At 35.6% G+C, this 72,089-nt stretch overlaps 1 protein-coding gene and 9 pseudogenes across 1 annotated transcript; all 10 read right to left on the reverse strand.

Moving 5' to 3' along the window:
• Positions 1-1,355: 1,355 nt before the first annotated feature.
• LOC149771731 (MAP kinase-interacting serine/threonine-protein kinase 1-like) lies at positions 1,356-2,093 on the reverse strand. Its single transcript, XM_089948172.1, has one exon. It carries the CDS (start codon positions 2,091-2,093, stop codon positions 1,356-1,358), a length of 738 nt encoding a protein of 245 aa, XP_089804298.1.
• A 6,763-nt stretch (positions 2,094-8,856) lies between these two features.
• Positions 8,857-10,203, reverse strand: LOC149771732 (MAP kinase-interacting serine/threonine-protein kinase 1 pseudogene; annotated as a pseudogene).
• Positions 10,204-16,585: 6,382 nt separating this feature from the next.
• Positions 16,586-17,554, reverse strand: LOC149771733 (MAP kinase-interacting serine/threonine-protein kinase 1 pseudogene; annotated as a pseudogene).
• A 6,768-nt stretch (positions 17,555-24,322) lies between these two features.
• LOC149771734 (MAP kinase-interacting serine/threonine-protein kinase 1 pseudogene) lies at positions 24,323-25,669 on the reverse strand (annotated as a pseudogene).
• A 6,380-nt stretch (positions 25,670-32,049) lies between these two features.
• Positions 32,050-33,396, reverse strand: LOC149771735 (MAP kinase-interacting serine/threonine-protein kinase 1 pseudogene; annotated as a pseudogene).
• Positions 33,397-39,776: 6,380 nt separating this feature from the next.
• Positions 39,777-41,123, reverse strand: LOC149771736 (MAP kinase-interacting serine/threonine-protein kinase 1 pseudogene; annotated as a pseudogene).
• A 6,384-nt stretch (positions 41,124-47,507) lies between these two features.
• On the reverse strand, positions 47,508-48,476 carry LOC149771737 (MAP kinase-interacting serine/threonine-protein kinase 1 pseudogene; annotated as a pseudogene).
• Positions 48,477-55,184: 6,708 nt separating this feature from the next.
• Positions 55,185-56,153, reverse strand: LOC149771738 (MAP kinase-interacting serine/threonine-protein kinase 1 pseudogene; annotated as a pseudogene).
• A 6,708-nt stretch (positions 56,154-62,861) lies between these two features.
• On the reverse strand, positions 62,862-63,830 carry LOC149771739 (MAP kinase-interacting serine/threonine-protein kinase 1 pseudogene; annotated as a pseudogene).
• A 6,711-nt stretch (positions 63,831-70,541) lies between these two features.
• On the reverse strand, positions 70,542-71,510 carry LOC149771740 (MAP kinase-interacting serine/threonine-protein kinase 1 pseudogene; annotated as a pseudogene).
• Positions 71,511-72,089: the final 579 nt, after the last annotated feature.

Consider the following 72,089-nt stretch of genomic DNA (forward strand, 5'->3'; position numbering starts at 1 on the left):
GCCGCTTGTGTCAAGTGTTGTTTTAAGCACGTATGCCTTGGGGACATTTTCCGAATCCTTATTTCACAGCTCAAACCACAACACTACCAATTAAACGGAACAAATCTGTTTAAGCGTGAGTCAGAAATTTAGTAGCTACATATATTTCCCAAGTATCAAATGAGTTTCGATTTATTGGGTATGTTAAAACTAAAAATTGAAATTTGGGGTAGAAATTTGTACATGTGTACATAGCTGAGTTGTTTCGTTTCTTCTAATATAATTTTTCTGATAGATAGATAGACAGTGAGAGAGATTATTGAAAATTACAAATCACATCTAATACAAAATTTAATTTCACAAAGGAAAACAATATTTCATAGAAATGCGACTTTTTATTAAAAAAAATTGCAATTCTCCAATATATCTATTTGTTATAACTTACAAGTGTCCGATAAATGAGAATGAAATATAATTGCGAAATACACTGAAGAAAAAATCAAGATGCTAGTATGAATTTAGTTAATGAAGAAATATTAGAAATCAAACTGAGTAAGATTTACATATTAACACCTGGTGATATACTGGCACTTTAGATATAAAATATCACTATTTTGACACGTCATTTTAAGCATCAGAGAACATTTTACATTCCACCAACCTCATTCATGAATAACAGCACAATTATAAAATCAAAGCACTCGTTGATTATTAACACAAATACTGAATAATCTCTCCTTTCAAAGACATTCAGAACCATGAATTGGTATTAACGATCATATAAAATTCAGTCGTATTTTATTACAACAATCAGCATTTTACAGAATAAAAGTCAATTACATTTTAGCAACAATTCAACGAAAGTGATATATGCACATATATACTCCGGACAATTTGTTTCATCTACATTATAAGAGATGAAAACTCTTTAGGTTGTATAATCCCACCCACCCACTCTTAAAATGTACTCTTCGAAACAAGACAATCTGGATTGATGAAAATCAGAACAAATCCTAAACTTTTCATCAAAGGCAGCATATTTTGAACAAACAGTCCTTATCGTAAACTTGATGTAGCAAAGTTAGTCACGTGTTTGTAATTATTTTCAAAATAAAAGTTATTCAGATGAAAATATCACTAAATAACTATTTGTCCTGTGAATGACTGATGCCCGGCAGTGTACAGCCACTATCGAATTCTGTTGAACGAACATTGGTTCCGGGCACCAAACTTGACTGATGTTTTGTCAAGCTGGAAGCAGATGGGGACAATTTCAATGGTGGTACTACAATTTCTTCAAAATTGATTTCATCGTTTTCATTTCCCTCATTTTCGTCATTATAAGGATAACTTGGCGGCTTGTGAATAATTAGATGCTACTGCAGCATGCGGTTGATTGAAATAGCAGTCTCAGCAAATGGCTCCAAATCCTTGGTACTGCTATTCCTAGAAATCATTGTTGGTGTAGCAAGAGAAGTAGCAGCCGGTGGGCAAGATACCCAGGGGTGGTTCAAGACCTGCTCGGTAGAATAACGCTTGCGTGGATCTCGCACCAGCAAGTGACGAATGAGGTCTTTGGCACTGTCTGAGATTACACTCCAATCGTTTTCTGGAAACTCATAAACATCATTTTTGATGCTGCTGAAAAGCAAGTCCTGGCAGTCCCGACACATCACATCACTGTTCCACCCACAACCACCTCCACAGTCGCCATAAAATGGATGGTAACCGCACAGCATGATGTACATGATTATTCCCAGGCTCCAGAGATCACATTTCTTGTCATAGGATAAGGATTCACCAAGCCAAACTTCAACAACTTCAGGAGCCATATAATCTGCTGTGCCGACTGGCGTCAGGAGATCTGGCGTGGAACACATATCCTTCTGACTTTCAACAGGCACACCACTTGCCAAGTCAAAATCACATATTCGTATCGGGAATATTTCTTTCTTTTCACACAATATGTTTTCTAGCTTTAGATCCCTGTGGACTATTCCTTTATTGTGGAGGAAATCCAAGGCTCGTGTGATGCATTTCACTATTAAACTGGCTTCTGTCTCAGTCAGATGACCCCTTCTCTCAATATTGTCAAACAAGGTTCCTCCCAACATCTTGTCAAAGACCAAATAAAATCGACCTTCTTCTTCAAAGTATTCATAAAGCTGTAAGATGTTCTCCTGACCTTGACATAAGTTGTATATTTCTATTTCTTTGAAGACTTTGCTGCTGGATCTTTTTAATGATCTTTACAGCATATTCTTTTGCTGTTGGAAATATTTATAAATGTCCTGCACTGAATCAATAGTACCATTTCCTAAGATTTCTCCTGTTGGTCTGTACAAATCATGAAATTTTGTAACAGGAATATCAGCTGCCTTTTTGTCTTGCTGTTCGGAGTCTTGGTGTATTACAATTTAAACTTGCGTTTTTAGTGGAAACTGCATCCCGTAAATTATGGCTTTCCATGTCCCTAAAATCGTTATCCATCTCTATATTCAGTCCGTTTAAAGTACCGTAATGTCAGCACCTTTTATATATGTGATCGGTTGATGACAATTAGCTTCCTGATTGGCTCGTGTCATCCTGTCGATACGACTAAAATTCAACAGTATTCAAATAAATCCCCTACTGACACTGAGTAAGCACTTAATTAGGCACTCACGGAAGTTCCTCTGGCCTCGCTGTGATGATTGATTCACACCTTGGAATGGAAGAGTACAGTTATAAAGTGGAAACAATTACTAGAACAAACGAAAACAAGAAATTTGTTTAACAAGCTTTTAGTTGATATTTATTTCTTTACAGTGCTATCACGAATAGTCATTTGCCAAAAACATAATTGATCGATGTTTTCTTATTTTATGAGAAAATATTTTCATAAAGAAATTCTTTTAAATCTTATATTTCTGTTAGTAACATGTACCATCTATCATTGATTCAACATAGATGATCGCCTGGCTAGTCTATGCAATGAAATAATGTTTCTGTCTAATATTCAATTTTCAAAAATACTTCTAAAATCTCTTTCTTTCTCTCTCTTTGTCAAATTCAAAACAACTTTTAACAAGCTTTTTTGGTTGTACAAAATCCGAAAACATCGCAGTCTTTAAGTTATATATGAAGATGTTTATTTTCCTTCAATAAATATTATTGAAAGTAGACTATAGTTATTTTCAAATGGCATCGTTAATGGTAACCGATGTGGTATCTAAAATGCATTTCTGCAAACAACTTGAAAAATGGTTCAAGATAATTGATATGCACGGGCTTCCATATATTTATAACGTCCTTTTTTTCTTCCTTGCAACCATTGCAAATTCAAGGCTTTCATACTTAAGTATTGTCGGGACTCCAGCAGTGTCCAGGAGTTGTCTTTCACTGAATAATACTATGTATCTAGCTTATAGCCATACGATTTTTATTTTAATAATAAACAAAAACTTATTCAAGATAAATGAAAACTTTTTATACAAGTATATGAGAACAAACAATTTCACATGCGCTTGATATAATTTCGATGATCGTATGAATTAGAGGTCTTTCTTTTTTATTTAACGCTCCCATTAACCCTGTTTCGTCAGACAAAGCACGCGGTCCAAAGATGATCAATTTGTTTCATGGTATGATAAAAACTATATAAATGAAGTACTCTTGTGCACCTTAAAACATATCTAATCGTTTGGCTTTCATTATTGATGTTACATAATCAACTAAAACTTTATTTATATATATTGCTGTCATTAATCTCATTTGTAATTTAGAGGTTATTTTGCGTCGATGCCCAAAAATGTATCCCTTATTGCACCAGTAATTCTATAACGGTCAGTTGCTGTTTGCGGACAACGCAGTATTGTGTGGATTTAGAATCAGTGTATTGACCATACAAATGGCAAGGCGGAATCATACGTATACTATGTTTTTTAAAGGCCATCTCGCCAGTGATCCAAACGTCATGTAGGTGAATAAACATCACGCTTTGTTAAAAGCAGACGAGATAGCTTCCCATCTCTTCCGTATTCCATCCCAATATAGATTCCGATTACTAGTCTCCGATTGTGCTTACATAGGTATCGGTACAAATAAATGTATACGGCCTCCCAGGTATATTGGGTATTATCTGTAAAGTGCCTTATTCTAAAAGGGGTTCGTTACAGTGAAAATTAGGAGTATTCGTCCATGAATCAAAGGATGACGCTTCTAACCTGTAACAATATAACACAAGGGAAGACACGAGTCCCCACCGCTCGGTAGGTCCGACTCTGTTAGTTTATCCTAATAGCGTCTGCTAATCTCCAACGTAAGCCAGTCGTAATCAAGAAGAGTTCATTTTTCACGATTGACCGAAAGGTAAGATCCGAAAAACTGCGCACTCGATGTTGTTCGGATCTTACCTTTCGTTCACTGGTGAAATCCAAGACTATTCGAATGCAAACGGCACTGCCTGCCATTAGTTGTCCAAACGTCAAAATCGGCGAACAATTATTGAATTTTCTCCAAGATGTCTCATACTGAACGAAGTGTGCCGAGCAGTTTTGAAAATTGAACTATTCTTGATTACCACTGGCTGAAGGTGGAAATTAGCAGACGCAATTAGGATAAACTAGCATGGTTGGAACTACCGATAGGTGCGAACTCGTGTCTTTTACTTGTATTATATTGTTACAGGATTGAACATTCATACCCTGATTCAATGGCGGATACTCCTAAGTTTTCTTCGTAACGAACAACTGTGCCTTATTCTACTTAAAATATATATTGTGTGTTTGTGATGCAAATAGCATAGTCCCAGTCCCAATTCATTTTGCGGTTTATATAAGAAGATCCCGTTGGATATAACGTATTCTACGGATCCATATAAACAGAATAATTTATATTTCAATCTCAATTCATAAAATAATCCTGGTCTCAGTTTTGGTTAAGACCCTACAAAAATATTATATCAACGACAACTACAAAGTCACCTTCTTGAACCCAAAATAACCAAATTATATGACTTAAACTCCCCCAATATTTCAACAACAAAAAAACACCTGCAAAATAAATTCCTATACACCATCACTAGATATGTGTGTTTTAAAATCATACACGACATTTTACCTGTAAAACACATATTTTTTAAAAATATTCCCTAATTCAAGTTATGCACTTTTTTTTGCGGTGGGACTGAAATCACTGACCATTTAATTTTCGAATGCAATTTAATACTCGCTTTACAACAGCTCATAATTAAATGGCTGAAAAAAACTCTCGAAACTCCTTCGGTACTTTTTACATTCCTTAAATTTGGTCTTATCCTAAGTTTCTTCTATGGGGCCTTGTTTCCGGAACCTGAAATCGCGGACTTGTGGCTTTTATTATGCGCTGGATACAAATATGCTATATGGATTAAATGTATCCATGCATATTATCATAAAGAAGTGGTAACCAGTAACACCTTGCTATTCTTCTTTCTCTCTTGCCTAAAATGTAGAATCAGAGCTGACATTTCCAGACTTAACCTTCTTCACTTTATTGACAAATGGTGTCTAGCTGGGTTATTATGTTCTCTTTAAATTTGTTAAATAGTAAGTGGCATAAGTCTAGAATAATACTCACTACTTACCTTTTTCTTTAAATATATCCAATTATGTATCCTTTTCTAATCTCCTGATTCTTTAGTACACCGTCTTTTTGCCTGCATGTTTCAACCCACGTTTACCGGTCAACACGTTAATTCAAGAATACCCCAAGCCGCACGTGTTAACACTATCTCTTCTTTTCGCACGAGCTTTTTCTGTACTTTACCTTGTCTATCCTTTTAACATGACCTTTCACGCTTATACAATTTTGTATACACTTTGTATTTCAATCAATACTATATCTCTAAATTTAAAACTTGAATAGTAATTTCATTTGTTTTAAATTCTATGTAAAGTTATTATGTTAATTGATAAGTAGACGTAAAATAATTTATTATTATAAATTCCTCGCCTATACGTTAGCTAGAAACTTACGTATTATGTAAAATTAGTATAAGCGTTTTACAACGTATGTATGAGCAGTAAGTGTGTGTGTGTGTGTGTAAGTATGTGTGTGTATATGAGGGTACGGGTGAGCGGATATGTCTAATATGGGTGCATATAGGAGTATCTGTGTCACTTGCACATTTCAACATGTACATATTAAATAAGGATTTCATGAAAAGAAAAGAATGTTTATCATTGGTTCTATCAAATCTATTTTTGTGTTACATAATCAATTTGGCAATAAATGTAGGTCTTATAGGCTTGTAAGAATTCCATTAGGTTTAGAGAACCTATGACCAAATTTCTATCTGTTCCTCAACTTTCTTTAATATTTGGTTGTAATTAAGTTGGTCTAAATTCTTTCCATAAAATATTCCTAAAGCCTTCACTTGTTGTTTGATTCAATTTGGGGGAGCTCCTGGGTCATTTGCCCGCCAATTTCCAATTAATTGCTATTATTTTCAATATTCTTATATAATGTTTCAATTGCAATAACATATAGTAAAATTGACAGTGGAAAATTTGTGTGTTGAGGGCTCTCAACCTCCTCACTCTCGCTCACTATTATTTTAGACTCGATGAGCGGATTTGTTTTATGCTAGAAACTTGGTTCTTCCATAAATAAATATGGGGTGGTAGGTTTTTGTGTTTCGTTTGCTTTGTTGTTTTCCTTTTTTACCCTTTGCCCCCTTCTTCTCACGTGCACTCGTATTTGTATAACTAGTCCATTATGTGGACGTGGATTGAGAAGTTTTAGGACCGTTTGAGCTTCCAACCTCAATTTCGCACTGCATACCCAGTATGACCTGGTTCGATGTTGCGGCATTTCAGTGGGGTGGGTTTCCTGAGATCTGTTCCATCTCTCCCCCAGGATCTGGAACCCTCTGACGATCATAGGCCATTTCATCAATCATTACTGAGTTTTGAGGCATGTTTTCTTGTTGTTGTACCGGTTATGGACAATCCGTTGGTGGAAGGCCCGTGGTACCACACCTGCTACAGTTACGAAACTGATGGCATCATCTATACCATGATTTGATACCAAATCCCATAATGTATGTAAAAAGAGGCACCCTCCTGGCGTCCTCCGACATGTACAGCAGCCTAACTCATGTAAATACTGAAGGAAAGCCCCAGACGGTGGTCATCCTTTCCTTCAAAACTTTTGCTCCAAACTTTTGTTCTACTTTGATCCTTAACTCTCAGTTTGGGATCTCTAAGGGAAGACCAGAAAAGTGAATTTCAGTTAGTTTTCCCCAAGACCCCTTGATTAAAAGTATAATGTCCTTAAAGCAGCGGAGCTTGTGAGAATTACCAATTACAGGTGGTTTCTATATCTCACCCGTAGCACTGCATGCAAACATTGTTGTGTGGAAAGACAAACTATACTTAAATATATGTATGCAATGATAATTATCTGCCGAAAATCATTTGAGTGAATCTGAGTTTTAGAAAACTTCTTTGTCGGTCTGCATCCTCAAAGCATCAAAAGCGATATCATGTCTGTTTAATAAAGCTCTGATAGTTTAGTTTTTAAAAGAACAAGTAAACAATATTCTGTTCATCATGTCTACAAAAGAATAGCATCAATCACAAGTAGATAATCAACACATAAGCACGGTATTTAGTAAATGGCTCACCAATAAACATGTAATTATTTATTCAATGTAATTAGCCATAACAGTTAGTTCCTTTGAATCGTGCAAACATTTCAGATTATCCTATTGTCAGACTTAATCCATGTCGCCGCTTGTGTCAAGTGTTGTTTTAAGCACGTATGCCTTGGGGACATTTTCCGAATCCTTATTTCACAGCTCAAACCACAACACTACCAATTAAACGGAACAAATCTGTTTAAGCGTGAGTCAGAAATTTAGTAGCTACATATATTTCCCAAGTATCAAATGAGTTTCGATTTATTGGGTATGTTAAAACTAAAAATTGAAATTTGGGGTAGAAATTTGTACATGTGTACATAGCTGAGTTGTTTCGTTTCTTCTAATATAATTTTTCTGATAGATAGATAGACAGTGAGAGAGATTATTGAAAATTACAAATCACATCTAATACAAAATTTAATTTCACAAAGGAAAACAATATTTCATAGAAATGCGACTTTTTATTAAAAAAAATTGCAATTCTCCAATATATCTATTTGTTATAACTTACAAGTGTCCGATAAATGAGAATGAAATATAATTGCGAAATACACTGAAGAAAAAATCAAGATGCTAGTATGAATTTAGTTAATGAAGAAATATTAGAAATCAAACTGAGTAAGATTTACATATTAACACCTGGTGATATACTGGCACTTTAGATATAAAATATCACTATTTTGACACGTCATTTTAAGCATCAGAGAACATTTTACATTCCACCAACCTCATTCATGAATAACAGCACAATTATAAAATCAAAGCACTCGTTGATTATTAACACAAATACTGAATAATCTCTCCTTTCAAAGACATTCAGAACCATGAATTGGTATTAACGATCATATAAAATTCAGTCGTATTTTATTACAACAATCAGCATTTTACAGAATAAAAGTCAATTACATTTTAGCAACAATTCAACGAAAGTGATATATGCACATATATACTCCGGACAATTTGTTTCATCTACATTATAAGAGATGAAAACTCTTTAGGTTGTATAATCCCACCCACCCACTCTTAAAATGTACTCTTCGAAACAAGACAATCTGGATTGATGAAAATCAGAACAAATCCTAAACTTTTCATCAAAGGCAGCATATTTTGAACAAACAGTCCTTATCGTAAACTTGATGTAGCAAAGTTAGTCACGTGTTTGTAATTATTTTCAAAATAAAAGTTATTCAGATGAAAATATCACTAAATAACTATTTGTCCTGTGAATGACTGATGCCCGGCAGTGTACAGCCACTATCGAATTCTGTTGAACGAACATTGGTTCCGGGCACCAAACTTGACTGATGTTTTGTCAAGCTGGAAGCAGATGGGGACAATTTCAATGGTGGTACTACAATTTCTTCAAAATTGATTTCATCGTTTTCATTTCCCTCATTTTCGTCATTATAAGGATAACTTGGCGGCTTGTGAATAATTAGATGCTGCTGCAGCATGCGGTTGATTGAAATAGCAGTCTCAGCAAATGGCTCCAAATCCTTGGTACTGCTATTCCTAGAAAGCATTGTTGGTGTAGCAAGAGAAGTAGCAGCCGGTGGGCAAGATACCCAGGGGTGGTTCAAGACCTGCTCGGTAGAATAACGCTTGCGTGGATCTCGCACCAGCAAGTGACGAATGAGGTCTTTGGCACTGTCTGAGATTACACTCCAATCGTTTTCTGGAAACTCATAAACATCATTTTTGATGCTGCTGAAAAGCAAGTCCTGGCAGTCCCGACACATCACATCACTGTTCCACCCACAACCACCTCCACAGTCGCCATAAAATGGATGGTAACCGCACAGCATGATGTACATGATTATTCCCAGGCTCCAGAGATCACATTTCTTGTCATAGGATAAGGATTCACCAAGCCAAACTTCAACAACTTCAGGAGCCATATAATCTGCTGTGCCGACTGGCGTCAGGAGATCTGGCGTGGAACACATATCCTTCTGACTTTCAACAGGCACACCACTTGCCAAGTCAAAATCACATATTCGTATCGGGAATATTTCTTTCTTTTCACACAATATGTTTTCTAGCTTTAGATCCCTGTGGACTATTCCTTTATTGTGGAGGAAATCCAAGGCTCGTGTGATGCATTTCACTATTAAACTGGCTTCTGTCTCAGTCAGATGACCCCTTCTCTCAATATTGTCAAACAAGGTTCCTCCCAACATCTTGTCAAAGACCAAATAAAATCGACCTTCTTCTTCAAAGTATTCATAAAGCTGTAAGATGTTCTCCTGACCTTGACATAAGTTGTATATTTCTATTTCTTTGAAGACTTTGCTGCTGGATCGGATCGTGTTGTTTTTAATGATCTTTACAGCATATTCTTTGCTGTTGGAAATATTTATAAATGTCTGCACTGAATCAATAGTACCATTTCCTAAGATTTCTCCTGTTGGTCTGTACAAATCATGAAATTTTGTAACAGGAATATCAGCTGCCCTTTTTGTCTTCTTTCGGAGTCTTGGTGTATTACAATTTAAACTTGCGTTTTTCTCTGCATCCCGTAAATTATGGCTTTCCATGTCCCTAAAATCGTTATCCATCTCTATATTCAGTCCGTTTAAAGTACCGTAATGTCAGCACCTTTTATATATGTGATCGGTTGATGACAATTAGCTTCCTGATTGGCTCGTGTCATCCTGTCGATACGACTAAAATTCAACAGTATTCAAATAAATCCCCTACTGACACTGAGTAAGCACTTAATTAGGCACTCACGGAAGTTCCTCTGGCCTCGCTGTGATGATTGATTCACACCTTGGAATGGAAGAGTACAGTTATAAAGTGGAAACAATTACTAGAACAAACGAAAACAAGAAATTTGTTTAACAAGCTTTTAGTTGATATTTATTTCTTTACAGTGCTATCACGAATAGTCATTTGCCAAAAACATAATTGATCGATGTTTTCTTATTTTATGAGAAAATATTTTCATAAAGAAATTCTTTTAAATCTTATATTTCTGTTAGTAACATGTACCATCTATCATTGATTCAACATAGATGATCGCCTGGCTAGTCTATGCAATGAAATAATGTTTCTGTCTAATATTCAATTTCAAAAATACTTCTAAAATCTCTTTCTTTCTCTCTCTTTGTCAAATTCAAAACAACTTTTAACAAGCTTTTTGGTTGTACAAAATCCGAAAACATCGCAGTCTTTAAGTTATATATGAAGATGTTTATTTTCCTTCAATAAATATTATTGAAAGTAGACTATAGTTATTTTCAAATGGCATCGTTAATGGTAACCGATGTGGTATCTAAAATGCATTTCTGCAAACAACTTGAAAAATGGTTCAAGATAATTGATATGCACGGGCTTCCATATATTTATAACGTCCTTTTTTTCTTCCTTGCAACCATTGCAAATTCAAGGCTTTCATACTTAAGTATTGTCGGGACTCCAGCAGTGTCCAGGAGTTGTCTTTCACTGAATAATACTATGTATCTAGCTTATAGCCATACGATTTTTATTTTAATAATAAACAAAAACTTATTCAAGATAAATGAAAACTTTTTATACAAGTATATGAGAACAAACAATTTCACATGCGCTTGATATAATTTCGATGATCGTATGAATTAGAGGTCTTTCTTTTTTATTTAACGCTCCCATTAACCCTGTTTCGTCAGACAAAGCACGCGGTCCAAAGATGATCAATTTGTTTCATGGTATGATAAAAACTATATAAATGAAGTACTCTTGTGCACCTTAAAACATATCTAATCGTTTGGCTTTCATTATTGATGTTACATAATCAACTAAAACTTTATTTATATATATTGCTGTCATTAATCTCATTTGTAATTTAGAGGTTATTTTGCGTCGATGCCCAAAAATGTATCCCTTATTGCACCAGTAATTCTATAACGGTCAGTTGCTGTTTGCGGACAACGCAGTATTGTGTGGATTTAGAATCAGTGTATTGACCATACAAATGGCAAGGCGGAATCATACGTATACTATGTTTTTTAAAGGCCATCTCGCCAGTGATCCAAACGTCATGTAGGTGAATAAACATCACGCTTTGTTAAAAGCAGACGAGATAGCTTCCCATCTCTTCCGTATTCCATCCCAATATAGATTCCGATTACTAGTCTCCGATTGTGCTTACATAGGTATCGGTACAAATAAATGTATACGGCCTCCCAGGTATATTGGGTATTATCTGTAAAGTGCCTTATTCTAAAAGGGGTTCGTTACAGTGAAAATTAGGAGTATTCGTCCATGAATCAAAGGATGACGCTTCTAACCTGTAACAATATAACACAAGGGAAGACACGAGTCCCCACCGCTCGGTAGGTCCGACTCTGTTAGTTTATCCTAATAGCGTCTGCTAATCTCCAACGTAAGCCAGTCGTAATCAAGAAGAGTTCATTTTTCACGATTGACCGAAAGGTAAGATCCGAAAAACTGCGCACTCGATGTTGTTCGGATCTTACCTTTCGTTCACTGGTGAAATCCAAGACTATTCGAATGCAAACGGCACTGCCTGCCATTAGTTGTCCAAACGTCAAAATCGGCGAACAATTATTGAATTTTCTCCAAGATGTCTCATACTGAACGAAGTGTGCCGAGCAGTTTTGAAAATTGAACTATTCTTGATTACCACTGGCTGAAGGTGGAAATTAGCAGACGCAATTAGGATAAACTAGCATGGTTGGAACTACCGATAGGTGCGAACTCGTGTCTTTTACTTGTATTATATTGTTACAGGATTGAACATTCATACCCTGATTCAATGGCGGATACTCCTAAGTTTTCTTCGTAACGAACAACTGTGCCTTATTCTACTTAAAATATATATTGTGTGTTTGTGATGCAAATAGCATAGTCCCAGTCCCAATTCATTTTGCGGTTTATATAAGAAGATCCCGTTGGATATAACGTATTCTACGGATCCATATAAACAGAATAATTTATATTTCAATCTCAATTCATAAAATAATCCTGGTCTCAGTTTTGGTTAAGACCCTACAAAAATATTATATCAACGACAACTACAAAGTCACCTTCTTGAACCCAAAATAACCAAATTATATGACTTAAACTCCCCCAATATTTCAACAACAAAAAACACCTGCAAAATAAATTCCTATACACCATCACTAGATATGTGTGTTTTAAAATCATACACGACATTTTACCTGTAAAACACATATTTTTTAAAAATATTCCCTAATTCAAGTTATGCACTTTTTTTTGCGGTGGGACTGAAATCACTGACCATTTAATTTTCGAATGCAATTTAATACTCGCTTTACAACAGCTCATAATTAAATGGCTGAAAAAAACTCTCGAAACTCCTTCGGTACTTTTTACATTCCTTAAATTTGGTCTTATCCTAAGTTTCTTCTATGGGGCCTTGTTTCCGGAACCTGAAATCGCGGACTTGTGGCTTTTATTATGCGCTGGATACAAATATGCTATATGGATTAAATGTATCCATGCATATTATCATAAAGAAGTGGTAACCAGTAACACCTTGCTATTCTTCTTTCTCTCTTGCCTAAAATGTAGAATCAGAGCTGACATTTCCAGACTTAACCTTCTTCACTTTATTGACAAATGGTGTCTAGCTGGGTTATTATGTTCTCTTTAAATTTGTTAAATAGTAAGTGGCATAAGTCTAGAATAATACTCACTACTTACCTTTTTCTTTAAATATATCCAATTATGTATCCTTTTCTAATCTCCTGATTCTTTAGTACACCGTCTTTTTGCCTGCATGTTTCAACCCACGTTTACCGGTCAACACGTTAATTCAAGAATACCCCAAGCCGCACGTGTTAACACTATCTCTTCTTTTCGCACGAGCTTTTTCTGTACTTTACCTTGTCTATCCTTTTAACATGACCTTTCACGCTTATACAATTTTGTATACACTTTGTATTTCAATCAATACTATATCTCTAAATTTAAAACTTGAATAGTAATTTCATTTGTTTTAAATTCTATGTAAAGTTATTATGTTAATTGATAAGTAGACGTAAAATAATTTATTATTATAAATTCCTCGCCTATACGTTAGCTAGAAACTTACGTATTATGTAAAATTAGTATAAGCGTTTTACAACGTATGTATGAGCAGTAAGTGTGTGTGTGTGTGTGTAAGTATGTGTGTGTATATGAGGGTACGGGTGAGCGGATATGTCTAATATGGGTGCATATAGGAGTATCTGTGTCACTTGCACATTTCAACATGTACATATTAAATAAGGATTTCATGAAAAGAAAAGAATGTTTATCATTGGTTCTATCAAATCTATTTTTGTGTTACATAATCAATTTGGCAATAAATGTAGGTCTTATAGGCTTGTAAGAATTCCATTAGGTTTAGAGAACCTATGACCAAATTTCTATCTGTTCCTCAACTTTCTTTAATATTTGGTTGTAATTAAGTTGGTCTAAATTCTTTCCATAAAATATTCCTAAAGCCTTCACTTGTTGTTTGATTCAATTTGGGGGAGCTCCTGGGTCATTTGCCCGCCAATTTCCAATTAATTGCTATTATTTTCAATATTCTTATATAATGTTTCAATTGCAATAACATATAGTAAAATTGACAGTGGAAAATTTGTGTGTTGAGGGCTCTCAACCTCCTCACTCTCGTTCACTATTATTTTAGACTCGATGAGCGGATTTGTTTTATGCTAGAAACTTGGTTCTTCCATAAATAAATATGGGGTGGTAGGTTTTTGTGTTTCGTTTGCTTTGTTGTTTTCCTTTTTTACCCTTTGCCCCCTTCTTCTCACGTGCACTCGTATTTGTATAACTAGTCCATTATGTGGACGTGGATTGAGAAGTTTTAGGACCGTTTGAGCTTCCAACCTCAATTTCGCACTGCATACCCAGTATGACCTGGTTCGATGTTGCGGCATTTCAGTGGGGTGGGTTTCCTGAGATCTGTTCCATCTCTCCCCCAGGATCTGGAACCCTCTGACGATCATAGGCCATTTCATCAATCATTACTGAGTTTTGAGGCATGTTTTCTTGTTGTTGTACCGGTTATGGACAATCCGTTGGTGGGAGGCCCGTGGTACCACACCTGCTACAGTTACGAAACTGATGGCATCATCTATACCATGATTTGATACCAAATCCCATAATGTATGTAAAAAGAGGCACCCTCCTGGCGTCCTCCGACATGTACAGCAGCCTAACTCATGTAAATACTGAAGGAAAGCCCCAGACGGTGGTCATCCTTTCCTTCAAAACTTTTGCTCCAAACTTTTGTTCTACTTTGAGCCTTAACTCTCAGTTTGGGATCTCTAAGGGAAGACCAGAAAAGTGAATTTCAGTTAGTTTTCCCCAAGACCCCTTGATTAAAAGTATAATGTCCTTAAAGCAGCGGAGCTTGTGAGAATTACCAATTACAGGTGGTTTCTATATCTCACCCGTAGCACTGCATGCAAACATTGTTGTGTGGAAAGACAAACTATACTTAAATATATGTATGCAATGATAATTATCTGCCGAAAATCATTTGAGTGAATCTGAGTTTTAGAAAACTTCTTTGTCGGTCTGCATCCTCAAAGCATCAAAAGCGATATCATGTCTGTTTAATAAAGCTCTGATAGTTTAGTTTTTAAAAGAACAAGTAAACAATATTCTGTTCATCATGTCTACAAAAGAATAGCATCAATCACAAGTAGATAATCAACACATAAGCACGGTATTTAGTAAATGGCTCACCAATAAACATGTAATTATTTATTCAATGTAATTAGCCATAACAGTTAGTTCCTTTGAATCGTGCAAACATTTCAGATTATCCTATTGTCAGACTTAATCCATGTCGCCGCTTGTGTCAAGTGTTGTTTTAAGCACGTATGCCTTGGGGACATTTTCCGAATCCTTATTTCACAGCTCAAACCACAACACTACCAATTAAACGGAACAAATCTGTTTAAGCGTGAGTCAGAAATTTAGTAGCTACATATATTTCCCAAGTATCAAATGAGTTTCGATTTATTGGGTATGTTAAAACTAAAAATTGAAATTTGGGGTAGAAATTTGTACATGTGTACATAGCTGAGTTGTTTCGTTTCTTCTAATATAATTTTTCTGATAGATAGATAGACAGAGAGAGAGATTATTGAAAATTACAAATCACATCTAATACAAAATTTAATTTCACAAAGGAAAACAATATTTCATAGAAATGGGACTTTTTATTAAAAAATGCAATTCTCCAATATATCTATTTGTTATAACTTACAAGTGTCCGATAAATGAGAATGAAATATAATTGCGAAATACACTGAAGAAAAAAATCAAGATGCTAGTATGAATTTAGTTAATGAAGAAATATTAGAAATCAAACTGAGTAAGATTTACATATTAACACCTGGTGATATACTGGCACTTTAGATATAAAATATCACTATTTTGACACGTCATTTTAAGCATCAGAGAACATTTTACATTCCACCAACCTCATTCATGAATAACAGCACAATTATAAAATCAAAGCACTCGTTGATTATTAACACAAATACTGAATAATCTCTCCTTTCAAAGACATTCAGAACCATGAATTGGTATTAACGATCATATAAAATTCAGTCGTATTTTATTACAACAATCAGCATTTTACAGAATAAAAGTCAATTACAATTTAGCAACAATTCAACGAAAGTGATATATGCACATATATACTCCGGACAATTTGTTTCATCTACATTATAAGAGATGAAAACTCTTTAGGTTGTATAATCCCACCCACCCACTCTTAAAATGTACTCTTCGAAACAAGACAATCTGGATTGATGAAAATCAGAACAAATCCTAAACTTTTCATCAAAGGCAGCATATTTTGAATAATCAGTCCTTATCGTAAACTTGATGTAGCAAAGTTAGTCACGTGTTTGTAATTATTTTCAAAATAAAAGTTATTCAGATGAAAATATCACTAAATAACTATTCGTCCTGTGAATGACTGATGCCCGGCAGTGTACAGCCACTATCGAATTCTGTTGAACGAACATTGGTTCCGGGCACCAAACTTGACTGATGTTTTGTCAAGCTGGAAGCAGATGGGGACAATTTTAATGGTGGTACTACAATTTCTTCAAAATTGATTTCATCGTTTTCATTTCCCTCATTTTCGTCATTATAAGGATAACTTGGCGGCTTGTGAATAATTAGATGCTGCTGCAGCATGCGGTTGATTGAAATAGCAGTCTCAGCAAATGGCTCCAAATCCTTGGTACTGCTATTCCTAGAAAGCATTGTTGGTGTAGCAAGAGAAGTAGCAGCCGGTGGGCAAGATACCCAGGGGTGGTTCAAGACCTGCTCGGTAGAATAACGCTTGCGTGGATCTCGCACCAGCAAGTGACGAATGAGGTCTTTGGCACTGTCTGAGATTACACTCCAATCGTTTTCTGGAAACTCATAAACATCATTTTTGATGCTGCTGAAAAGCATGTCCTGGCAGTCCCGACACATCACATCACTGTTCCACCCACAACCACCTCCACAGTCGCCATAAAATGGATGGTAACCGCACAGCATGATGTACATGATTATTCCCAGGCTCCAGAGATCACATTTCTTGTCATAGGATAAGGATTCACCAAGCCAAACTTTAACAACTTCAGGAGCCATATAATCTGCTGTGCCGACTGGCGTCAGGAGATCTGGCGTGGAACACATATCCTTCTGACTTTCAACAGGCACACCACTTGCCAAGTCAAAATCACATATTCGTATCGGGAATATTTCTTTCTTTTCACACAATATGTCTTCTAGCTTTAGATCCCTGTGGACTATTCCTTTATTGTGGAGGAAATCCAAGGCTCGTGTGATGCATTTCACTATTAAACTGGCTTCTGTCTCAGTCAGATGACCCCTTCTCTCAATATTGTCAAACAAGGTTCCTCCCAACATCTTGTCAAAGACCAAATAAAATCGACCTTCTTCTTCAAAGTATTCATAAAGCTGTAAGATGTTCTCCTGACCTTGACATAAGTTGTATATTTCTATTTCTTTGAAGACTTTGCTGCTGGATCGGATCGTGTTGTTTTTAATGATCTTTACAGCATATTCTTTGCTGTTGGAAATATTTATAAATGTCTGCACTGAATCAATAGTACCATTTCCTAAGATTTCTCCTGTTGGTCTGTACAAATCATGAAATTTTGTAACAGGAATATCAGCTGCCCTTTTTGTCTTCTTTAGGAGTCTTGGTGTATTACGATTTAAACTTGCGTTTTTCTCTGCATCCCGTAAATTATGGCTTTCCATGTCCTTAAAATCGTTATCCATCTCTATATTCAGTCCGTTTAAAGTACCGTAATGTCAGCACCTTTTATATATGTGATCGGTTGATGACAATTAGCTTCCTGATTGGCTCGTGTCATCCTGTCGATACGACTAAAATTCAACAGTATTCAAATAAATCCCCTACTGACACTGAGTAAGCACTTAATTAGGCACTCACGGAAGTTCCTCTGGCCTCGCTGTGATGATTGATTCACACCTTGGAATGGAAGAGTACATATCACAGTTATAAAGTGGAAACAATTACTAGAACAAACGAAAACAAGAAATTTGTTTAACAAGCTTTTAGTTGATATTTATTTCTTTACAGTGCTATCACGAATAGTCATTTGCCAAAAACATAATTGATCGATGTTTTCTTATTTTATGAGAAAATATTTTCATAAAGAAATTCTTTTAAATCTTATATTTCTGTTAGTAACATGTACCATCTATCATTGATTCAACATAGATGATCGCCTGGCTAGTCTATGCAATGAAATAATGTTTCTGTCTAATATTCAATTTCAAAAATACTTCTAAAATCTCTTTCTTTCTCTCTCTTTGTCAAATTCAAAACAACTTTTAACAAGCTTTTTGGTTGTACAAAATCCGAAAACATCGCAGTCTTTAAGTTATATATGAAGATGTTTATTTTCCTTCAATAAATATTATTGAAAGTAGACTATAGTTATTTTCAAATGGCATCGTTAATGGTAACCGATGTGGTATCTAAAATGCATTTCTGCAAACAACTTGAAAAATGGTTCATGATAATTGATATGCACGGGCTTCCATAAATTTATAACGTCCTTTTTTTCTTCCTTGTAACCATTGCAAATTCAAGGCTTTCATACTTAAGTATTGTCGGGACTCCAGCAGTGTCCAGGAGTTGTCTTTCACTGAATAATCCTATGTATCTAGCTTATATCCATACGATTTTTATTTTAATAATAAACAAAAACTTATTCAAGATAAATTAAAACTTTTTATACAAGTATATGAGAACAAACAATTTCACATGCGCTTGATATAATTTCGATGATCGTATGAATTAGAGGTCTTTCTTTTTTATTTAACGCTCCCATTAACCCTGTTTCGTCAGACAAAGCACGCGGTCCAAAGATGATCAATTTGTTTCATGGTATGATAAAAACTATATAAATGAAGTACTCTTGTGCACCTTAAAACATATCTAATCGTTTGGCTTTCATTATTGATGTTACATAATCAACTAAAACTTTATTTATATATATTGCTGTCATTAATCTCATTTGTAATTTAGAGGTTATTTTGCGTCGATGCCCAAAAATGTATCCCTTATTGCACCAGTAATTCTATAACGGTCAGTTGCTGTTTGCGGACAACGCAGTATTGTGTGGATTTAGAATCAGTGTATTGACCATACAAATGGCAAGGCGGAATCATACGTATACTATGTTTTTTAAAGGCCATCTCGCCAGTGATCCAAACGTCATGTAGGTGAATAAACATCACGCTTTGTTAAAAGCAGACGAGATAGCTTCCCATCTCTTCCGTATTCCATCCCAATATAGATTCCGATTACTAGTCTCCGATTGTGCTTACATAGGTATCGGTACAAATAAATGTATACGGCCTCCCAGGTATACTGGGTATTATCTGTAAAGTGCCTTATTCTAAAGGGGTTCATTACAGTGAAAATTAGGAGTATTCGTCCATGAATCAAAGGATGACGCTTCTAACCTGTAACAATATAACACAAGGGAAGACACGAGTCCCCACCGCTCGGTAGGTCCGACTCTGTTAGTTTATCCTAATAGCGTCTGCTAATCTCCAACGTAAGCCAGTCGTAATCAAGAAGAGTTCATTTTTCACGATTGACCGAAAGGTAAGATCCGAAAAACTGCGCACTCGATGTTGTTCGGATCTTACCTTTCGTTCACTGGTGAAATCCAAGACTATTCGAATGCAAACGGCACTGCCTGCCATTAGTTGTCCAAACGTCAAAATCGGCGAACAATTATTGAATTTTCTCCAAGATGTCTCATACTGAACGAAGTGTGCCGAGCAGTTTTGAAAATTGAACTATTCTTGATTACCACTGGCTGAAGGTGGAAATTAGCAGACGCAATTAAGATAAACTAGCATGGTTGGAACTACCGATAGGTGCGAACTCGTGTCTTTTTCTTGTATTATATTGTTCCAGGATTGAACATTCATACCCTGATTCAATGACGGATACTCCTAAGTTTTCTTCGTAACGAACAACTGTGCCTTATTCTACTTAAAATATATATTGTGTGTTTGTGATGCAAATAGCATAGTCCCAGTCCCACTTCATTTTGCGGTTTATATAAGAAGATCCCGTTGGATATAACGTATTCTACGGATCCATATAAACAGAATAATTTATATTTCAATCTCAATTCATAAAATAATCCTGGTCTCAGTTTTGGTTAAGACCCTACAAAAATATTATATCAACGACAACTACAAAGTCACCTTCTTGAACCCAAAATAACCAAATTATATGACTTAAACTCCCCCAATATTTCAACAACAAAAAACACCTGCAAAATAAATTCCTATACACCATCACTAGATATGTGTGTTTTAAAATCATACACGACATTTTACCTGTAAAACACATATTTTTTAAAAATATTCCCTAATTCAAGTTATGCACTTTTTTTTGCGGTGGGACTGAAATCACTGACCATTTAATTTTCGAATGCAATTTAATACTCGCTTTACAACAGCTCATAATTAAATGGCTGAAAAAAACTCTCGAAACTCCTTCGGTACTTTTTACATTCCTTAAATTTGGTCTTATCCTAAGTTTCTTCTATGGGGCCTTGTTTCCGGAACCTGAAATCGCGGACTTGTGGCTTTTATTATGCGCTGGATACAAATATGCTATATGGATTAAATGTATCCATGCATATTATCATAAAGAAGTGGTAACCAGTAACACCTTGCTATTCTTCTTTCTCTCTTGCCTAAAATGTAGAATCAGAGCTGACATTTCCAGACTTAACCTTCTTCACTTTATTGACAAATGGTGTCTAGCTGGGTTATTATGTTCTCTTTAAATTTGTTAAATAGTAAGTGGCATAAGTCTAGAATAATACTCACTACTTACCTTTTCCTTTAAATATATCCAATTATGTATCCTTTTCTAATCTCCTGATTCTTTAGTACACCGTCTTTTTGCCTGCATGTTTCAACCCACGTTTACCGGTCAACACGTTAATTCAAGAATACCCCAAGCCGCACGTGTTAACACTATCTCTTCTTTTCGCACAAGCTTTTTCTGTACTTTACCTTGTCTATCCTTTTAACATGACCTTTCACGCTTATACAATTTTGTATACACTTTGTATTTCAATCAATACTATATCTCTAAATTTAAAACTTGAATAGTAATTTCATTTGTTTTAAATTCTATGTAAAGTTATTATGTTAATTGATAAGTAGACGTAAAATAATTTATTATTATAAATTCCTCGCCTATACGTTAGCTAGAAACTTACGTATTATGTAAAATTAGTATAAGCGTTTTACAACGTATGTATGAGCAGTAAGTGTGTGTGTGTGTGTGTAAGTATGTGTGTGTATATGAGGGTACGGGTGAGCGGATATGTCTAATATGGGTGCATATAGGAGTATCTGTGTCACTTGCACATTTCAACATGTACATATTAAATAAGGATTTCATGAAAAGAAAAGAATGTTTATCATTGGTTCTATCAAATCTATTTTTGTGTTACATAATCAATTTGGCAATAAATGTAGGTCTTATAGGCTTGTAAGAATTCCATTAGGTTTAGAGAACCTATGACCAAATTTCTATCTGTTCCTCAACTTTCTTTAATATTTGGTTGTAATTAAGTTCGTCTAAATTCTTTCCATAAAATATTCCTAAAGCCTTCACTTGTTGTTTGATTCAATTTGGGGGAGCTCCTGGGTCATTTGCCCGCCAATTTCCAATTAATTGCTATTATTTTCAATATTCTTATATAATGTTTCAATTGCAATAACATATAGTAAAATTGACAGTGGAAAATTTGTGTGTTGAGGGCTCTCAACCTCCTCACTCTCGCTCACTATTATTTTAGACTCGATGAGCGGATTTGTTTTATGCTAGAAACTTGGTTCTTCCATAAATAAATATGGGGTGGTAGGTTTTTGTGTTTCGTTTGCTTTGTTGTTTTCCTTTTTTACCCTTTGCCCCCTTCTTCTCACGTGCACTCGTATTTGTATAACTAGTCCATTATGTGGACGTGGATTGAGAAGTTTTAGGACCGTTTGAGCTTCCAACCTCAATTTCGCACTGCATACCCAGTATGACCTGGTTCGATGTTGCGGCATTTCAGTGGGGTGGGTTTCCTGAGATCTGTTCCATCTCTCCCCCAGGATCTGGAACCCTCTGACGATCATAGGCCATTTCATCAATCATTACTGAGTTTTGAGGCATGTTTTCTTGTTGTTGTACCGGTTATGGACAATCCGTTGGTGGAAGGCCCGTGGTACCACACCTGCTACAGTTACGAAACTGATGGCATCATCTATACCATGATTTGATACCAAATCCCATAATGTATGTAAAAAGAGGCACCCTCCTGGCGTCCTCCGACATGTACAGCAGCCTAACTCATGTAAATACTGAAGGAAAGCCCCAGACGGTGGTCATCCTTTCCTTCAAAACTTTTGCTCCAAACTTTTGTTCTACTTTGAGCCTTAACTCTCAGTTTGGGATCTCTAAGGGAAGACCAGAAAAGTGAATTTCAGTTAGTTTTCCCCAAGACCCCTTGATTAAAAGTATAATGTCCTTAAAGCAGCGGAGCTTGTGAGAATTACCAATTACAGGTGGTTTCTATATCTCACCCGTAGCACTGCATGCAAACATTGTTGTGTGGAAAGACAAACTATACTTAAATATATGTATGCAATGATAATTATCTGCCGAAAATCATTTGAGTGAATCTGAGTTTTAGAAAACTTCTTTGTCGGTCTGCATCCTCAAAGCATCAAAAGCGATATCATGTCTGTTTAATAAAGCTCTGATAGTTTAGTTTTTAAAAGAACAAGTAAACAATATTCTGTTCATCATGTCTACAAAAGAATAGCATCAATCACAAGTAGATAATCAACACATAAGCACGGTATTTAGTAAATGGCTCACCAATAAACATGTAATTATTTATTCAATGTAATTAGCCATAACAGTTAGTTCCTTTGAATCGTGCAAACATTTCAGATTATCCTATTGTCAGACTTAATCCATGTCGCCGCTTGTGTCAAGTGTTGTTTTAAGCACGTATGCCTTGGGGACATTTTCCGAATCCTTATTTCACAGCTCAAACCACGACACTACCAATTAAACGGAACAAATCTGTTTAAGCGTGAGTCAGAAATTTAGTAGCTACATATATTTCCCAAGTATCAAATGAGTTTCGATTTATTGGGTATGTTAAAACTAAAAATTGAAATTTGGGGTAGAAATTTGTACATGTGTACATAGCTGAGTTGTTTCGTTTCTTCTAATATAATTTTTCTGATAGATAGATAGACAGAGAGAGAGATTATTGAAAATTACAAATCACATCTAATACAAAATTTAATTTCACAAAGGAAAACAATATTTCATAGAAATGGGACTTTTTATTAAAAAAAATTGCAATTCTCCAATATATCTATTTGTTATAACTTACAAGTGTCCGATAAATGAGAATGAAATATAATTGCGAAATACACTGAAGAAAAAATCAAGATGCTAGTATGAATTTAGTTAATGAAGAAATATTAGAAATCAAACTGAGTAAGATTTACATATTAACACCTGGTGATATACTGGCACTTTAGATATAAAATATCACTATTTTGACACGTCATTTTAAGCATCAGAGAACATTTTACATTCCACCAACCTCATTCATGAATAACAGCACAATTATAAAATCAAAGCACTCGTTGATTATTAACACAAATACTGAATAATCTCTCCTTTCAAAGACATTCAGAACCATGAATTGGTATTAACGATCATATAAAATTCAGTCGTATTTTATTACAACAATCAGCATTTTACAGAATAAAAGTCAATTACATTTTAGCAACAATTCAACGAAAGTGATATATGCACATATATACTCCGGACAATTTGTTTCATCTACATTATAAGAGATGAAAACTCTTTAGGTTGTATAATCCCACCCACCCACTCTTAAAATGTACTCTTCGAAACAAGACAATCTGGATTGATGAAAATCAGAACAAATCCTAAACTTTTCATCAAAGGCAGCATATTTTGAACAAACAGTCCTTATCGTAAACTTGATGTAGCAAAGTTAGTCACGTGTTTGTAATTATTTTCAAAATAAAAGTTATTCAGATGAAAATATCACTAAATAACTATTTGTCCTGTGAATGACTGATGCCCGGCAGTGTACAGCCACTATCGAATTCTGTTGAACGAACATTGGTTCCGGGCACCAAACTTGACTGATGTTTTGTCAAGCTGGAAGCAGATGGGGACAATTTCAATGGTGGTACTACAATTTCTTCAAAATTGATTTCATCGTTTTCATTTCCCTCATTTTCGTCATTATAAGGATAACTTGGCGGCTTGTGAATAATTAGATGCTGCTGCAGCATGCGGTTGATTGAAATAGCAGTCTCAGCAAATGGCTCCAAATCCTTGGTACTGCTATTCCTAGAAAGCATTGTTGGTGTAGCAAGAGAAGTAGCAGCCGGTGGGCAAGATACCCAGGGGTGGTTCAAGACCTGCTCGGTAGAATAACGCTTGCGTGGATCTCGCACCAGCAAGTGACGAATGAGGTCTTTGGCACTGTCTGAGATTACACTCCAATCGTTTTCTGGAAACTCATAAACATCATTTTTGATGCTGCTGAAAAGCAAGTCCTGGCAGTCCCGACACATCACATCACTGTTCCACCCACAACCACCTCCACAGTCGCCATAAAATGGATGGTAACCGCACAGCATGATGTACATGATTATTCCCAGGCTCCAGAGATCACATTTCTTGTCATAGGATAAGGATTCACCAAGCCAAACTTCAACAACTTCAGGAGCCATATAATCTGCTGTGCCGACTGGCGTCAGGAGATCTGGCGTGGAACACATATCCTTCTGACTTTCAACAGGCACACCACTTGCCAAGTCAAAATCACATATTCGTATCGGGAATATTTCTTTCTTTTCACACAATATGTTTTCTAGCTTTAGATCCCTGTGGACTATTCCTTTATTGTGGAGGAAATCCAAGGCTCGTGTGATGCATTTCACTATTAAACTGGCTTCTGTCTCAGTCAGATGACCCCTTCTCTCAATATTGTCAAACAAGGTTCCTCCCAACATCTTGTCAAAGACCAAATAAAATCGACCTTCTTCTTCAAAGTATTCATAAAGCTGTAAGATGTTCTCCTGACCTTGACATAAGTTGTATATTTCTATTTCTTTGAAGACTTTGCTGCTGGATCGGATCGTGTTGTTTTTAATGATCTTTACAGCATATTCTTTGCTGTTGGAAATATTTATAAATGTCTGCACTGAATCAATAGTACCATTTCCTAAGATTTCTCCTGTTGGTCTGTACAAATCATGAAATTTTGTAACAGGAATATCAGCTGCCCTTTTTGTCTTCTTTAGGAGTCTTGGTGTATTACAATTTAAACTTGCGTTTTTCTCTGCATCCCGTAAATTATGGCTTTCCATGTCCCTAAAATCGTTATCCATCTCTATATTCAGTCCGTTTAAAGTACCGTAATGTCAGCACCTTTTATATATGTGATCGGTTGATGACAATTAGCTTCCTGATTGGCTCGTGTCATCCTGTCGATACGACTAAAATTCAACAGTATTCAAATAAATCCCCTACTGACACTGAGTAAGCACTTAATTAGGCACTCACGGAAGTTCCTCTGGCCTCGCTGTGATGATTTATTCACACCTTGGAATGGAAGAGTACAGTTATAAAGTGGAAACAATTACTAGAACAAACGAAAACAAGAAATTTGTTTAACAAGCTTTTAGTTGATATTTATTTCTTTACAGTGCTATCACGAATAGTCATTTGCCAAAAACATAATTGATCGATGTTTTCTTATTTTATGAGAAAATATTTTCATAAAGAAATTCTTTTAAATCTTATATTTCTGTTAGTAACATGTACCATCTATCATTGATTCAACATAGATGATCGCCTGGCTAGTCTATGCAATGAAATAATGTTTCTGTCTAATATTCAATTTCAAAAATACTTCTAAAATCTCTTTCTTTCTCTCTCTTTGTCAAATTCAAAACAACTTTTAACAAGCTTTTTGGTTGTACAAAATCCGAAAACATCGCAGTCTTTAAGTTATATATGAAGATGTTTATTTTCCTTCAATAAATATTATTGAAAGTAGACTATAGTTATTTTCAAATGGCATCGTTAATGGTAACCGATGTGGTATCTAAAATGCATTTCTGCAAACAACTTGAAAAATGGTTCAAGATAATTGATATGCACGGGCTTCCATAAATTTATAACGTCCTTTTTTTCTTCCTTGTAACCATTGCAAATTCAAGGCTTTCATACTTAAGTATTGTCGGGACTCCAGCAGTGTCCAGGAGTTGTCTTTCACTGAATAATCCTATGTATCTAGCTTATAGCCATACGATTTTTATTTTAATAATAAACAAAAACTTATTCAAGATAAATTAAAACTTTTTATACAAGTATATGAGAACAAACAATTTCACATGCGCTTGATATAATTTCGATGATCGTATGAATTAGAGGTCTTTCTTTTTTATTTAACGCTCCCATTAACCCTGTTTCGTCAGACAAAGCACGCGGTCCAAAGATGATCAATTTGTTTCATGGTATGATAAAAACTATATAAATGAAGTACTCTTGTGCACCTTAAAACATATCTAATCGTTTGGCTTTCATTATTGATGTTACATAATCAACTAAAACTTTATTTATATATATTGCTGTCATTAATCTCATTTGTAATTTAGAGGTTATTTTGCGTCAATGCCCAAAAATGTATCCCTTATTGCACCAGTAATTCTATAACGGTCAGTTGCTGTTTGCGGACAACGCAGTATTGTGTGGATTTAGAATCAGTGTATTGACCATACAAATGGCAAGGCGGAATCATACGTATACTGTTTTTTAAAGGCCATCTCGCCAGTGATCCAAACGTCATGTAGGTGAATAAACATCACGCTTTGTTAAAAGCAGACGAGATAGCTTCCCATCTCTTCCGTATTCCATCCCAATATAGATTCCGATTACTAGTCTCCGATTGTGCTTACATAGGTATCGGTACAAATAAATGTATACGGCCTCCCAGGTATACTGGGTATTATCTGTAAAGTGCCTTATTCTAAAGGGGTTCGTTACAGTGAAAATTAGGAGTATTCGTCCATGAATCAAAGGATGACGCTTCTAACCTGTAACAATATAACACAAGGGAAGACACGAGTCCCCACCGCTCGGTAGGTCCGACTCTGTTAGTTTATCCTAATAGCGTCTGCTAATCTCCAACGTAAGCCAGTCGTAATCAAGAAGAGTTCATTTTTCACGATTGACCGAAAGGTAAGATCCGAAAAACTGCGCACTCGATGTTGTTCGGATCTTACCTTTCGTTCACTGGTGAAATCCAAGACTATTCGAATGCAAACGGCACTGCCTGCCATTAGTTGTCCAAACGTCAAAATCGGCGAACAATTATTGAATTTTCTCCAAGATGTCTCATACTGAACGAAGTGTGCCGAGCAGTTTTGAAAATTGAACTATTCTTGATTACCACTGGCTGAAGGTGGAAATTAGCAGACGCAATTAAGATAAACTAGCATGGTTGGAACTACCGATAGGTGCGAACTCGTGTCTTTTTCTTGTATTATATTGTTCCAGGATTGAACATTCATACCCTGATTCAATGACGGATACTCCTAAGTTTTCTTCGTAACGAACAACTGTGCCTTATTCTACTTAAAATATATATTGTGTGTTTGTGATGCAAATAGCATAGTCCCAGTCCCACTTCATTTTGCGGTTTATATAAGAAGATCCCGTTGGATATAACGTATTCTACGGATCCATATAAACAGAATAATTTATATTTCAATCTCAATTCATAAAATAATCCTGGTCTCAGTTTTGGTTAAGACCCTACAAAAATATTATATCAACGACAACTACAAAGTCACCTTCTTGAACCCAAAATAACCAAATTATATGACTTAAACTCCCCCAATATTTCAACAACAAAAAACACCTGCAAAATAAATTCCTATACACCATCACTAGATATGTGTGTTTTAAAATCATACACGACATTTTACCTGTAAAACACATATTTTTTAAAAATATTCCCTAATTCAAGTTATGCACTTTTTTTGCGGTGGGACTGAAATCACTGACCATTTAATTTTCGAATGCAATTTAATACTCGCTTTACAACAGCTCATAATTAAATGGCTGAAAAAAACTCTCGAAACTCCTTCGGTACTTTTTACATTCCTTAAATTTGGTCTTATCCTAAGTTTCTTCTATGGGGCCTTGTTTCCGGAACCTGAAATCGCGGACTTGTGGCTTTTATTATGCGCTGGATACAAATATGCTATATGGATTAAATGTATCCATGCATATTATCATAAAGAAGTGGTAACCAGTAACACCTTGCTATTCTTCTTTCTCTCTTGCCTAAAATGTAGAATCAGAGCTGACATTTCCAGACTTAACCTTCTTCACTTTATTGACAAATGGTGTCTAGCTGGGTTATTATGTTCTCTTTAAATTTGTTAAATAGTAAGTGGCATAAGTCTAGAATAATACTCACTACTTACCTTTTTCTTTAAATATATCCAATTATGTATCCTTTTCTAATCTCCTGATTCTTTAGTACACCGTCTTTTTGCCTGCATGTTTCAACCCACGTTTACCGGTCAACACGTTAATTCAAGAATACCCCAAGCCGCACGTGTTAACACTATCTCTTCTTTTCGCACGAGCTTTTTCTGTACTTTACCTTGTCTATCCTTTTAACATGACCTTTCACGCTTATACAATTTTGTATACACTTTGTATTTCAATCAATACTATATCTCTAAATTTAAAACTTGAATAGTAATTTCATTTGTTTTAAATTCTATGTAAAGTTATTATGTTAATTGATAAGTAGACGTAAAATAATTTATTATTATAAATTCCTCGCCTATACGTTAGCTAGAAACTTACGTATTATGTAAAATTAGTATAAGCGTTTTACAACGTATGTATGAGCAGTAAGTGTGTGTGTGTGTGTGTAAGTATGTGTGTGTATATGAGGGTACGGGTGAGCGGATATGTCTAATATGGGTGCATATAGGAGTATCTGTGTCACTTGCACATTTCAACATGTACATATTAAATAAGGATTTCATGAAAAGAAAAGAATGTTTATCATTGGTTCTATCAAATCTATTTTTGTGTTACATAATCAATTTGGCAATAAATGTAGGTCTTATAGGCTTGTAAGAATTCCATTAGGTTTAGAGAACCTATGACCAAATTTCTATCTGTTCCTCAACTTTCTTTAATATTTGGTTGTAATTAAGTTCGTCTAAATTCTTTCCATAAAATATTCCTAAAGCCTTCACTTGTTGTTTGATTCAATTTGGGGGAGCTCCTGGGTCATTTGCCCGCCAATTTCCAATTAATTGCTATTATTTTCAATATTCTTATATAATGTTTCAATTGCAATAACATATAGTAAAATTGACAGTGGAAAATTTGTGTGTTGAGGGCTCTCAACCTCCTCACTCTCGTTCACTATTATTTTAGACTCGATGAGCGGATTTGTTTTATGCTAGAAACTTGGTTCTTCCATAAATAAATATGGGGTGGTAGGTTTTTGTGTTTCGTTTGCTTTGTTGTTTTCCTTTTTTACCCTTTGCCCCCTTCTTCTCACGTGCACTCGTATTTGTATAACTAGTCCATTATGTGGACGTGGATTGAGAAGTTTTAGGACCGTTTGAGCTTCCAACCTCAATTTCGCACTGCATACCCAGTATGACCTGGTTCGATGTTGCGGCATTTCAGTGGGGTGGGTTTCCTGAGATCTGTTCCATCTCTCCCCCAGGATCTGGAACCCTCTGACGATCATAGGCCATTTCATCAATCATTACTGAGTTTTGAGGCATGTTTTCTTGTTGTTGTACCGGTTATGGACAATCCGTTGGTGGAAGGCCCGTGGTACCACACCTGCTACAGTTACGAAACTGATGGCATCATCTATACCATGATTTGATACCAAATCCCATAATGTATGTAAAAAGAGGCACCCTCCTGGCGTCCTCCGACATGTACAGCAGCCTAACTCATGCAAATACTGAAGGAAAGCCCCAGACGGTGGTCATCCTTTCCTTCAAAACTTTTGCTCCAAACTTTTGTTCTACTTTGAGCCTTAACTCTCAGTTTGGGATCTCTAAGGGAAGACCAGAAAAGTGAATTTCAGTTAGTTTTCCCCAAGACCCCTTGATTAAAAGTATAATGTCCTTAAAGCAGCGGAGCTTGTGAGAATTACCAATTACAGGTGGTTTCTATATCTCACCCGTAGCACTGCATGCAAACATTGTTGTGTGGAAAGACAAACTATACTTAAATATATGTATGCAATGATAATTATCTGCCGAAAATCATTTGAGTGAATCTGAGTTTTAGAAAACTTCTTTGTCGGTCTGCATCCTCAAAGCATCAAAAGCGATATCATGTCTGTTTAATAAAGCTCTGATAGTTTAGTTTTTAAAAGAACAAGTAAACAATATTCTGTTCATCATGTCTACAAAAGAATAGCATCAATCACAAGTAGATAATCAGCACATAAGCACGGTATTTAGTAAATGGCTCACCAATAAACATGTAATTATTTATTCAATGTAATTAGCCATAACAGTTAGTTCCTTTGAATCGTGCAAACATTTCAGATTATCCTATTGTCAGACTTAATCCATGTCGCCGCTTGTGTCAAGTGTTGTTTTAAGCACGTATGCCTTGGGGACATTTTCCGAATCCTTATTTCACAGCTCAAACCACAACACTACCAATTAAACGGAACAAATCTGTTTAAGCGTGAGTCAGAAATTTAGTAGCTACATATATTTCCCAAGTATCAAATGAGTTTCGATTTATTGGGTATGTTAAAACTAAAAATTGAAATTTGGGGTAGAAATTTGTACATGTGTACATAGCTGAGTTGTTTCGTTTCTTCTAATATAATTTTTCTGATAGATAGATAGACAGTGAGAGAGATTATTGAAAATTACAAATCACATCTAATACAAAATTGAATTTCACAAAGGAAAACAATATTTCATAGAAATGGGACTTTTTATTAAAAAAAATTGCAATTCTCCAATATATCTATTTGTTATAACTTACAAGTGTCCGATAAATGAGAATGAAATATAATTGCGAAATACACTGAAGAAAAAATCAAGATGCTAGTATGAATTTAGTTAATGAAGAAATATTAGAAATCAAACTGAGTAAGATTTACATATTAACACCTGGTGATATACTGGCACTTTAGATATAAAATATCACTATTTTGACACGTCATTTTAAGCATCAGAGAACATTTTACATTCCACCAACCTCATTCATGAATAACAGCACAATTATAAAATCAAAGCACTCGTTGATTATTAACACAAATACTGAATAATCTCTCCTTTCAAAGACATTCAGAACCATGAATTGGTATTAACGATCATATAAAATTCAGTCGTATTTTATTACAACAATCAGCATTTTACAGAATAAAAGTCAATTACATTTTAGCAACAATTCAACGAAAGTGATATATGCACATATATACTCCGGACAATTTGTTTCATCTACATTATAAGAGATGAAAACTCTTTAGGTTGTATAATCCCACCCACCCACTCTTAAAATGTACTCTTCGAAACAAGACAATCTGGATTGATGAAAATCAGAACAAATCCTAAACTTTTCATCAAAGGCAGCATATTTTGAACAAACAGTCCTTATCGTAAACTTGATGTAGCAAAGTTAGTCACGTGTTTGTAATTATTTTCAAAATAAAAGTTATTCAGATGAAAATATCACTAAATAACTATTTGTCCTGTGAATGACTGATGCCCGGCAGTGTACAGCCACTATCGAATTCTGTTGAACGAACATTGGTTCCGGGCACCAAACTTGACTGATGTTTTGTCAAGCTGGAAGCAGATGGGGACAATTTCAATGGTGGTACTACAATTTCTTCAAAATTGATTTCATCGTTTTCATTTCCCTCATTTTCGTCATTATAAGGATAACTTGGCGGCTTGTGAATAATTAGATGCTGCTGCAGCATGCGGTTGATTGAAATAGCAGTCTCAGCAAATGGCTCCAAATCCTTGGTACTGCTATTCCTAGAAAGCATTGTTGGTGTAGCAAGAGAAGTAGCAGCCGGTGGGCAAGATACCCAGGGGTGGTTCAAGACCTGCTCGGTAGAATAACGCTTGCGTGGATCTCGCACCAGCAAGTGACGAATGAGGTCTTTGGCACTGTCTGAGATTACACTCCAATCGTTTTCTGGAAACTCATAAACATCATTTTTGATGCTGCTGAAAAGCAAGTCCTGGCAGTCCCGACACATCACATCACTGTTCCACCCACAACCACCTCCACAGTCGCCATAAAATGGATGGTAACCGCACAGCATGATGTACATGATTATTCCCAGGCTCCAGAGATCACATTTCTTGTCATAGGATAAGGATTCACCAAGCCAAACTTCAACAACTTCAGGAGCCATATAATCTGCTGTGCCGACTGGCGTCAGGAGATCTGGCGTGGAACACATATCCTTCTGACTTTCAACAGGCACACCACTTGCCAAGTCAAAATCACATATTCGTATCGGGAATATTTCTTTCTTTTCACACAATATGTTTTCTAGCTTTAGATCCCTGTGGACTATTCCTTTATTGTGGAGGAAATCCAAGGCTCGTGTGATGCATTTCACTATTAAACTGGCTTCTGTCTCAGTCAGATGACCCCTTCTCTCAATATTGTCAAACAAGGTTCCTCCCAACATCTTGTCAAAGACCAAATAAAATCGACCTTCTTCTTCAAAGTATTCATAAAGCTGTAAGATGTTCTCCTGACCTTGACATAAGTTGTATATTTCTATTTCTTTGAAGACTTTGCTGCTGGATCGGATCGTGTTGTTTTTAATGATCTTTACAGCATATTCTTTGCTGTTGGAAATATTTATAAATGTCTGCACTGAATCAATAGTACCATTTCCTAAGATTTCTCCTGTTGGTCTGTACAAATCATGAAATTTTGTAACAGGAATATCAGCTGCCCTTTTTGTCTTCTTTAGGAGTCTTGGTGTATTACAATTTAAACTTGCGTTTTTCTCTGCATCCCGTAAATTATGGCTTTCCATGTCCCTAAAATCGTTATCCATCTCTATATTCAGTCCGTTTAAAGTACCGTAATGTCAGCACCTTTTATATATGTGATCGGTTGATGACAATTAGCTTCCTGATTGGCTCGTGTCATCCTGTCGATACGACTAAAATTCAACAGTATTCAAATAAATCCCCTACTGACACTGAGTAAGCACTTAATTAGGCACTCACGGAAGTTCCTCTGGCCTCGCTGTGATGATTTATTCACACCTTGGAATGGAAGAGTACAGTTATAAAGTGGAAACAATTACTAGAACAAACGAAAACAAGAAATTTGTTTAACAAGCTTTTAGTTGATATTTATTTCTTTACAGTGCTATCACGAATAGTCATTTGCCAAAAACATAATTGATCGATGTTTTCTTATTTTATGAGAAAATATTTTCATAAAGAAATTCTTTTAAATCTTATATTTCTGTTAGTAACATGTACCATCTATCATTGATTCAACATAGATGATCGCCTGGCTAGTCTATGCAATGAAATAATGTTTCTGTCTAATATTCAATTTCAAAAATACTTCTAAAATCTCTTTCTTTCTCTCTCTTTGTCAAATTCAAAACAACTTTTAACAAGCTTTTTGGTTGTACAAAATCCGAAAACATCGCAGTCTTTAAGTTATATATGAAGATGTTTATTTTCCTTCAATAAATATTATTGAAAGTAGACTATAGTTATTTTCAAATGGCATCGTTAATGGTAACCGATGTGGTATCTAAAATGCATTTCTGCAAACAACTTGAAAAATGGTTCAAGATAATTGATATGCACGGGCTTCCATAAATTTATAACGTCCTTTTTTTCTTCCTTGTAACCATTGCAAATTCAAGGCTTTCATACTTAAGTATTGTCGGGACTCCAGCAGTGTCCAGGAGTTGTCTTTCACTGAATAATCCTATGTATCTAGCTTATAGCCATACGATTTTTATTTTAATAATAAACAAAAACTTATTCAAGATAAATTAAAACTTTTTATACAAGTATATGAGAACAAACAATTTCACATGCGCTTGATATAATTTCGATGATCGTATGAATTAGAGGTCTTTCTTTTTTATTTAACGCTCCCATTAACCCTGTTTCGTCAGACAAAGCACGCGGTCCAAAGATGATCAATTTGTTTCATGGTATGATAAAAACTATATAAATGAAGTACTCTTGTGCACCTTAAAACATATCTAATCGTTTGGCTTTCATTATTGATGTTACATAATCAACTAAAACTTTATTTATATATATTGCTGTCATTAATCTCATTTGTAATTTAGAGGTTATTTTGCGTCAATGCCCAAAAATGTATCCCTTATTGCACCAGTAATTCTATAACGGTCAGTTGCTGTTTGCGGACAACGCAGTATTGTGTGGATTTAGAATCAGTGTATTGACCATACAAATGGCAAGGCGGAATCATACGTATACTGTTTTTTAAAGGCCATCTCGCCAGTGATCCAAACGTCATGTAGGTGAATAAACATCACGCTTTGTTAAAAGCAGACGAGATAGCTTCCCATCTCTTCCGTATTCCATCCCAATATAGATTCCGATTACTAGTCTCCGATTGTGCTTACATAGGTATCGGTACAAATAAATGTATACGGCCTCCCAGGTATACTGGGTATTATCTGTAAAGTGCCTTATTCTAAAGGGGTTCGTTACAGTGAAAATTAGGAGTATTCGTCCATGAATCAAAGGATGACGCTTCTAACCTGTAACAATATAACACAAGGGAAGACACGAGTCCCCACCGCTCGGTAGGTCCGACTCTGTTAGTTTATCCTAATAGCGTCTGCTAATCTCCAACGTAAGCCAGTCGTAATCAAGAAGAGTTCATTTTTCACGATTGACCGAAAGGTAAGATCCGAAAAACTGCGCACTCGATGTTGTTCGGATCTTACCTTTCGTTCACTGGTGAAATCCAAGACTATTCGAATGCAAACGGCACTGCCTGCCATTAGTTGTCCAAACGTCAAAATCGGCGAACAATTATTGAATTTTCTCCAAGATGTCTCATACTGAACGAAGTGTGCCGAGCAGTTTTGAAAATTGAACTATTCTTGATTACCACTGGCTGAAGGTGGAAATTAGCAGACGCAATTAAGATAAACTAGCATGGTTGGAACTACCGATAGGTGCGAACTCGTGTCTTTTTCTTGTATTATATTGTTCCAGGATTGAACATTCATACCCTGATTCAATGACGGATACTCCTAAGTTTTCTTCGTAACGAACAACTGTGCCTTATTCTACTTAAAATATATATTGTGTGTTTGTGATGCAAATAGCATAGTCCCAGTCCCACTTCATTTTGCGGTTTATATAAGAAGATCCCGTTGGATATAACGTATTCTACGGATCCATATAAACAGAATAATTTATATTTCAATCTCAATTCATAAAATAATCCTGGTCTCAGTTTTGGTTAAGACCCTACAAAAATATTATATCAACGACAACTACAAAGTCACCTTCTTGAACCCAAAATAACCAAATTATATGACTTAAACTCCCCCAATATTTCAACAACAAAAAACACCTGCAAAATAAATTCCTATACACCATCACTAGATATGTGTGTTTTAAAATCATACACGACATTTTACCTGTAAAACACATATTTTTTAAAAATATTCCCTAATTCAAGTTATGCACTTTTTTTGCGGTGGGACTGAAATCACTGACCATTTAATTTTCGAATGCAATTTAATACTCGCTTTACAACAGCTCATAATTAAATGGCTGAAAAAAACTCTCGAAACTCCTTCGGTACTTTTTACATTCCTTAAATTTGGTCTTATCCTAAGTTTCTTCTATGGGGCCTTGTTTCCGGAACCTGAAATCGCGGACTTGTGGCTTTTATTATGCGCTGGATACAAATATGCTATATGGATTAAATGTATCCATGCATATTATCATAAAGAAGTGGTAACCAGTAACACCTTGCTATTCTTCTTTCTCTCTTGCCTAAAATGTAGAATCAGAGCTGACATTTCCAGACTTAACCTTCTTCACTTTATTGACAAATGGTGTCTAGCTGGGTTATTATGTTCTCTTTAAATTTGTTAAATAGTAAGTGGCATAAGTCTAGAATAATACTCACTACTTACCTTTTTCTTTAAATATATCCAATTATGTATCCTTTTCTAATCTCCTGATTCTTTAGTACACCGTCTTTTTGCCTGCATGTTTCAACCCACGTTTACCGGTCAACACGTTAATTCAAGAATACCCCAAGCCGCACGTGTTAACACTATCTCTTCTTTTCGCACGAGCTTTTTCTGTACTTTACCTTGTCTATCCTTTTAACATGACCTTTCACGCTTATACAATTTTGTATACACTTTGTATTTCAATCAATACTATATCTCTAAATTTAAAACTTGAATAGTAATTTCATTTGTTTTAAATTCTATGTAAAGTTATTATGTTAATTGATAAGTAGACGTAAAATAATTTATTATTATAAATTCCTCGCCTATACGTTAGCTAGAAACTTACGTATTATGTAAAATTAGTATAAGCGTTTTACAACGTATGTATGAGCAGTAAGTGTGTGTGTGTGTGTGTAAGTATGTGTGTGTATATGAGGGTACGGGTGAGCGGATATGTCTAATATGGGTGCATATAGGAGTATCTGTGTCACTTGCACATTTCAACATGTACATATTAAATAAGGATTTCATGAAAAGAAAAGAATGTTTATCATTGGTTCTATCAAATCTATTTTTGTGTTACATAATCAATTTGGCAATAAATGTAGGTCTTATAGGCTTGTAAGAATTCCATTAGGTTTAGAGAACCTATGACCAAATTTCTATCTGTTCCTCAACTTTCTTTAATATTTGGTTGTAATTAAGTTCGTCTAAATTCTTTCCATAAAATATTCCTAAAGCCTTCACTTGTTGTTTGATTCAATTTGGGGGAGCTCCTGGGTCATTTGCCCGCCAATTTCCAATTAATTGCTATTATTTTCAATATTCTTATATAATGTTTCAATTGCAATAACATATAGTAAAATTGACAGTGGAAAATTTGTGTGTTGAGGGCTCTCAACCTCCTCACTCTCGTTCACTATTATTTTAGACTCGATGAGCGGATTTGTTTTATGCTAGAAACTTGGTTCTTCCATAAATAAATATGGGGTGGTAGGTTTTTGTGTTTCGTTTGCTTTGTTGTTTTCCTTTTTTACCCTTTGCCCCCTTCTTCTCACGTGCACTCGTATTTGTATAACTAGTCCATTATGTGGACGTGGATTGAGAAGTTTTAGGACCGTTTGAGCTTCCAACCTCAATTTCGCACTGCATACCCAGTATGACCTGGTTCGATGTTGCGGCATTTCAGTGGGGTGGGTTTCCTGAGATCTGTTCCATCTCTCCCCCAGGATCTGGAACCCTCTGACGATCATAGGCCATTTCATCAATCATTACTGAGTTTTGAGGCATGTTTTCTTGTTGTTGTACCGGTTATGGACAATCCGTTGGTGGAAGGCCCGTGGTACCACACCTGCTACAGTTACGAAACTGATGGCATCATCTATACCATGATTTGATACCAAATCCCATAATGTATGTAAAAAGAGGCACCCTCCTGGCGTCCTCCGACATGTACAGCAGCCTAACTCATGCAAATACTGAAGGAAAGCCCCAGACGGTGGTCATCCTTTCCTTCAAAACTTTTGCTCCAAACTTTTGTTCTACTTTGAGCCTTAACTCTCAGTTTGGGATCTCTAAGGGAAGACCAGAAAAGTGAATTTCAGTTAGTTTTCCCCAAGACCCCTTGATTAAAAGTATAATGTCCTTAAAGCAGCGGAGCTTGTGAGAATTACCAATTACAGGTGGTTTCTATATCTCACCCGTAGCACTGCATGCAAACATTGTTGTGTGGAAAGACAAACTATACTTAAATATATGTATGCAATGATAATTATCTGCCGGAAATCATTTGAGTGAATCTGAGTTTTAGAAAACTTCTTTGTCGGTCTGCATCCTCAAAGCATCAAAAGCGATATCATGTCTGTTTAATAAAGCTCTGATAGTTTAGTTTTTAAAAGAACAAGTAAACAATATTCTGTTCATCATGTCTACAAAAGAATAGCATCAATCACAAGTAGATAATCAGCACATAAGCACGGTATTTAGTAAATGGCTCACCAATAAACATGTAATTATTTATTCAATGTAATTAGCCATAACAGTTAGTTCCTTTGAATCGTGCAAACATTTCAGATTATCCTATTGTCAGACTTAATCCATGTCGCCGCTTGTGTCAAGTGTTGTTTTAAGCACGTATGCCTTGGGGACATTTTCCGAATCCTTATTTCACAGCTCAAACCACAACACTACCAATTAAACGGAACAAATCTGTTTAAGCGTGAGTCAGAAATTTAGTAGCTACATATATTTCCCAAGTATCAAATGAGTTTCGATTTATTGGGTATGTTAAAACTAAAAATTGAAATTTGGGGTAGAAATTTGTACATGTGTACATAGCTGAGTTGTTTCGTTTCTTCTAATATAATTTTTCTGATAGATAGATAGACAGTGAGAGAGATTATTGAAAATTACAAATCACATCTAATACAAAATTGAATTTCACAAAGGAAAACAATATTTCATAGAAATGGGACTTTTTATTAAAAAAAATTGCAATTCTCCAATATATCTATTTGTTATAACTTACAAGTGTCCGATAAATGAGAATGAAATATAATTGCGAAATACACTGAAGAAAAAATCAAGATGCTAGTATGAATTTAGTTAATGAAGAAATATTAGAAATCAAACTGAGTAAGATTTACATATTAACACCTGGTGATATACTGGCACTTTAGATATAAAATATCACTATTTTGACACGTCATTTTAAGCATCAGAGAACATTTTACATTCCACCAACCTCATTCATGAATAACAGCACAATTATAAAATCAAAGCACTCGTTGATTATTAACACAAATACTGAATAATCTCTCCTTTCAAAGACATTCAGAACCATGAATTGGTATTAACGATCATATAAAATTCAGTCGTATTTTATTACAACAATCAGCATTTTACAGAATAAAAGTCAATTACATTTTAGCAACAATTCAACGAAAGTGATATATGCACATATATACTCCGGACAATTTGTTTCATCTACATTATAAGAGATGAAAACTCTTTAGGTTGTATAATCCCACCCACCCACTCTTAAAATGTACTCTTCGAAACAAGACAATCTGGATTGATGAAAATCAGAACAAATCCTAAACTTTTCATCAAAGGCAGCATATTTTGAACAAACAGTCCTTATCGTAAACTTGATGTAGCAAAGTTAGTCACGTGTTTGTAATTATTTTCAAAATAAAAGTTATTCAGATGAAAATATCACTAAATAACTATTTGTCCTGTGAATGACTGATGCCCGGCAGTGTACAGCCACTATCGAATTCTGTTGAACGAACATTGGTTCCGGGCACCAAACTTGACTGATGTTTTGTCAAGCTGGAAGCAGATGGGGACAATTTCAATGGTGGTACTACAATTTCTTCAAAATTGATTTCATCGTTTTCATTTCCCTCATTTTCGTCATTATAAGGATAACTTGGCGGCTTGTGAATAATTAGATGCTGCTGCAGCATGCGGTTGATTGAAATAGCAGTCTCAGCAAATGGCTCCAAATCCTTGGTACTGCTATTCCTAGAAAGCATTGTTGGTGTAGCAAGAGAAGTAGCAGCCGGTGGGCAAGATACCCAGGGGTGGTTCAAGACCTGCTCGGTAGAATAACGCTTGCGTGGATCTCGCACCAGCAAGTGACGAATGAGGTCTTTGGCACTGTCTGAGATTACACTCCAATCGTTTTCTGGAAACTCATAAACATCATTTTTGATGCTGCTGAAAAGCAAGTCCTGGCAGTCCCGACACATCACATCACTGTTCCACCCACAACCACCTCCACAGTCGCCATAAAATGGATGGTAACCGCACAGCATGATGTACATGATTATTCCCAGGCTCCAGAGATCACATTTCTTGTCATAGGATAAGGATTCACCAAGCCAAACTTCAACAACTTCAGGAGCCATATAATCTGCTGTGCCGACTGGCGTCAGGAGATCTGGCGTGGAACACATATCCTTCTGACTTTCAACAGGCACACCACTTGCCAAGTCAAAATCACATATTCGTATCGGGAATATTTCTTTCTTTTCACACAATATGTTTTCTAGCTTTAGATCCCTGTGGACTATTCCTTTATTGTGGAGGAAATCCAAGGCTCGTGTGATGCATTTCACTATTAAACTGGCTTCTGTCTCAGTCAGATGACCCCTTCTCTCAATATTGTCAAACAAGGTTCCTCCCAACATCTTGTCAAAGACCAAATAAAATCGACCTTCTTCTTCAAAGTATTCATAAAGCTGTAAGATGTTCTCCTGACCTTGACATAAGTTGTATATTTCTATTTCTTTGAAGACTTTGCTGCTGGATCGGATCGTGTTGTTTTTAATGATCTTTACAGCATATTCTTTGCTGTTGGAAATATTTATAAATGTCTGCACTGAATCAATAGTACCATTTCCTAAGATTTCTCCTGTTGGTCTGTACAAATCATGAAATTTTGTAACAGGAATATCAGCTGCCCTTTTTGTCTTCTTTAGGAGTCTTGGTGTATTACAATTTAAACTTGCGTTTTTCTCTGCATCCCGTAAATTATGGCTTTCCATGTCCCTAAAATCGTTATCCATCTCTATATTCAGTCCGTTTAAAGTACCGTAATGTCAGCACCTTTTATATATGTGATCGGTTGATGACAATTAGCTTCCTGATTGGCTCGTGTCATCCTGTCGATACGACTAAAATTCAACAGTATTCAAATAAATCCCCTACTGACACTGAGTAAGCACTTAATTAGGCACTCACGGAAGTTCCTCTGGCCTCGCTGTGATGATTTATTCACACCTTGGAATGGAAGAGTACAGTTATAAAGTGGAAACAATTACTAGAACAAACGAAAACAAGAAATTTGTTTAACAAGCTTTTAGTTGATATTTATTTCTTTACAGTGCTATCACGAATAGTCATTTGCCAAAAACATAATTGATCGATGTTTTCTTATTTTATGAGAAAATATTTTCATAAAGAAATTCTTTTAAATCTTATATTTCTGTTAGTAACATGTACCATCTATCATTGATTCAACATAGATGATCGCCTGGCTAGTCTATGCAATGAAATAATGTTTCTGTCTAATATTCAATTTCAAAAATACTTCTAAAATCTCTTTCTTTCTCTCTCTTTGTCAAATTCAAAACAACTTTTAACAAGCTTTTTGGTTGTACAAAATCCGAAAACATCGCAGTCTTTAAGTTATATATGAAGATGTTTATTTTCCTTCAATAAATATTATTGAAAGTAGACTATAGTTATTTTCAAATGGCATCGTTAATGGTAACCGATGTGGTATCTAAAATGCATTTCTGCAAACAACTTGAAAAATGGTTCAAGATAATTGATATGCACGGGCTTCCATAAATTTATAACGTCCTTTTTTTCTTCCTTGTAACCATTGCAAATTCAAGGCTTTCATACTTAAGTATTGTCGGGACTCCAGCAGTGTCCAGGAGTTGTCTTTCACTGAATAATCCTATGTATCTAGCTTATAGCCATACGATTTTTATTTTAATAATAAACAAAAACTTATTCAAGATAAATTAAAACTTTTTATACAAGTATATGAGAACAAACAATTTCACATGCGCTTGATATAATTTCAATGATCGTATGAATTAGAGGTCTTTCTTTTTTATTTAACGCTCCCATTAACCCTGTTTCGTCAGACAAAGCACGCGGTCCAAAGATGATCAATTTGTTTCATGGTATGATAAAAACTATATAAATGAAGTACTCTTGTGCACCTTAAAACATATCTAATCGTTTGGCTTTCATTATTGATGTTACATAATCAACTAAAACTTTATTTATATATATTGCTGTCATTAATCTCATTTGTAATTTAGAGGTTATTTTGCGTCAATGCCCAAAAATGTATCCCTTATTGCACCAGTAATTCTATAACGGTCAGTTGCTGTTTGCGGACAACGCAGTATTGTGTGGATTTAGAATCAGTGTATTGACCATACAAATGGCAAGGCGGAATCATACGTATACTATGTTTTTTAAAGGCCATCTCGCCAGTGATCCAAACGTCATGTAGGTGAATAAACATCACGCTTTGTTAAAAGCAGACGAGATAGCTTCCCATCTCTTCCGTATTCCATCCCAATATAGATTCCGATTACTAGTCTCCGATTGTGCTTACATAGGTATCGGTACAAATAAATGTATACGGCCTCCCAGGTATACTGGGTATTATCTGTAAAGTGCCTTATTCTAAAGGGGTTCGTTACAGTGAAAATTAGGAGTATTCGTCCATGAATCAAAGGATGACGCTTCTAACCTGTAACAATATAACACAAGGGAAGACACGAGTCCCCACCGCTCGGTAGGTCCGACTCTGTTAGTTTATCCTAATAGCGTCTGCTAATCTCCAACGTAAGCCAGTCGTAATCAAGAAGAGTTCATTTTTCACGATTGACCGAAAGGTAAAATCCGAAAAACTGCGCACTCGATGTTGTTCGGATCTTACCTTTCGTTCACTGGTGAAATCCAAGACTATTCGAATGCAAACGGCACTGCCTGCCATTAGTTGTCCAAACGTCAAAATCGGCGAACAATTATTGAATTTTCTCCAAGATGTCTCATACTGAACGAAGTGTGCCGAGCAGTTTTGAAAATTGAACTATTCTTGATTACCACTGGCTGAAGGTGGAAATTAGCAAACGCAATTAGGATAAACTAGCATGGTTGGAACTACCGATGGGTGCGAACTCGTGTCTTTTTCTTGTATTATATTGTTACAGGATTGAACATTCATACCCTGATTCAATGACGGATACTCCTAAGTTTTCTTCGTAACGAACAACTGTGCCTTATTCTACTTAAAATATATATTGTGTGTTTGTGATGCAAATAGCATAGTCCCAGTCCCACTTCATTTTGCGGTTTATATAAGAAGATCCCGTTGGATATAACGTATTCTACGGATCCATATAAACAGAATAATTTATATTTCAATCTCAATTCATAAAATAATCCTGGTCTCAGTTTTGGTTAAGACCCTACAAAAATATTATATCAACGACAACTACAAAGTCACCTTCTTGAACCCAAAATAACCAAATTATATGACTTAAAACTCCCCCAATATTTCAACAACAAAAAACACCTGCAAAATAAATTCCTATACACCATCACTAGATATGTGTGTTTTAAAATCATACACGACATTTTACCTGTAAAACACATATTTTTTAAAAATATTCCCTAATTCAAGTTATGCACTTTTTTTTGCGGTGGGACTGAAATCACTGACCATTTAATTTTCGAATGCAATTTAATACTCGCTTTACAACAGCTCATAATTAAATGGCTGAAAAAAACTCTCGAAACTCCTTCGGTACTTTTTACATTCCTTAAATTTGGTCTTATCCTAAGTTTCTTCTATGGGGCCTTGTTTCCGGAACCTGAAATCGCGGACTTGTGGCTTTTATTATGCGCTGGATACAAATATGCTATATGGATTAAATGTATCCATGCATATTATCATAAAGAAGTGGTAACCAGTAACACCTTGCTATTCTTCTTTCTCTCTTGCCTAAAATGTAGAATCAGAGCTGACATTTCCAGACTTAACCTTCTTCACTTTATTGACAAATGGTGTCTAGCTGGGTTATTATGTTCTCTTTAAATTTGTTAAATAGTAAGTGGCATAAGTCTAGAATAATACTCACTACTTACCTTTTTCTTTAAATATATCCAATTATGTATCCTTTTCTAATCTCCTGATTCTTTAGTACACCGTCTTTTTGCCTGCATGTTTCAACCCACGTTTACCGGTCAACACGTTAATTCAAGAATACCCCAAGCCGCACGTGTTAACACTATCTCTTCTTTTCGCACGAGCTTTTTCTGTACTTTACCTTGTCTATCCTTTTAACATGACCTTTCACGCTTATACAATTTTGTATACACTTTGTATTTCAATCAATACTATATCTCTAAATTTAAAACTTGAATAGTAATTTCATTTGTTTTAAATTCTATGTAAAGTTATTATGTTAATTGATAAGTAGACGTAAAATAATTTATTATTATAAATTCCTCGCCTATACGTTAGCTAGAAACTTACGTATTATGTAAAATTAGTATAAGCGTTTTACAACGTATGTATGAGCAGTAAGTGTGTGTGTGTGTGTGTAAGTATGTGTGTGTATATGAGGGTACGGGTGAGCGGATATGTCTAATATGGGTGCATATAGGAGTATCTGTGTCACTTGCACATTTCAACATGTACATATTAAATAAGGATTTCATGAAAAGAAAAGAATGTTTATCATTGGTTCTATCAAATCTATTTTTGTGTTACATAATCAATTTGGCAATAAATGTAGGTCTTATAGGCTTGTAAGAATTCCATTAGGTTTAGAGAACCTATGACCAAATTTCTATCTGTTCCTCAACTTTCTTTAATATTTGGTTGTAATTAAGTTCGTCTAAATTCTTTCCATAAAATATTCCTAAAGCCTTCACTTGTTGTTTGATTCAATTTGGGGGAGCTCCTGGGTCATTTGCCCGCCAATTTCCAATTAATTGCTATTATTTTCAATATTCTTATATAATGTTTCAATTGCAATAACATATAGTAAAATTGACAATGGAAAATTTGTGTGTTGAGGGCTCTCAACCTCCTCACTCTCGTTCACTATTATTTTAGACTCGATGAGCGGATTTGTTTTATGCTAGAAACTTGGTTCTTCCATAAATAAATATGGGGTGGTAGGTTTTTGTGTTTCGTTTGCTTTGTTGTTTTCCTTTTTTACCCTTTGCCCCCTTCTTCTCACGTGCACTCGTATTTGTATAACTAGTCCATTATGTGGACGTGGATTGAGAAGTTTTAGGACCCTTTGAGCTTCCAACCTCAATTTCGCACTGCATACCCAGTATGACCTGGTTCGATGTTGCGGCATTTCAGTGGGGTGGGTTTCCTGAGATCTGTTCCATCTCTCCCCCAGGATCTGGAACCCTCTGACGATCATAGGCCATTTCATCAATCATTACTGAGTTTTGAGGCATGTTTTCTTGTTGTTGTACCGGTTATGGACAATCCGTTGGTGGGAGGCCCGTGGTACCACACCTGCTACAGTTACGAAACTGATGGCATCATCTATACCATGATTTGATACCAAATCCCATAATGTATGTAAAAAGAGGCACCCTCCTGGCGTCCTCCGACATGTACAGCAGCCTAACTCATGTAAATACTGAAGGAAAGCCCCAGACGGTGGTCATCCTTTCCTTCAAAACTTTTACTCCAAACTTTTGTTCTACTTTGAGCCTTAACTCTCAGTTTGGGATCTCTAAGGGAAGACCAGAAAAGTGAATTTCAGTTAGTTTTCCCCAAGACCCCTTGATTAAAAGTATAATGTCCTTAAAGCAGCGGAGCTTGTGAGAATTACCAATTACAGGTGGTTTCTATATCTCACCCGTAGCACTGCATGCAAACATTGTTGTGTGGAAAGACAAACTATACTTAAATATATGTATGCAATGATAATTATCTGCCGAAAATCATTTGAGTGAATCTGAGTTTTAGAAAACTTCTTTGTCGGTCTGCATCCTCAAAGCATCAAAAGCGATATCATGTCTGTTTAATAAAGCTCTGATAGTTTAGTTTTTAAAAGAACAAGTAAACAATATTCTGTTCATCATGTCTACAAAAGAATAGCATCAATCACAAGTAGATAATCAACACATAAGCACGGTATTTAGTAAATGGCTCACCAATAAACATGTAATTATTTATTCAATGTAATTAGCCATAACAGTTAGTTCCTTTGAATCGTGCAAACATTTCAGATTATCCTATTGTCAGACTTAATCCATGTCGCCGCTTGTGTCAAGTGTTGTTTTAAGCACGTATGCCTTGGGGACATTTTCCGAATCCTTATTTCACAGCTCAAACCACAACACTACCAATTAAACGGAACAAATCTGTTTAAGCGTGAGTCAGAAATTTAGTAGCTACATATATTTCCCAAGTATCAAATGAGTTTCGATTTATTGGGTATGTTAAAACTAAAAATTGAAATTTGGGGTAGAAATTTGTACATGTGTACATAGCTGAGTTGTTTCGTTTCTTCTAATATAATTTTTCTGATAGATAGATAGACAGTGAGAGAGATTATTGAAAATTACAAATCACATCTAATACAAAATTGAATTTCACAAAGGAAAACAATATTTCATAGAAATGGGACTTTTTATTAAAAAAAATTGCAATTCTCCAATATATCTATTTGTTATAACTTACAAGTGTCCGATAAATGAGAATGAAATATAATTGCGAAATACACTGAAGAAAAAATCAAGATGCTAGTATGAATTTAGTTAATGAAGAAATATTAGAAATCAAACTGAGTAAGATTTACATATTAACACCTGGTGATATACTGGCACTTTAGATATAAAATATCACTATTTTGACACGTCATTTTAAGCATCAGAGAACATTTTACATTCCACCAACCTCATTCATGAATAACAGCACAATTATAAAATCAAAGCACTCGTTGATTATTAACACAAATACTGAATAATCTCTCCTTTCAAAGACATTCAGAACCATGAATTGGTATTAACGATCATATAAAATTCAGTCGTATTTTATTACAACAATCAGCATTTTACAGAATAAAAGTCAATTACATTTTAGCAACAATTCAACGAAAGTGATATATGCACATATATACTCCGGACAATTTACTTTATCTACATTATAAGAGATGAAAACTCTTTAGGTTGTATAATCCCACCCACCCACTCTTAAAATGTACTCTTCGAAACAAGACAATCTGGATTGATGAAAATCAGAACAAATCCTAAACTTTGCATCAAAGGCAGCATATTTTGAACAATCAATCCTTATAGCAAACTTGATGTAGCAAAGTTAGTCACGTGTTTGTAATTATTTTCAAAATAAAAGTTATTCAGATGAAAATATCACTAAATAACTATTCGTCCTGTGAATGACTGATGCCCGACAGTGTACAGCCACTATCGAATTCTGTTGAACGAACATTGGTTCCGGCCACCAAACTTGACCGATGTTTTGTCAAGCTGGAAGCAGATGGGGACAATTTCAATGGTGGTAGTACAATTTCTTCAGAATTGATTTCATCGTTTTCTTTTCCCTCATTTTCGTCATTATAAGGATAACTTGGCGGCTTGTGAATAATTAGATGCTGCTGCAGCATGCGGTTGATTGAAATAGCAGTCTCAGCAAATGGCTCCAAATCCTTGGTACTGCTATTCCTAGAAAGCATTGTTGGTGCAGCAAGAGAAGTAGCAGCCGGTGGGCAAGATACCCAGGGGTGGTTCAAGACCTGCTCGGTAGAATAACGCTTGCGTGGATCTCGCACCAGCAAGTGACGAATGAGGTCTTTGGCACTGTCTGAGATTACACTCCAATCGTTTTCTGGAAACTCATAATCATCATTTTTGATGCTGCTGAAAAGCATGTCCTGGCAGTCCCGACACATCACATCACTGTTCCACCCACAACCACCTCCACAGTCGCCATAAAATGGATGGTAACCGCACAGCGTGATGTACATGATTATTCCCAGGCTCCAGAGATCACATTTCTTGTCATAGGATAAGGATTCAGCAAGCCAAACTTCAACAACTTCAGGAGCCATATAATCTGCTGTGCCGACTGGCGTCAGGAGATCTGGCGTGGTACACATATCCTTCTGGCTTTCAACAGGCACACCACTTGCCAAGTCAAAATCACATATTCGTATCGGGAATATTTCTTTCTTTTCACACAATATGTTTTCTAGCTTTAGATCACTGTGGACTATTCCTTTATTGTGGAGGAAATCCAAGGCTCGTGTGATGCATTTCACTATTAAACTGGCTTCTGTCTCAGTCAGATGACCCCTTCTCTCAATATTGTCAAACAAGGTTCCTCCCAACATCTTGTCAAAGACCAAATAAAATCGACCTTCTTCTTCAAAGTATTCATAAAGCTGTAAGATGTTCTCCTGACCTTGACATAAGTTGTATATTTCTATTTCTTTGAAGACTTTGCTGCTGGATCGGATCGTGTTGTTTTTAATGATCTTTACAGCATATTCTTTGCTGTTGGAAATATTTATAAATGTCTGCACTGAATCAATAGTACCATTTCCTAAGATTTCTCCTGTTGGTCTGTACAAATCATGAAATTTTGTAACAGGAATATCAGCTGCCCTTTTTGTCTTCTTTCGGAGTCTTGGTGTATTACAATTTAAACTTGCGTTTTTCTCTGCATCCCGTAAATTATGGCTTTCCATGTCCCTAAAATCGTTATCCATCTCTATATTCAGTCCGTTTAAAGTACCGTAATGTCAGCACCTTTTATATATGTGATCGGTTGATGACAATTAGCTTCCTGATTGGCTCGTGTCATCCTGTCGATACGACTAAAATTCAACAGTATTCAAATAAATCCCCTACTGACACTGAGTAAGCACTTAATTAGGCACTCACGGAAGTTCCTCTGGCCTCGCTGTGATGATTGATTCACACCTTGGAATGGAAGAGTACAGTTATAAAGTGGAAACAATTACTAGAACAAACGAAAACAAGAAATTTGTTTAACAAGCTTTTAGTTGATATTTATTTCTTTACAGTGCTATCACGAATAGTCATTTGCCAAAAACATAATTGATCGATGTTTTCTTATTTTATGAGAAAATATTTTCATAAAGAAATTCTTTTAAATCTTATATTTCTGTTAGTAACATGTACCATCTATCATTGATTCAACATAGATGATCGCCTGGCTAGTCTATGCAATGAAATAATGTTTCTGTCTAATATTCAATTTCAAAAATACTTCTAAAATCTCTTTCTTTCTCTCTCTTTGTCAAATTCAAAACAACTTTTAACAAGCTTTTTGGTTGTACAAAATCCGAAAACATCGCAGTCTTTAAGTTATATATGAAGATGTTTATTTTCCTTCAATAAATATTATTGAAAGTAGACTATAGTTATTTTCAAATGGCATCGCTAATGGTAACCGATGTGGTATCTAAAATGCATTTCTGCAAACAACTTGAAAAATGGTTCAAGATAATTGATATGCACGGGCTTCCATAAATTTATAACGTCCTTTTTTTCTTCCTTGTAACCATTGCAAATTCAAGGCTTTCATACTTAAGTATTGTCGGGACTCCAGCAGTGTCCAGGAGATGTCTTTCACTGAATAATCCTATGTATCTAGCTTATAGCCATACGATTTTTATTTTAATAATAAACAAAAACTTATTCAAGATAAATTAAAACTTTTTATACAAGTATATGAGAACAAACAATTTCACATGCGCTTGATATAATTTCGATGATCGTATGAATTAGAGGTCTTTCTTTTTTATTTAACGCTCCCATTAACCCTGTTTCGTCAGACAAAGCACGCGGTCCAAAGATGATCAATTTGTTTCATGGTATGATAAAAACTATATAAATGAAGTACTCTTGTGCACCTTAAAACATATCTAATCGTTTGGCTTTCATTATTGATGTTACATAATCAACTAAAACTTTATTTATATATATTGCTGTCATTAATCTCATTTGTAATTTAGAGGTTATTTTGCGTCAATGCCCAAAAATGTATCCCTTATTGCACCAGTAATTCTATAACGGTCAGTTGCTGTTTGCGGACAACGCAGTATTGTGTGGATTTAGAATCAGTGTATTGACCATACAAATGGCAAGGCGGAATCATACGTATACTATGTTTTTTAAAGGCCATCTCGCCAGTGATCCAAACGTCATGTAGGTGAATAAACATCACGCTTTGTTAAAAGCAGACGAGATAGCTTCCCATCTCTTCCGTATTCCATCCCAATATAGATTCCGATTACTAGTCTCCGATTGTGCTTACATAGGTATCGGTACAAATAAATGTATACGGCCTCCCAGGTATACTGGGTATTATCTGTAAAGTGCCTTATTCTAAAGGGGTTCGTTACAGTGAAAATTAGGAGTATTCGTCCATGAATCAAAGGATGACGCTTCTAACCTGTAACAATATAACACAAGGGAAGACACGAGTCCCCACCGCTCGGTAGGTCCGACTCTGTTAGTTTATCCTAATAGCGTCTGCTAATCTCCAACGTAAGCCAGTCGTAATCAAGAAGAGTTCATTTTTCACGATTGACCGAAAGGTAAGATCCGAAAAACTGCGCACTCGATGTTGTTCGGATCTTACCTTTCGTTCACTGGTGAAATCCAAGACTATTCGAATGCAAACGGCACTGCCTGCCATTAGTTGTCCAAACGTCAAAATCGGCGAACAATTATTGAATTTTCTCCAAGATGTCTCATACTGAACGAAGTGTGCCGAGCAGTTTTGAAAATTGAACTATTCTTGATTACCACTGGCTGAAGGTGGAAATTAGCAGACGCAATTAAGATAAACTAGCATGGTTGGAACTACCGATAGGTGCGAACTCGTGTCTTTTTCTTGTATTATATTGTTACAGGATTGAACATTCATACCCTGATTCAATGACGGATACTCCTAAGTTTTCTTCGTAACGAACAACTGTGCCTTATTCTACTTAAAATATATATTGTGTGTTCGTGATGCAAATAGCATAGTCCCAGTCCCACTTCATTTTGCGGTTTATATAAGAAGATCCCGTTGGATATAACGTATTCTACGGATCCATATAAACAGAATAATGTATATTTCAATCTCAATTCATAAAATAATCCTGGTCTCAGTTTTGGTTAAGACCCTACAAAAATATTATATCAACGACAACTACAAAGTCACCTTCTTGAACCCAAAATAACCAAATTATATGACTTAAACTCCCCCAATATTTCAACAACAAGAAACACCTGCAAAATAAATTCCTATACACCATCACTAGATATGTGTGTTTTAAAATCATACACGACATTTTACCTGTAAAACACATATTTTTTAAAAATATTCCCTAATTCAAGTTATGCACTTTTTTTTTGCGGTGGGACTGAAATCACTGACCATTTAATTTTCGAATGCAATTTAATACTCGCTTTACAACAGCTCATAATTAAATGGCTGAAAAAACTCTCGAAACTCCTTCGGTACTTTTTACATTCCTTAAATTTGGTCTTATCCTAAGTTTCTTCTATGGGGCCTTGTTTCCGGAACCTGAAATCGCGGACTTGTGGCTTTTATTATGCGCTGGATACAAATATGCTAAATGGATTAAATGTATCCATGCATATTATCATAAAGAAGTGGTAACCAGTAACACCTTGCTATTCTTCTTTCTCTCTTGCCTAAAATGTAGAATCAGAGCTGACATTTCCAGACTTAACCTTCTTCACTTTATTGACAAATGGTGTCTAGCTGGGTTATTATGTTCTCTTTAAATTTGTTAAATAGTAAGTGGCATAAGTCTAGAATAATACTCACTACTTACCTTTTTCTTTAAATATATCCAATTATGTATCCTTTTCTAATCTCCTGATTCTTTAGTACACTGTCTTTTTGCCTGCATGTTTCAACCCACGTTTACCGGTCAACACGTTAATTCAAGAATACCCCAAGCCGCACGTGTTAACACTATCTCTTCTTTTCGCACGAGCTTTTTCTGTACTTTACCTTGTCTATCCTTTTAACATGACCTTTCACGCTTATACAATTTTGTATACACTTTGTATTTCAATCAATACTATATCTCTAAATTTAAAACTTGAATAGTAATTTCATTTGTTTTAAATTCTATGTAAAGTTATTATGTTAATTGATAAGTAGACGTAAAATAATTTATTATTATAAATTCCTCGCCTATACGTTAGCTAGAAACTTACGTATTATGTAAAATTAGTATAAGCGTTTTACAACGTATGTATGAGCAGTAAGTGTGTGTGTGTGTGTGTAAGTATGTGTGTGTATATGAGGGTACGGGTGAGCGGATATGTCTAATATGGGTGCATATAGGAGTATCTGTGTCACTTGCACATTTCAACATGTACATATTAAATAAGGATTTCATGAAAAGAAAAGAATGTTTATCATTGGTTCTATCAAATCTATTTTTGTGTTACATAATCAATTTGGCAATAAATGTAGGTCTTATAGGCTTGTAAGAATTCCATTAGGTTTAGAGAACCTATGACCAAATTTCTATCTGTTCCTCAACTTTCTTTAATATTTGGTTGTAATTAAGTTCGTCTAAATTCTTTCCATAAAATATTCCTAAAGCCTTCACTTGTTGTTTGATTCAATTTGGGAAGCTCCTGGGTCATTTGCCCGCCAATTTCCAATTAATTGCTATTATTTTCAATATTCTTATATAATGTTTCAATTGCAATAACATATAGTAAAATTGACAGTGGAAAATTTGTGTGTTGAGGGCTCTCAACCTCCTCACTCTCGCTCACTATTATTTTAGACTCGATGAGCGGATTTGTTTTATGCTAGAAACTTGGTTCTTCCATAAATAAATATGGGGTGGTAGGTTTTTGTGTTTCGTTTGCTTTGTTGTTTTCCTTTTTTACCCTTTGCCCCCTTCTTCTCACGTGCACTCGTATTTGTATAACTAGTCCATTATGTGGACGTGGATTGAGAAGTTTTAGGACCGTTTGAGCTTCCAACCTCAATTTCGCACTGCATACCCAGTATGACCTGGTTCGATGTTGCGGCATTTCAGTGGGGTGGGTTTCCTGAGATCTGTTCCATCTCTCCCCCAGGATCTGGAACCCTCTGACGATCATAGGCCATTTCATCAATCATTACTGAGTTTTGAGGCATGTTTTCTTGTTGTTGTACCGGTTATGGACAATCCGTTGGTGGGAGGCCCGTGGTACCACACCTGCTACAGTTACGAAACTGATGGCATCATCTATACCATGATTTGATACCAAATCCCATAATGTATGTAAAAAGAGGCACCCTCCTGGCGTCCTCCGACATGTACAGCAGCCTAACTCATGTAAATACTGAAGGAAAGCCCCAGACGGTGGTCATCCTTTCCTTCAAAACTTTTACTCCAAACTTTTGTTCTACTTTGAGCCTTAACTCTCAGTTTGGGACCCCTTTATGAAAAGTGTAATGTCCTTAAAGCAGCGGAGCTTGTGAGAATTACCAATTACAGGTGGTTTCTATATCTCACCCGTAGCACTGCATGCAAACATTGTTGTGTGGAAAGACAAACTATACTTAAATATATGTATGCAATGATAATTATCTGCCGAAAATCATTTGAGTGAATCTGATTTTTAGAAAACTTCTTTGTCGGTCTGCATCCTCAAAGCATCAAAAGCGATATTATGTCTGTTTTATAAAGCTCTGATAGTTTAGTTTTTAAAAGAACAAGTAAACAATATTCTGTTCATCATGTCTACAAAAGAATAGCATCAATCACAAGTAGATAATCAGCACATAAGCACGGTATTTAGTAAATGGCTCACCAATAAACATGTAATTATTTATTCAATGTAATTAGCCATAACAGTTAGTTCCTTTGAATCGTGCAAACATTTCAGATTATCCTATTGTCAGACTTAATCCATGTCGCCGCTTGTGTCAAGTGTTGTTTTAAGCACGTATGCCTTGGGGACATTTTCCGAATCCTTATTTCACAGCTCAAACCACAACACTACCAATTAAACGGAACAAATCTGTTTAAGCGTGAGTCAGAAATTTAGTAGCTACATATATTTCCCAAGTATCAAATGAGTTTCGATTTATTGGGTATGTTAAAACTAAAAATTGAAATTTGGGGTAGAAATTTGTACATGTGTACATAGCTGAGTTGTTTCGTTTCTTCTAATATAATTTTTCTGATAGATAGATAGACAGAGAGAGAGATTATTGAAAATTACAAATCACATCTAATACAAAATTGAATTTCACAAAGGAAAACAATATTTCATAGAAATGGGATTTTTTATTAAAAAATGCAATTCTCCAATATATCTATTTGTTATAACTTACAAGTGTCCGATAAATGAGAATGAAATATAATTGCGAAATACACTGAAGAAAAAATCAAGATGCTAGTATGAATTTAGTTAATGAAGAAATATTAGAAATCAAACTGAGTAAGATTTACATATTAACACCTGGTGATATACTGGCACTTTAGATATAAAATATCACTATTTTGACACGTCATTTTAAGCATCAGAGAACATTTTACATTCCACCAACCTCATTCATGAATAACAGCACAATTATAAAATCAAAGCACTCGTTGATTATTAACACAAATACTGTATAATCTCTCCTTTCAAAGACATTCAGAACCATGAATTGGTATTAACGATCATATAAAATTCAGTCGTATTTTATTACAACAATCAGCATTTTACAGAATAAAAGTCAATTACATTTTAGCAACAATTCAACGAAAGTGATATATGCACATATATACTCCGGACAATTTACTTTATCTACATTATAAGAGATGAAAACTCTTTAGGTTGTTTAATCCCACCCACCCACTCTTAAAATGTACTCTTCGAAACAAGACAATCTGGATTGATGAAAATCAGAACAAATCCTAAACTTTGCATCAAAGGCAGCATATTTTGAACAATCAATCCTTATAGCAAACTTGATGTAGCAAAGTTAGTCACGTGTTTGTAATTATTTTCAAAATAAAAGTTATTCAGATGAAAATATCACTAAATAACTATTCGTCCTGTGAATGACTGATGCCCGACAGTGTACAGCCACTATCGAATTCTGTTGAACGAACATTGGTTCCGGCCACCAAACTTGACCGATGTTTTGTCAAGCTGGAAGCAGATGGGGACAATTTCAATGGTGGTAGTACAATTTCTTCAGAATTGATTTCATCGTTTTCTTTTCCCTCATTTTCGTCATTATAAGGATAACTTGGCGGCTTGTGAATAATTAGATGCTGCTGCAGCATGCGGTTGATTGAAATAGCAGTCTCAGCAAATGGCTCCAAATCCTTGGTACTGCTATTCCTAGAAAGCATTGTTGGTGCAGCAAGAGAAGTAGCAGCCGGTGGGCAAGATACCCAGGGGTGGTTCAAGACCTGCTCGGTAGAATAACGCTTGCGTGGATCTCGCACCAGCAAGTGACGAATGAGGTCTTTGGCACTGTCTGAGATTACACTCCAATCGTTTTCTGGAAACTCATAATCATCATTTTTGATGCTGCTGAAAAGCATGTCCTGGCAGTCCCGACACATCACATCACTGTTCCACCCACAACCACCTCCACAGTCGCCATAAAATGGATGGTAACCGCACAGCGTGATGTACATGATTATTCCCAGGCTCCAGAGATCACATTTCTTGTCATAGGATAAGGATTCACCAAGCCAAACTTCAACAACTTCAGGAGCCATATAATCTGCTGTGCCGACTGGCGTCAGGAGATCTGGCGTGGTACACATATCCTTCTGGCTTTCAACAGGCACACCACTTGCCAAGTCAAAATCACATATTCGTATCGGGAATATTTCTTTCTTTTCACACAATATGTTTTCTAGCTTTAGATCACTGTGGACTATTCCTTTATTGTGGAGGAAATCCAAGGCTCGTGTGATGCATTTCACTATTAAACTGGCTTCTGTCTCAGTCAGATGACCCCTTCTCTCAATATTGTCAAACAAGGTTCCTCCCAACATCTTGTCAAAGACCAAATAAAATCGACCTTCTTCTTCAAAGTATTCATAAAGCTGTAAGATGTTCTCCTGACCTTGACATAAGTTGTATATTTCTATTTCTTTGAAGACTTTGCTGCTGGATCGGATCGTGTTGTTTTTAATGATCTTTACAGCATATTCTTTGCTGTTGGAAATATTTATAAATGTCTGCACTGAATCAATAGTACCATTTCCTAAGATTTCTCCTGTTGGTCTGTACAAATCATGAAATTTTGTAACAGGAATATCAGCTGCCCTTTTTGTCTTCTTTCGGAGTCTTGGTGTATTACAATTTAAACTTGCGTTTTTCTCTGCATCCCGTAAATTATGGCTTTCCATGTCCCTAAAATCGTTATCCATCTCTATATTCAGTCCGTTTAAAGTACCGTAATGTCAGCACCTTTTATATATGTGATCGGTTGATGACAATTAGCTTCCTGATTGGCTCGTGTCATCCTGTCGATACGACTAAAATTCAACAGTATTCAAATAAATCCCCTACTGACACTGAGTAAGCACTTAATTAGGCACTCACGGAAGTTCCTCTGGCCTCGCTGTGATGATTGATTCACACCTTGGAATGGAAGAGTACAGTTATAAAGTGGAAACAATTACTAGAACAAACGAAAACAAGAAATTTGTTTAACAAGCTTTTAGTTGATATTTATTTCTTTACAGTGCTATCACGAATAGTCATTTGCCAAAAACATAATTGATCGATGTTTTCTTATTTTATGAGAAAATATTTTCATAAAGAAATTCTTTTAAATCTTATATTTCTGTTAGTAACATGTACCATCTATCATTGATTCAACATAGATGATCGCCTGGCTAGTCTATGCAATGAAATAATGTTTCTGTCTAATATTCAATTTCAAAAATACTTCTAAAATCTCTTTCTTTCTCTCTCTTTGTCAAATTCAAAACAACTTTTAACAAGCTTTTTGGTTGTACAAAATCCGAAAACATCGCAGTCTTTAAGTTATATATGAAGATGTTTATTTTCCTTCAATAAATATTATTGAAAGTAGACTATAGTTATTTTCAAATGGCATCGCTAATGGTAACCGATGTGGTATCTAAAATGCATTTCTGCAAACAACTTGAAAAATGGTTCAAGATAATTGATATGCACGGGCTTCCATAAATTTATAACGTCCTTTTTTTCTTCCTTGTAACCATTGCAAATTCAAGGCTTTCATACTTAAGTATTGTCGGGACTCCAGCAGTGTCCAGGAGATGTCTTTCACTGAATAATCCTATGTATCTAGCTTATAGCCATACGATTTTTATTTTAATAATAAACAAAAACTTATTCAAGATAAATTAAAACTTTTTATACAAGTATATGAGAACAAACAATTTCACATGCGCTTGATATAATTTCGATGATCGTATGAATTAGAGGTCTTTCTTTTTTATTTAACGCTCCCATTAACCCTGTTTCGTCAGACAAAGCACGCGGTCCAAAGATGATCAATTTGTTTCATGGTATGATAAAAACTATATAAATGAAGTACTCTTGTGCACCTTAAAACATATCTAATCGTTTGGCTTTCATTATTGATGTTACATAATCAACTAAAACTTTATTTATATATATTGCTGTCATTAATCTCATTTGTAATTTAGAGGTTATTTTGCGTCAATGCCCAAAAATGTATCCCTTATTGCACCAGTAATTCTATAACGGTCAGTTGCTGTTTGCGGACAACGCAGTATTGTGTGGATTTAGAATCAGTGTATTGACCATACAAATGGCAAGGCGGAATCATACGTATACTATGTTTTTTAAAGGCCATCTCGCCAGTGATCCAAACGTCATGTAGGTGAATAAACATCACGCTTTGTTAAAAGCAGACGAGATAGCTTCCCATCTCTTCCGTATTCCATCCCAATATAGATTCCGATTACTAGTCTCCGATTGTGCTTACATAGGTATCGGTACAAATAAATGTATACGGCCTCCCAGGTATACTGGGTATTATCTGTAAAGTGCCTTATTCTAAAGGGGTTCGTTACAGTGAAAATTAGGAGTATTCGTCCATGAATCAAAGGATGACGCTTCTAACCTGTAACAATATAACACAAGGGAAGACACGAGTCCCCACCGCTCGGTAGGTCCGACTCTGTTAGTTTATCCTAATAGCGTCTGCTAATCTCCAACGTAAGCCAGTCGTAATCAAGAAGAGTTCATTTTTCACGATTGACCGAAAGGTAAGATCCGAAAAACTGCGCACTCGATGTTGTTCGGATCTTACCTTTCGTTCACTGGTGAAATCCAAGACTATTCGAATGCAAACGGCACTGCCTGCCATTAGTTGTCCAAACGTCAAAATCGGCGAACAATTATTGAATTTTCTCCAAGATGTCTCATACTGAACGAAGTGTGCCGAGCAGTTTTGAAAATTGAACTATTCTTGATTACCACTGGCTGAAGGTGGAAATTAGCAGACGCAATTAAGATAAACTAGCATGGTTGGAACTACCGATAGGTGCGAACTCGTGTCTTTTTCTTGTATTATATTGTTACAGGATTGAACATTCATACCCTGATTCAATGACGGATACTCCTAAGTTTTCTTCGTAACGAACAACTGTGCCTTATTCTACTTAAAATATATATTGTGTGTTCGTGATGCAAATAGCATAGTCCCAGTCCCACTTCATTTTGCGGTTTATATAAGAAGATCCCGTTGGATATAACGTATTCTACGGATCCATATAAACAGAATAATGTATATTTCAATCTCAATTCATAAAATAATCCTGGTCTCAGTTTTGGTTAAGACCCTACAAAAATATTATATCAACGACAACTACAAAGTCACCTTCTTGAACCCAAAATAACCAAATTATATGACTTAAACTCCCCCAATATTTCAACAACAAGAAACACCTGCAAAATAAATTCCTATACACCATCACTAGATATGTGTGTTTTAAAATCATACACGACATTTTACCTGTAAAACACATATTTTTTAAAAATATTCCCTAATTCAAGTTATGCACTTTTTTTTTGCGGTGGGACTGAAATCACTGACCATTTAATTTTCGAATGCAATTTAATACTCGCTTTACAACAGCTCATAATTAAATGGCTGAAAAAACTCTCGAAACTCCTTCGGTACTTTTTACATTCCTTAAATTTGGTCTTATCCTAAGTTTCTTCTATGGGGCCTTGTTTCCGGAACCTGAAATCGCGGACTTGTGGCTTTTATTATGCGCTGGATACAAATATGCTAAATGGATTAAATGTATCCATGCATATTATCATAAAGAAGTGGTAACCAGTAACACCTTGCTATTCTTCTTTCTCTCTTGCCTAAAATGTAGAATCAGAGCTGACATTTCCAGACTTAACCTTCTTCACTTTATTGACAAATGGTGTCTAGCTGGGTTATTATGTTCTCTTTAAATTTGTTAAATAGTAAGTGGCATAAGTCTAGAATAATACTCACTACTTACCTTTTTCTTTAAATATATCCAATTATGTATCCTTTTCTAATCTCCTGATTCTTTAGTACACTGTCTTTTTGCCTGCATGTTTCAACCCACGTTTACCGGTCAACACGTTAATTCAAGAATACCCCAAGCCGCACGTGTTAACACTATCTCTTCTTTTCGCACGAGCTTTTTCTGTACTTTACCTTGTCTATCCTTTTAACATGACCTTTCACGCTTATACAATTTTGTATACACTTTGTATTTCAATCAATACTATATCTCTAAATTTAAAACTTGAATAGTAATTTCATTTGTTTTAAATTCTATGTAAAGTTATTATGTTAATTGATAAGTAGACGTAAAATAATTTATTATTATAAATTCCTCGCCTATACGTTAGCTAGAAACTTACGTATTATGTAAAATTAGTATAAGCGTTTTACAACGTATGTATGAGCAGTAAGTGTGTGTGTGTGTGTGTAAGTATGTGTGTTTATATGAGGGTACGGGTGAGCGGATATGTCTAATATGGGTGCATATAGGAGTATCTGTGTCACTTGCACATTTCAACATGTACATATTAAATAAGGATTTCATGAAAAGAAAAGAATGTTTATCATTGGTTCTATCAAATCTATTTTTGTGTTACATAATCAATTTGGCAATAAATGTAGGTCTTATAGGCTTGTAAGAATTCCATTAGGTTTAGAGAACCTATGACCAAATTTCTATCTGTTCCTCAACTTTCTTTAATATTTGGTTGTAATTAAGTTCGTCTAAATTCTTTCCATAAAATATTCCTAAAGCCTTCACTTGTTGTTTGATTCAATTTGGGAAGCTCCTGGGTCATTTGCCCGCCAATTTCCAATTAATTGCTATTATTTTCAATATTCTTATATAATGTTTCAATTGCAATAACATATAGTAAAATTGACAGTGGAAAATTTGTGTGTTGAGGGCTCTCAACCTCCTCACTCTCGCTCACTATTATTTTAGACTCGATGAGCGGATTTGTTTTATGCTAGAAACTTGGTTCTTCCATAAATAAATATGGGGTGGTAGGTTTTTGTGTTTCGTTTGCTTTGTTGTTTTCCTTTTTTACCCTTTGCCCCCTTCTTCTCACGTGCACTCGTATTTGTATAACTAGTCCATTATGTGGACGTGGATTGAGAAGTTTTAGGACCGTTTGAGCTTCCAACCTCAATTTCGCACTGCATACCCAGTATGACCTGGTTCGATGTTGCGGCATTTCAGTGGGGTGGGTTTCCTGAGATCTGTTCCATCTCTCCCCCAGGATCTGGAACCCTCTGACGATCATAGGCCATTTCATCAATCATTACTGAGTTTTGAGGCATGTTTTCTTGTTGTTGTACCGGTTATGGACAATCCGTTGGTGGGAGGCCCGTGGTACCACACCTGCTACAGTTACGAAACTGATGGCATCATCTATACCATGATTTGATACCAAATCCCATAATGTATGTAAAAAGAGGCACCCTCCTGGCGTCCTCCGACATGTACAGCAGCCTAACTCATGTAAATACTGAAGGAAAGCCCCAGACGGTGGTCATCCTTTCCTTCAAAACTTTTACTCCAAACTTTTGTTCTACTTTGAGCCTTAACTCTCAGTTTGGGACCCCTTTATGAAAAGTGTAATGTCCTTAAAGCAGCGGAGCTTGTGAGAATTACCAATTACAGGTGGTTTCTATATCTCACCCGTAGCACTGCATGCAAACATTGTTGTGTGGAAAGACAAACTATACTTAAATATATGTATGCAATGATAATTATCTGCCGAAAATCATTTGAGTGAATCTGATTTTTAGAAAACTTCTTTGTCGGTCTGCATCCTCAAAGCATCAAAAGCGATATTATGTCTGTTTTATAAAGCTCTGATAGTTTAGTTTTTAAAAGAACAAGTAAACAATATTCTGTTCATCATGTCTACAAAAGAATAGCATCAATCACAAGTAGATAATCAGCACATAAGCACGGTATTTAGTAAATGGCTCACCAATAAACATGTAATTATTTATTCAATGTAATTAGCCATAACAGTTAGTTCCTTTGAATCGTGCAAACATTTCAGATTATCCTATTGTCAGACTTAATCCATGTCGCCGCTTGTGTCAAGTGTTGTTTTAAGCACGTATGCCTTGGGGACATTTTCCGAATCCTTATTTCACAGCTCAAACCACAACACTACCAATTAAACGGAACAAATCTGTTTAAGCGTGAGTCAGAAATTTAGTAGCTACATATATTTCCCAAGTATCAAATGAGTTTCGATTTATTGGGTATGTTAAAACTAAAAATTGAAATTTGGGGTAGAAATTTGTACATGTGTACATAGCTGAGTTGTTTCGTTTCTTCTAATATAATTTTTCTGATAGATAGATAGACAGAGAGAGAGATTATTGAAAATTACAAATCACATCTAATACAAAATTGAATTTCACAAAGGAAAACAATATTTCATAGAAATGGGATTTTTTATTAAAAAATGCAATTCTCCAATATATCTATTTGTTATAACTTACAAGTGTCCGATAAATGAGAATGAAATATAATTGCGAAATACACTGAAGAAAAAATCAAGATGCTAGTATGAATTTAGTTAATGAAGAAATATTAGAAATCAAACTGAGTAAGATTTACATATTAACACCTGGTGATATACTGGCACTTTAGATATAAAATATCACTATTTTGACACGTCATTTTAAGCATCAGAGAACATTTTACATTCCACCAACCTCATTCATGAATAACAGCACAATTATAAAATCAAAGCACTCGTTGATTATTAACACAAATACTGTATAATCTCTCCTTTCAAAGACATTCAGAACCATGAATTGGTATTAACGATCATATAAAATTCAGTCGTATTTTATTACAACAATCAGCATTTTACAGAATAAAAGTCAATTACATTTTAGCAACAATTCAACGAAAGTGATATATGCACATATATACTCCGGACAATTTACTTTATCTACATTATAAGAGATGAAAACTCTTTAGGTTGTTTAATCCCACCCACCCACTCTTAAAATGTACTCTTCGAAACAAGACAATCTGGATTGATGAAAATCAGAACAAATCCTAAACTTTGCATCAAAGGCAGCATATTTTGAACAATCAATCCTTATAGCAAACTTGATGTAGCAAAGTTAGTCACGTGTTTGTAATTATTTTCAAAATAAAAGTTATTCAGATGAAAATATCACTAAATAACTATTCGTCCTGTGAATGACTGATGCCCGACAGTGTACAGCCACTATCGAATTCTGTTGAACGAACATTGGTTCCGGCCACCAAACTTGACCGATGTTTTGTCAAGCTGGAAGCAGATGGGGACAATTTCAATGGTGGTAGTACAATTTCTTCAGAATTGATTTCATCGTTTTCTTTTCCCTCATTTTCGTCATTATAAGGATAACTTGGCGGCTTGTGAATAATTAGATGCTGCTGCAGCATGCGGTTGATTGAAATAGCAGTCTCAGCAAATGGCTCCAAATCCTTGGTACTGCTATTCCTAGAAAGCATTGTTGGTGCAGCAAGAGAAGTAGCAGCCGGTGGGCAAGATACCCAGGGGTGGTTCAAGACCTGCTCGGTAGAATAACGCTTGCGTGGATCTCGCACCAGCAAGTGACGAATGAGGTCTTTGGCACTGTCTGAGATTACACTCCAATCGTTTTCTGGAAACTCATAATCATCATTTTTGATGCTGCTGAAAAGCATGTCCTGGCAGTCCCGACACATCACATCACTGTTCCACCCACAACCACCTCCACAGTCGCCATAAAATGGATGGTAACCGCACAGCGTGATGTACATGATTATTCCCAGGCTCCAGAGATCACATTTCTTGTCATAGGATAAGGATTCACCAAGCCAAACTTCAACAACTTCAGGAGCCATATAATCTGCTGTGCCGACTGGCGTCAGGAGATCTGGCGTGGTACACATATCCTTCTGGCTTTCAACAGGCACACCACTTGCCAAGTCAAAATCACATATTCGTATCGGGAATATTTCTTTCTTTTCACACAATATGTTTTCTAGCTTTAGATCCCTGTGGACTATTCCTTTATTGTGGAGGAAATCCAAGGCTCGTGTGATGCATTTCACTATTAAACTGGCTTCTGTCTCAGTCAGATGACCCCTTCTCTCAATATTGTCAAACAAGGTTCCTCCCAACATCTTGTCAAAGACCAAATAAAATCGACCTTCTTCTTCAAAGTATTCATAAAGCTGTAAGATGTTCTCCTGACCTTGACATAAGTTGTATATTTCTATTTCTTTGAAGACTTTGCTGCTGGATCGGATCGTGTTGTTTTTAATGATCTTTACAGCATATTCTTTGCTGTTGGAAATATTTATAAATGTCTGCACTGAATCAATAGTACCATTTCCTAAGATTTCTCCTGTTGGTCTGTACAAATCATGAAATTTTGTAACAGGAATATCAGCTGCCCTTTTTGTCTTCTTTCGGAGTCTTGGTGTATTACAATTTAAACTTGCGTTTTTCTCTGCATCCCGTAAATTATGGCTTTCCATGTCCCTAAAATCGTTATCCATCTCTATATTCAGTCCGTTTAAAGTACCGTAATGTCAGCACCTTTTATATATGTGATCGGTTGATGACAATTAGCTTCCTGATTGGCTCGTGTCATCCTGTCGATACGACTAAAATTCAACAGTATTCAAATAAATCCCCTACTGACACTGAGTAAGCACTTAATTAGGCACTCACGGAAGTTCCTCTGGCCTCGCTGTGATGATTGATTCACACCTTGGAATGGAAGAGTACAGTTATAAAGTGGAAACAATTACTAGAACAAACGAAAACAAGAAATTTGTTTAACAAGCTTTTAGTTGATATTTATTTCTTTACAGTGCTATCACGAATAGTCATTTGCCAAAAACATAATTGATCGATGTTTTCTTATTTTATGAGAAAATATTTTCATAAAGAAATTCTTTTAAATCTTATATTTCTGTTAGTAACATGTACCATCTATCATTGATTCAACATAGATGATCGCCTGGCTAGTCTATGCAATGAAATAATGTTTCTGTCTAATATTCAATTTCAAAAATACTTCTAAAATCTCTTTCTTTCTCTCTCTTTGTCAAATTCAAAACAACTTTTAACAAGCTTTTTGGTTGTACAAAATCCGAAAACATCGCAGTCTTTAAGTTATATATGAAGATGTTTATTTTCCTTCAATAAATATTATTGAAAGTAGACTATAGTTATTTTCAAATGGCATCGTTAATGGTAACCGATGTGGTATCTAAAATGCATTTCTGCAAACAACTTGAAAAATGGTTCAAGATAATTGATATGCACGGGCTTCCATAAATTTATAACGTCCTTTTTTTCTTCCTTGTAACCATTGCAAATTCAAGGCTTTCATACTTAAGTATTGTCGGGACTCCAGCAGTGTCCAGGAGTTGTCTTTCACTGAATAATCCTATGTATCTAGCTTATAGCCATACGATTTTTATTTTAATAATAAACAAAAACTTATTCAAGATAAATTAAAACTTTTTATACAAGTATATGAGAACAAACAATTTCACATGCGCTTGATATAATTTCGATGATCGTATGAATTAGAGGTCTTTCTTTTTTATTTAACGCTCCCATTAACCCTGTTTCGTCAGACAAAGCACGCGGTCCAAAGATGATCAATTTGTTTCATGGTATGATAAAAACTATATAAATGAAGTACTCTTGTGCACCTTAAAACATATCTAATCGTTTGGCTTTCATTATTGATGTTACATAATCAACTAAAACTTTATTTATATATATTGCTGTCATTAATCTCATTTGTAATTTAGAGGTTATTTTGCGTCAATGCCCAAAAATGTATCCCTTATTGCACCAGTAATTCTATAACGGTCAGTTGCTGTTTGCGGACAACGCAGTATTGTGTGGATTTAGAATCAGTGTATTGACCATACAAATGGCAAGGCGGAATCATACGTATACTATGTTTTTTAAAGGCCATCTCGCCAGTGATCCAAACGTCATGTAGGTGAATAAACATCACGCTTTGTTAAAAGCAGACGAGATAGCTTCCCATCTCTTCCGTATTCCATCCCAATATAGATTCCGATTACTAGTCTCCGATTGTGCTTACATAGGTATCGGTACAAATAAATGTATACGGCCTCCCAGGTATACTGAGTATTATCTGTAAAGTGCCTTATTCTAAAGGGGTTCGTTACAGTGAAAATTAGGAGTATTCGTCCATGAATCAAAGGATGACGCTTCTAACCTGTAACAATATAACACAAGGGAAGACACGAGTCCCCACCGCTCGGTAGGTCCGACTCTGTTAGTTTATCCTAATAGCGTCTGCTAATCTCCAACGTAAGCCAGTCGTAATCAAGAAGAGTTCATTTTTCACGATTGACCGAAAGGTAAGATCCGAAAAACTGCGCACTCGATGTTGTTCGGATCTTACCTTTCGTTCACTGGTGAAATCCAAGACTATTCGAATGCAAACGGCACTGCCTGCCATTAGTTGTCCAAACGTCAAAATCGGCGAACAATTATTGAATTTTCTCCAAGATGTCTCATACTGAACGAAGTGTGCCGAGCAGTTTTGAAAATTGAACTATTCTTGATTACCACTGGCTGAAGGTGGAAATTAGCAGACGCAATTAAGATAAACTAGCATGGTTGGAACTACCGATAGGTGCGAACTCGTGTCTTTTTCTTGTATTATATTGTTACAGGATTGAACATTCATACCCTGATTCAATGACGGATACTCCTAAGTTTTCTTCGTAACGAACAACTGTGCCTTATTCTACTTAAAATATATATTGTGTGTTCGTGATGCAAATAGCATAGTCCCAGTCCCATTTCATTTTGCGGTTTATATAAGAAGATCCCGTTGGATATAACGTATTCTACGGATCCATATAAACAGAATAATGTATATTTCAATCTCAATTCATAAAATAATCCTGGTCTCAGTTTTGGTTAAGACCCTACAAAAATATTATATCAACGACAACTACAAAGTCACCTTCTTGAACCCAAAATAACCAAATTATATGACTTAAACTCCCCCAATATTTCAACAACAAGAAACACCTGCAAAATAAATTCCTATACACCATCACTAGATATGTGTGTTTTAAAATCATACACGACATTTTACCTGTAAAACACATATTTTTTAAAAATATTCCCTAATTCAAGTTATGCACTTTTTTTTTGCGGTGGGACTGAAATCACTGACCATTTAATTTTCGAATGCAATTTAATACTCGCTTTACAACAGCTCATAATTAAATGGCTGAAAAAAACTCTCGAAACTCCTTCGGTACTTTTTACATTCCTTAAATTTGGTCTTATCCTAAGTTTTTTCTATGGGGCCTTGTTTCCGGAACCTGAAATCGCGGACTTGTGGCTTTTATTATGCGCTGGATACAAATATGCTAAATGGATTAAATGTATCCATGCATATTATCATAAAGAAGTGGTAACCAGTAACACCTTGCTATTCTTCTTTCTCTCTTGCCTAAAATGTAGAATCAGAGCTGACATTTCCAGACTTAACCTTCTTCACTTTATTGACAAATGGTGTCTAGCTGGGTTATTATGTTCTCTTTAAATTTGTTAAATAGTAAGTGGCATAAGTCTAGAATAATACTCACTACTTACCTTTTTCTTTAAATATATCCAATTATGTATCCTTTTCTAATCTCCTGATTCTTTAGTACACCGTCTTTTTGCCTGCATGTTTCAACCCACGTTTACCGGTCAACACGTTAATTCAAGAATACCCCAAGCCGCACGTGTTAACACTATCTCTTCTTTTCGCACGAGCTTTTTCTGTACTTTACCTTGTCTATCCTTTTAACATGACCTTTCACGCTTATACAATTTTGTATACACTTTGTATTTCAATCAATACTATATCTCTAAATTTAAAACTTGAATAGTAATTTCATTTGTTTTAAATTCTATGTAAAGTTATTATGTTAATTGATAAGTAGACGTAAAATAATTTATTATTATAAATTCCTCGCCTATACGTTAGCTAGAAACTTACGTATTATGTAAAATTAGTATAAGCGTTTTACAACGTATGTATGAGCAGTAAGTGTGTGTGTGTGTGTGTGTAAGTATGTGTGTGTATATGAGGGTACGGGTGAGCGGATATGTCTAATATGGGTGCATATAGGAGTATCTGTGTCACTTGCACATTTCAACATGTACATATTAAATAAGGATTTCATGAAAAGAAAAGAATGTTTATCATTGGTTCTATCAAATCTATTTTTGTGTTACATAATCAATTTGGCAATAAATGTAGGTCTTATAGGCTTGTAAGAATTCCATTAGGTTTAGAGAACCTATGACCAAATTTCTATCTGTTCCTCAACTTTCTTTAATATTTGGTTGTAATTAAGTTCGTCTAAATTCTTTCCATAAAATATTCCTAAAGCCTTCACTTGTTGTTTGATTCAATTTGGGGGAGCTCCTGGGTCATTTGCCCGCCAATTTCCAATTAATTGCTATTATTTTCAATATTCTTATATAATGTTTCAATTGCAATAACATATAGTAAAATTGACAGTGGAAAATTTGTGTGTTGAGGGCTCTCAACCTCCTCACTCTCGTTCACTATTATTTTAGACTCGATGAGCGGATTTGTTTTATGCTAGAAACTTGGTTCTTCCATAAATAAATATGGGGTGGTAGGTTTTTGTGTTTCGTTTGCTTTGTTGTTTTCCTTTTTTACCCTTTGCCCCCTTCTTCTCACGTGCACTCGTATTTGTATAACTAGTCCATTATGTGGACGTGGATTGAGAAGTTTTAGGACCGTTTGAGCTTCCAACCTCAATTTCGCACTGCATACCCAGTATGACCTGGTTCGATGTTGCGGCATTTCAGTGGGGTGGGTTTCCTGAGATCTGTTCCATCTCTCCCCAGGATCTGGAACCCTCTGACGATCATAGGCCATTTCATCAATCATTACTGAGTTTTGAGGCATGTTTTCTTGTTGTTGTACCGGTTATGGACAATCCGTTGGTGGGAGGCCCGTGGTACCACACCTGCTACAGTTACGAAACTGATGGCATCATCTATACCATGATTTGATACCAAATCCCATAATGTATTTAAAAAGAGGCACCCTCCTGGCGTCCTCCGACATGTACAGCAGCCTAACTCATGTAAATACTGAAGGAAAGCCCCAGACGGTGGTCATCCTTTCCTTCAAAACTTTTACTCCAAACTTTTGTTCTACTTTGAGCCTTAACTCTCAGTTTGGGACCCCTTTATGAAAAGTGTAATGTCCTTAAAGCAGCGGAGCTTGTGAGAATTACCAATTACAGGTGGTTTCTATGTCTCACCCGTAGCACTGCATGCAAACATTGTTGTGTGGAAAGACAAACTATACTTAAATATAGGTATGCAATGATAATTATCTGCCGAAAATCATTTGAGTGAATCTGATTTTTAGAAAACTTCTTTGTCGGTCTGCATCCTCAAAGCATCAAAAGCGATATCATGTCTGTTTTATAAAGCTCTGATAGTTTAGTTTTTAAAAGAACAAGTAAACAATATTCTGTTCATCATGTCTACAAAAGAATAGCATCAATCACAAGTAGATAATCAGCACATAAGCACGGTATTTAGTAAATGGCTCACCAATAAACATGTAATTATTTATTCAATGTAATTAGCCATAACAGTTAGTTCCTTTGAATCGTGCAAACATTTCAGATTATCCTATTGTCAGACTTAATCCATGTCGCCGCTTGTGTCAAGTGTTGTTTTAAGCACGTATGCCTTGGGGACATTTTCCGAATCCTTATTTCACAGCTCAAACCACAACACTACCAATTAAACGGAACAAATCTGTTTAAGCGTGAGTCAGAAATTTAGTAGCTACATATATTTCCCAAGTATCAAATGAGTTTCGATTTATTGGGTATGTTAAAACTAAAAATTGAAATTTGGGGTAGAAATTTGTACATGTGTACATAGCTGAGTTGTTTCGTTTCTTCTAATATAATTTTTCTGATAGATAGATAGACAGAGAGAGAGATTATTGAAAATTACAAATCACATCTAATACAAAATTTAATTTCACAAAGGAAAACAATATTTCATAGAAATGGGACTTTTTATTAAAAAATGCAATTCTCCAATATATCTATTTGTTATAACTTACAAGTGTCCGATAAATGAGAATGAAATATAATTGCGAAATACACTGAAGAAAAAATCAAGATGCTAGTATGAATTTAGTTAATGAAGAAATATTAGAAATCAAACTGAGTAAGATTTACATATTAACACCTGGTGATATACTGGCACTTTAGATATAAAATATCACTATTTTGACACGTCATTTTAAGCATCAGAGAACATTTTACATTCCACCAACCTCATTCATGAATAACAGCACAATTATAAAATCAAAGCACTCGTTGATTATTAACACAAATACTGTATAATCTCTCCTTTCAAAGACATTCAGAACCATGAATTGGTATTAACGATCATATAAAATTCAGTCGTATTTTATTACAACAATCAGCATTTTACAGAATAAAAGTCAATTACATTTTAGCAACAATTCAACGAAAATGATATATGCACATATATACTCCGGACAATTTGCTTTATCTACATTATAAGAGATGAAAACTCTTTAGGTTGTTTAATCCCACCCACCCACTCTTAAAATGTACTCTTCGAAACAAGACAATCTGGATTGATGAAAATCAGAACAAATCCTAAACTTTGCATCAAAGGCAGCATATTTTGAACAATCAATCCTTATAGCAAACTTGATGTAGCAAAGTTAGTCACGTGTTTGTAATTATTTTCAAAATAAAAGTTATTCAGATGAAAATATCACTAAATAACTATTCGTCCTGTGAATGACTGATGCCCGACAGTGTACAGCCACTATCGAATTCTGTTGAACGAACATTGGTTCCGGCCACCAAACTTGACCGATGTTTTGTCAAGCTGGAAGCAGATGGGGACAATTTCAATGGTGGTACTACAATTTCTTCAGAATAGATTTCATCGTTTTCTTTTCCCTCATTTTCGTCATTATAAGGATAACTTGGCGGCTTGTGAATAATTAGATGCTGCTGCAGCATGCGGTTGATTGAAATAGCAGTCTCAGCAAATGGCTCCAAATCCTTGGTACTGCTATTCCTAGAAAGCATTGTTGGTGCAGCAAGAGAAGTAGCAGCCAGTGGGCAAGATACCCAGGGGTGGTTCAAGACCTGCTCGGTAGAATAACGCTTGCGTGGATCTCGCACCAGCAAGTGACGAATGAGGTCTTTGGCACTGTCTGAGATTACACTCCAATCGTTTTCTGGAAACTCATAATCATCATTTTTGATGCTGCTGAAAAGCATGTCCTGGCAGTCCCGACACATCACATCACTGTTCCACCCACAACCACCTCCACAGTCGCCATAAAATGGATGGTAACCGCACAGCGTGATGTACATGATTATTCCCAGGCTCCAGAGATCACATTTCTTGTCATAGGATAAGGATTCACCAAGCCAAACTTCAACAACTTCAGGAGCCATATAATCTGCTGTGCCGACTGGCGTCAGGAGATCTGGCGTGGTACACATATCCTTCTGGCTTTCAACAGGCACACCACTTGCCAAGTCAAAATCACATATTCGTATCGGGAATATTTCTTTCTTTTCACACAATATGTTTTCTAGCTTTAGATCCCTGTGGACTATTCCTTTATTGTGGAGGAAATCCAAGGCTCGTGTGATGCATTTCACTATTAAACTGGCTTCTGTCTCAGTCAGATGACCCCTTCTCTCAATATTGTCAAACAAGGTTCCTCCCAACATCTTGTCAAAGACCAAATAAAATCGACCTTCTTCTTCAAAGTATTCATAAAGCTGTAAGATGTTCTCCTGACCTTGACATAAGTTGTATATTTCTATTTCTTTGAAGACTTTGCTGCTGGATCGGATCGTGTTGTTTTTAATGATCTTTACAGCATATTCTTTGCTGTTGGAAATATTTATAAATGTCTGCACTGAATCAATAGTACCATTTCCTAAGATTTCTCCTGTTGGTCTGTACAAATCATGAAATTTTGTAACAGGAATATCAGCTGCCCTTTTTGTCTTCTTTCGGAGTCTTGGTGTATTACAATTTAAACTTGCGTTTTTCTCTGCATCCCGTAAATTATGGCTTTCCATGTCCCTAAAATCGTTATCCATCTCTATATTCAGTCCGTTTAAAGTACCGTAATGTCAGCACCTTTTATATATGTGATCGGTTGATGACAATTAGCTTCCTGATTGGCTCGTGTCATCCTGTCGATACGACTAAAATTCAACAGTATTCAAATAAATCCCCTACTGACACTGAGTAAGCACTTAATTAGGCACTCACGGAAGTTCCTCTGGCCTCGCTGTGAT

The sequence above is a fragment of the Sinohyriopsis cumingii genome, unplaced genomic scaffold (genome assembly GCF_028554795.1).
Source record: "Sinohyriopsis cumingii isolate HCF-2022 unplaced genomic scaffold, ASM2855479v2 utg001699l, whole genome shotgun sequence".
Classification (NCBI taxonomy): domain Eukaryota; kingdom Metazoa; phylum Mollusca; class Bivalvia; order Unionida; family Unionidae; genus Sinohyriopsis; species Sinohyriopsis cumingii.

Bases quoted from the DNA above. Each gene is read 5' to 3' on its own strand.
- LOC149771731 (XM_089948172.1), bottom strand. From the start codon at position 2,093: ATGTTGGGAGGAACCTTGTTTGACAATATTGAGAGAAGGGGTCATCTG.